At 30.2% G+C, this 60,107-nt stretch overlaps 3 protein-coding genes across 3 annotated transcripts; 1 reads left to right on the top strand and 2 right to left on the bottom strand.

Moving 5' to 3' along the window:
• Nucleotides 1-14,762: 14,762 nt before the first annotated feature.
• LOC132742774 (gamma-aminobutyric acid receptor alpha-like) lies at nucleotides 14,763-19,590 on the top strand. Its single transcript, XM_060731250.1, has 7 exons — nucleotides 14,763-14,825; nucleotides 16,339-16,559; nucleotides 16,827-16,909; nucleotides 17,332-17,472; nucleotides 17,803-17,955; nucleotides 18,255-18,493; nucleotides 18,899-19,590. Exons 1-7 carry the CDS (start codon nucleotides 14,799-14,801, stop codon nucleotides 19,184-19,186), a joined length of 1,152 nt encoding a protein of 383 aa, XP_060587233.1. The 5' UTR covers nucleotides 14,763-14,798; the 3' UTR covers nucleotides 19,187-19,590.
• Nucleotides 19,591-54,495: 34,905 nt separating this feature from the next.
• Nucleotides 54,496-56,361, bottom strand: LOC132742775 (complement C4-like). The gene is made up of 5 exons (XM_060731251.1): nucleotides 56,268-56,361; nucleotides 55,753-55,900; nucleotides 55,428-55,530; nucleotides 55,185-55,267; nucleotides 54,496-54,790 (listed from the first exon to the last, which is right to left on the bottom strand). Exons 2-5 carry the CDS (start codon nucleotides 55,873-55,875, stop codon nucleotides 54,773-54,775), a joined length of 327 nt encoding a protein of 108 aa, XP_060587234.1. The 5' UTR covers nucleotides 55,876-55,900; nucleotides 56,268-56,361; the 3' UTR covers nucleotides 54,496-54,772.
• LOC132742773 (CD109 antigen-like) lies at nucleotides 56,251-57,680 on the bottom strand. Its single transcript, XM_060731249.1, has 3 exons — nucleotides 57,470-57,680; nucleotides 57,057-57,207; nucleotides 56,251-56,375 (listed from the first exon to the last, which is right to left on the bottom strand). The coding sequence occupies exons 1-3, from the start codon at nucleotides 57,584-57,586 to the stop codon at nucleotides 56,251-56,253; spliced, it is 393 nt and encodes a 130-aa protein (XP_060587232.1). The 5' UTR covers nucleotides 57,587-57,680.
• Between the last annotated feature and the right edge of the window lie 2,427 nt (nucleotides 57,681-60,107).

Below are 60,107 nucleotides of genomic sequence, written 5' to 3'. Positions count from 1 at the left end.
GAGGGTGTTTTTCGGCTATTTAACATCGTGTTTGGAGTTATTCTGCGTAGGAATTGAAAACGACAAAACCGTTGTTAAAAAGCCGATAAACACCGCTCAGACCGACAAAATAAGAATAACACTAATGTAACGTTTTCAAGCGGAGATTACGTTCGGTGTTGATTTTCGTATAACGCTGTTCGATTTCGCGTCCTACCGTTGCTAAGATATAGAAATTATTAAACAAAAGGAATATTAAGAAAAGAAGTTATCAAGTTTTAAACTATCAAAACGATCGTCTCAGACTTGATTGTATTGCGTTTACATTCAGTGTTTGATTAATCATTCTTGCAAGTTTGCAATGACGTCATTCTTGTGCGTTTATGAATGAGTTGTATACTTGATGACGTCATTACACTGCTTACTGAAAATATCAATAAAAATATTTTTTATTGTTGATTTAAAAGACTTTGTAAACTATATAATCGAGGGAGAAAATAACCAGTGTTAATTGGCAGTTTAACACTTTTTTCTTCTTTGTCTATAGTGACAGAATCACGAGGTGAATTAGAATATTGTATACGTTCAGCAACACGGATATGGCTATAGCTTCTACAATTTTTTTCTAGAGTAAAACTATTGTCACATATGTGATTTTTTTCAGTACAGCTGTTTTGCATCATGAACATTTAAAACTGACGTTTCACTTTCAGTCATTTTGAACATTAATCAAGTCCACGTTACTCAATTAAAACGATAGAAATAAAATGGCTAAAGCTACTGTTTTATATCACATTTAATAACCCTTGGAAATTGAAGCTGTATTGAATTGTATCAGTTTAAATCAGATAGTTTTGAACGTATTCAGATAATGCAAAACTTCATTTTACAAGTACAAGGAAGAATAAGAAAAATCGCAGTAGCGTTACCAACTGTTTCAAAATAATAAATTCTTAAGAAATAGTATGACTTTAAATTAAAATGTTATAGAAATTTCTTTTTCAACATAATTAGCTTAAAATTTTATTCACTGATCGAATACAAATAACTAAAGAGTGATGATTTAATTAGGTCAACATGATTCACTGATCGAATAAAATCAACTAAAGACTGACAATATTCAAACCGTTTTCAGAAATTACAAATTACAGGTTTGAATTTGGACAAAAGTATTTAAAAATATATTGAACTATAATTTATAAAGTAATAAATGAAGATTAATATGAAATCGTGACATCCGATGATCACAGTTTATCAGATTTATACACGTCAGATAAAGTGTGGCATCCTGTTAACTCGTTTAGCAGAAGCCACAACTTGTTATTTTTTGTAAGATCAAATCTCTTTGTAAAGACCATGATAAATTGCTTGCCTGAATAGACAACATTTATCAGACGAATTGATATTTTGCAAACAATGAAGAAAACGTAGATTGCTGAAACGCTGAAAGATGTAAACATATATCATGTATTGTATTAAAGTTTTCTTAAGATTTATGTGAACCTGCAAAAATGCGTATCATTCAAAAGTAAAACATTTCAATTTTATTTAAATAGCTTTAATTCTCTCTCAATTATATACATGTACACATATGTATGATTTATCCAATTTTATCAATTTAATCTATGGAATACAAATGTGAAAACTGCAACAATTGTTTTTTTGTCTGAAAGCGTCAAAATTTAGTTCATTACTTATTTTATATATGGTTGGTCAAAATATAATTTTGGTGATATATTGTTTTTAATGATATAGCATGTATGCTTACTTTGACATTGTAATCAATTTTTTCCCCTCTTGAAAGAGTCACTTAACCAATTTTCATGAATAACGAATTGTCTATGATTATGACTAAGAATAAATAAACCTTCTTATCTATTACTGTCTCTTTTCTTTTAAATAAATGATTAAACAAAATAATTTAAACTATTACAAATTTAATTGTTTTAGCACCATGATTTCTCTCGTTCGTAGAACGCTGTCGAACAGAAGCATTTATTGGAAATTTTCAACATAGTATAGGATGTTTCTAAGATTTTGCTCGTAGTGACTCAGTATGCCGTGCAGTGGCAAATATAATGATTATAACAATGCAATTTTATTTACGGATTTACTCTTTAGTAAAGTAAGTTAATTAATCTAATTATGAAATAAGAAATATTACTTTTCGGGTTTTATTTTTAAATAAAGTGAAAACAATTACCTAATGCAAGCTGGTTAAACTAATTATAAAGGCTTTAAATGAAAAATATAATATAAAGAATGTGAAAGAATATATGCAGAACTTCCTTCCCGGAAAACATCATTATTTTTTCAAGGAGAGAACAAAGTTTACATTGTGTATAGTTTAAAACCATATGGTAGCATTTCTTTTCTCATATGATAAACCGTCTTCGTCTTTTTGTCAAGTCAAAATATTTTTTTTTAATATTTGATTATGAAACATTTGCAGTTTTAAAAAAATAGAATTGAGAAATTATTTTAAAAAGGTATCTTAACAATTTACATGATTATATTTTAAAATCTGCATGCTAAAACTCTTATATAAAACTTTATTGTGCATAAATGTTCAGATGTTCAAATGTTCATATTTGTATTTCGATACTTAGCCTTAAACGATGATTCAGACACAGATATTCAATTTGTCGGGTTTTCTGGACCCACCCTCTTTGATCACCTGTTTGAATAAACTAAAATATAGTTTTTTTTACATCTGCTTTTTTTGGCTTTGTTAGCTATTATTCCGAAACTATGATTTGCTCTTGCCAGAAAAATATTCTTCAACCTGATGTTGTTAATCTATATAGAAGATAAAAAAATTATATTTAAATCGCAAATATTTTTCAAATTAAGTAGTTTTATCTTAATGTTAGGAATATAAATAAATTTCAATAATGTTACGCTTTAAACCGTCAATTATACATCATCTTTTAACACATGGACTAGTTTTATTTCAAAGTTATTGATAAAAATAAATATACATCACATCATCTTTTTTTGTAAAATCCTTCCAATTTTCATATTGATTAGTCAATGTCTAGCTTGTGATATTTACATAACAGACGTATATCAAAACTGGGTTCTTTTGTTTATAACAGTTAAAAGTAAGACATCGAGTGCTCTGATATTTTACAGATTCGCTTCTTTATGGTTTATTTTTAATTGGCCTTTATTAGACATTGCGGTATCATTGCATACATCGTATTTAAGATTTATTTTGAAGATACTATCTTTTTTTATCAATTCTATGATCAGCAAAGAATTTTCTTTACTAAGGCAATATGCATTTATAATTTAACAGGGAAAAAAAGTTTTTGAGCATTTGATGAAAAAGAATGATCTTTACCTCTACTATTTGCGCTCTCTTATTTTTTTATCATTTCCTTTATAACGTATTATGCATTACAATAACAGATTGTCTTCTTTTAATGTTAGATCGAATTATGTTTCAAGTGACATCTTGCAAATCCAAGTGTAAATGGTAAGAGTCAATGTAAAGTCAAGATAATCTGACATTTTACCGAAATGTATTTAATTTTATATTGTTCTTTGCATGTATAATAAATAATTCACGTAACTCAGGGAAAGTCTATAAATTTCCATTGTATTGACAATGTTTAATTGACCAAAGGCTGGGCTGTTTTTTTTTCGGCCGTAGGCCGTCCAAAATGTGTTTGACTTCTTGTCAAATTTACAGGGAAGAACTGAATATGGGATGAATTTCATTTGTCATAATAAAATTACAAACTAAAATCTGGGAATCTCATTGGTCATTCTAAAATAAAATAAAATAAAGGATAGTAAAGAACAGTTTTTGCCATTATAAAATAAAATGTGCATGATAGTTCTGTTACTTTCGAGTTAAATTATTCAGATATTTAAGGTCTGTTTAACCATAATGCCCCCAATAAAACATTTTAAACTGCGTTAAAACAATATTTAAATTTTCAAGTGAACAGTTTATTTTACATAAGAACTTTAAATATTGTTATAAATATTGTCCAAAATAGCAAAACCACCAATCACGTTCACGATCTTCTTAAGTTTACTCATGTACATGAAAAATCCGAACTTATCAGGTACCCTCTTAAGAAATAGTATGACTTTAAATTTCCAAAGTTTTACTTCGACCTAGTATCGTTTAAATAATTTCTTATAATATTTTTGTATCATCAAATGCTGACAATGACCATTATGATAGTGAATCGTTTGCAATATATAGCTTTTAGAGCTCAACTTGACAGCAAAAAAACATTAGCATTGAGCCACTTGAAGTCCTATTTAAATGTGTCGAACAAAAACTTGAACAAACGCCTTTATTATTTGTTACTTTAGTAGATATCCAATTATTTCCCAAACTCTATTTTAGCAGAGTAAGAAAATGATATTGTTACAAAATGTTGGTTTCACTTTGTGAGCATAATTCCTTTACAGTATCATCTGCTTACTGTTTACCAATACATGAACATGTATTTTCCGACCTAATCGGCTTAAAATTCTAATTTAGATATGTATTACAAAACTATTGATATAATTAAAAAGAGAGCAAAACAATTACAGGAAGTATCAACGCTAAGAGATGGTTTTATGTAGTTAATCATCATCTTTGTCTGCCTTTAACATATTCAAAACTTCTTGTAATTTGTTTTTGTATCATCAGCAATAGCATACCGTTCATGAGATATAAAATAGGTTGCAGCATATTTATGATCGTCTAACCGTATTGAATTTCTATATTTTATATACGTTCACACTGCTTAAGCCATCTCATTGTATCAATTAATTAAAAACCCTAAGAGTAAACCTATGGAGAAATTCAATTACGGATTCCCTATTGTTAATATAATGGAAACCTTAGATATTTATTAGATTGCTTGTGCTACAAAAGCCCCGGGTTTATAATAAAATTAGCAAGATGTTTGGTGTAAAAGTATTAAGTTGCTATTCGGCTAGTGGCATAAAAGGGTCATTATGACAAATGGTTAATGTCGATTATTTCCTCACAAATAGAAACCCCTTAGTGTTGAATATATGGGGAATATATACCACCTTAGTTCGGATTTATGAGCATATCTGACACCTTGTGTGAAATAATAAAAAATATGGGGGTACCTGAGGTCATCCCCTAGCTTGAATACTTAGAAGTTGTGATTTTATGATAATACGAAGATATTGAACGTGAATTGGTCAAAAATGGAAGGTCTTTAATACCACTGATAATTCTGATGGTGGCATGTAGTTGCAACAAACTGAGAAAGAATTGTAGAATGTTGTTGATATGTGTGAGATACATGATCCGATATGATGTGTGTTCTTAAACAAAATTTTATTCATACTAAATCACTAAGTAATCAATGTTTTCCAGAGGAATACTTTATAAGAATATCGAAGCGCTTTTATCAATATTTGAAATACTAATAGAAATGTTCTCATTTGAATAAATCCACTGTACAATGTTAATTGAAAAGTAAAGAAGTTTTGGCAAAGTTAATGTTCTTTCTTGGGAAAGATAGCTCACAGCTTGTAAAAATGTATGCCATTTAGAATTAAGACATGTTTGTTAAATTACCATACCTTGACATTATTCAAGATTAGTATGTTCAAGTATAAAGAACACATCTAAATTCAGCCCATCAAAAAATCTAAAGGGATAAATATTCCTCTATTAGAAGGAACATTACTCGCCCATACCGTTGATCCAATGTTATCAGCACTTCTAAATGATTGACAACTTGGCAATGAATAACCTTTCTTGATCAAAATAAATAAGTGCTGTCCAATATAACCAGTATTACGAGCTGTTAAATTTGACATTATGATGACAGCGTTGTCATATTAGTTCTCATGCTGTCTTGATTAGATTCTTAAATACTTTTTATCGTTATTTCCTTGTGAGTAAACGCAAAAGTATGATAATATTCAATATATTTTAGAAATTGATAATTAGTCTTTTTCTTTAAATCTGGAATGGGAAAAACTCTCTGGAACAATGAATTTGTGAATATTGAAGACTCGGTTTGTTTGAGTCTATTCATGAGAGATATTTCAAGATGCCACATCTCTCATGCCTTCAACTTAGCCATGTGTCCTAATAGATAAAACAGAAATCTGTATAAACAAACGCGCATGTCTGTCTTTTCAACTGGAATTGTGATTTTAAGGGAATATTGTATTTTTGCTTTTGTATAAAATATTTCTTGAATATCACCAAACTGCATCTGTAATTTGAATATATTATATTGTATCCTTGAAATGAAATGTTTCAACATGACCATATGTCTTTTTTTTATAATATATATAATATGAATATATAAGAATGCTTGACATATACATTGATATATGGCAAAGCTGATGAACATGCATTGTCTATGTTGAAATTACTTAAAGAAAAAGAAGCACAAACACTATTTGTTCATCCTTAAGATAAAAGTGAAAAGAAATTAAAACATCACAAACATTGTATCCTTAACGCACGAGCGCATTAAATGAATGTTTATTAAGTTGTTCAATTTAACATGAGTTATTTAACATGTTGTACGAAGTAGAATGAAATTTTAGACAATGATTCAGTATTATTTGTGTATCTTCATACCACATGTACATAGCTGTTATCTTTTGACTATCCAACTAGCTTACGGAAAGTCGGTGGTTCTATTCGGGTGCCCGTTCGTGCCTATAATAATGCACGGAAGGACATCTGAGGTCTTCTTTCACCAGTAAAACTGGAACGTCATCATATGACCTCTATTGTGTCGGTGTGACGTAAAACCCAATTAAACAAAAAAAGTTATCTTTTAAATTATAGTACATTTGTAAAACATTTATGGAATCTTATCCAAGGTAACTGAAATTGATTGACCGTAGAGTAAGTTCTACTAAAGAAACATTTTACAGTATTTTGCGATGAGATTTTAAAACCTAGTGTTGTGTTTCCCAATGTTTATTTACATATATTAAGTGTTTTTAATGTATCATGGGAAGTATATTTACTTTAAAAGTGAAAGTTATATTTTGAAAACTCATTTATTTCTTACCTATTCACCCCTGCATTATCTACATTTCAAAAGCCATGGCTAATTTTAAGAATAATATCATTTGTTCGGTTATCGATCTTTACAACATGTTCGATTATCGACCTTTACTACATGTTCGGTTATCGATCTTTACAACATTTCAAGCGTTAACGATATTGAACCTGCAACGACTTTGTCGTCTTGGACGACTTTAAGGTACCTTACAAGACTGGTTTAAATACATATGCAAAAGATAACATATAGACAAATATAGCAGATTAAAATTACAATACAATATATTTTAACTTTGCATGATCAATTTAGGGTCACCGGCCTCGTTCTTTTAAAATTGGCCCGCCCTTTAATTTGATTTATTATGTTACTCTTTAAAGATTTTTAAGGGCAGATAACTTATACATTAGTGTTACAAATCTTGTTTTTATTAAAGAAGTATGTTTTATGTTCAAAAAGTTATTTGCTAAAATGAGAAAATAATCTGGAATTATTAGTATGAGAAACTTCGAGAGAGCACTGGAAATTTGATATTAAAAGAACAAGTTGTTTCATAAATGGTTATTTATTTGTGAATAAAAAATGTACAAAATCTTTTTGGCAAACTAGCACTTGCTCAAACAGTATTCAATCTTCAATGAATGATCTCGAATGATACACAAAATATAACATGAAGCCTTTAAGCATTTGGGAATCAGGATATATTTTATCTAATAACAGCAATAAATATTTTCTATATATAATATGCTTCACTATGAATATCTTTCCGAATCTATAAAATTTTGTTTACTGGTATTGAATTCCTAAATATATAAAATAAAATGTAATAAATATAAGATTATTTATTGAGAGAAGAAAATCATCTTATAATCATTCTTCCCTGATAGTTAGTTGTAAATCTTCGAGACCTCACATTACTGTGTATATTTTGTGTTGTTTATTTTTTAAATTTTATCTTTGATCGCTTGTAATTAATACATGCCAGGAATCCTTCTTTGATAAAGTTGAAGATTAGAATATATTTCTAAAGGAAACGAATTTTCAAAAAGACATTTTAGTGTTTTTTATGATGTATTTCTGTAAAACGTGATCCAAGATTTCCCACACATGTTCGTTTTAAACAAAAATTTGAAAGAGATTTTTTGTTTAAAATCAAAACAAATTGTTTAGCTTTATATAACACCACGATGTCATTTAGATAAAGTCACATACGTAAGTATGCATTAAAGTGATGATGATGCGTTCATAAATGATTTCAAAAGTGACTTTAAAAATGTAGTACCGATTTTGCATTTTACATTCATCTAAATCTGAAGTGTGATTTATAAAGTAAGAGCAAATTCTTCAATGCTACAAATAGCCCTACATAAATTTTGTCTGATAAAAATAAAAACGGTTAATTATGAGTACAAAATTATCATCATTGTAAGTGAATGTCAGCTGAAAAAAAGCAACGTTTTGGATCAAATTAAATAATCCTAGGTCTAATATGAGCTCCATTTAATACAGACAAAATGTCTCCATTATTGTTAGTGTATCTAAAGGTGTCTTTATTGTATTTATAAACACCGTACACTCTGAGACACAATTTGTATAATTAAATTCCTGAAACAGTTATTGTATTAAAAAGAAACTCCATATTAAATACAATTTTTCAATACTGTATGTGTGTTACAATAAACACATATTTTTGTATTTTAATACAACACTAAGAGTTCATGTTCTGAGATGATTGTTTATTGACGCCGCCTTTCCTTGTTTTGTTTAACTTGTTTACCATATTTTATGATATCACTACGTTTATTTTCTTTCTACAACAACAAATACTTTTATTTTTGAGTCACGTTACAAGATAGAAAAGTATGGTTGAATACAATAGTATAAATGTGAGTTTTTTATTAAAAATACCAAATTCAAGCATCGTCACATATCGTTAAACAACATGGGGACAGATATTCTTTCACCACTAGAATGCGTAAATTATGATTGCATATATCAACAATGGTCTAAATAATGTCCATAAATCATGTATAAATAAGGAACATGATATAATCTACACTTTTAACAAATAGGTAATTCTTAGGTGAAAAAGAAACACAAAAAGACAAAAAAACAGCAACAAAACAATTATTACCGTTATTAAGTATTTAAAATTTAAAGGGAGATAGACAGACAGGGGAAAAATAATGAAATGTATATTTCATCCTAAACATTTTCTTACATAAAATGTTGGTCAATCACCATTATAACAGTATATATTAATCACCGTTAACAGTATATAGTTAATTCATCTCAACTTGACCATGAAAAATGAGCATTATGCTACTTCAATATCTTAAACTGTCAATCATGGTATTATATGCCAAAATCTGTTGCTAGGAGCTAGGATTAAAGCAATATATTATCAAATTATTAACTTCGTTCTATTTGTTAAAAGATACATTAACAAGTTTTGTAATGACCTGATTATAAAAAACATTGCCTTTTCTTGTCCGTCTATCTTATTGGCATTATGCAATTCATTTTTTGTTTGACATTTACATCATAAGATATTTCAATGTGTGAAAGTTTATAAAAGTTTTAAATACATAACTGTATTCCCCATTCTTATAAATCGTTCACCTTCGAAATACTTGGAAAAACGCGAGAAAAATGTTAACGAAATAACATGCTGTTCTCGCTGCATGAAAACATGCTGCATTGCTGATTGGAAAAAACATCAAAAGCCTTTATGAATAAATCTTGGTTTAACCTGAATATATTTCTTAAGATTCCAATTTTGACTTACTATCAGTCACATGTTCGGAACATTCTGAGAGTGTTAAAGTATCGGCTTTCAATTCGATGTTGAATGTGTTTCTATAACTTCCTACACTTGTATCAAACTGATTGTGACCAAGCCATTATTATTTGATCATGCAATATTATTTGTGATTGGTTTAATACTGTAGTGAGCTTTATTCTTTTTATACAAGCTAGATGCTAAATTAAAGGGTTAAAGGGAAGTCTGCAGTGTACCAGATGCGCCAATTATATATATATATTTGTAGGCTATTTCACGATGAAATGTTTAATATAGAATTAATGAGTCCAAATATTTTCGGTACCTTTTAAATTTTAGATTATTTTTTAAATATATATCCAAATTATATTGAAAAGAAAAACAACACAAAACAAACAAACAACAACAACAACAAGAAGAAACAACAACAACAAAACGTGATCTATTGGATGTTGGTATTTGATATAGAACAATATAAAATATTAGATGAAACAGAATTAGATATCTAGATATCATATTTAAGGTACGATATTTATTTCTTGTAGATATATGCCTTTAGAATGGTAAAACTTTGAATATGTAGAAATGTAGAAACTTTACAATTAATGAAAAGAACAAGTTATACATGTATTTTCTGTTGTTTTTTTTCTTTCTAGTTTTCGTCTCATGTTATCAAGACATTCCAATGAGTACTATCAAGGACTCAATGAAACTGTATTTTATTATTTTAACAAAATAAAATATTCGCTAATAGACAATACACTGTGCTGTATCAAACCAAATCTGCAATTTCCATGTTATTGTGTTTTGATTAATGCTTCCCTGGGATCACCCCTTTTCCATCTTTATACATCACAACAACAGGGGTCAAGTACCGTGTTGCAGCTCATGTACTTCACTTCAATGTTTTGTATTTTTCTGGTCTTTCTGGATCATTAATATCAGCACTGTTAACTGTTGAAAATTGAATACCACTCAAGCCGGTGTTAGGGGCGTGAGTGATGTAATTTTGTTGTGATTAATGCTTCCGAGGTAACACCCTTTCTCCAGTTTTTAAGACGTTTTGTTATGTTCATTCAACATAATATCATTGACACAGTTTGTGTTCAAGGTTATAAAGCAATTTAACATATCTTTCCACTTCTTTTGTCACAAGAGACTTGACAATGACACTATAACTCTTGTCCAATTACTAAAACAAATTGGACAGCATGACCACATCCATTAAATTAATTCTACAAAAATAATGTTGTATAAATGAGCATTTGTTACATCGTACTACTGTTAGCGATATTTATTGAGTTTTAACAATATTTTATTTAAATCATTTATATTCAAACAAAGTAAATACACTCAAATATACAAAATAATTAAGTAGAAAGATTGACACTATTTTAGAATCTCTCTCCAATATTTATTTATTGAATGAACTGAAAAGTAATTCATCAAGATATATTTCAAATGTATATTTATAGTTGATTTTAAGCGTTCGGCATATTTAAAATAGAAACGTATGCATGGATTTTTTCTGTTCATTTTAGGTACTTTGTATGTAAACAATGATAAATCTTGATATTGATTGACCAACAAACACTGACCTTTAAGAAAGCTAAATCAACGTACGTCAAACTTTGCAAACAAACAAATATTAATTAACATAAAACTGTCTAACAAAAGCTATCAAGTTGTGTTTGAATATTTTGGTATGCAATATTTATTTTTGGCGTTTTCAATTATCGTTTCATTAACCAGTGTACTTCAAGCGATTTCATTTGATATCTACGTATGATGTTGTTGTCATTGTTTTATTGCCACATATATTTATACATTTGTCTTATATATATGTATCTTTCTGGGTCTGAATATGATTGATTTGACAAATCAATTTAAAGTGTTTGTAACTAAGACAAAAATATGTTTGAAAATATATATCAAATATAAGGTGGTTCTAATTTTGTAAATGCTGGTCTGTTTGCGATAAAAAAACATCCAGTTTGTTTATTATTGAATATCTTGAAGGAAGCTGCTTATGGCATTATTTAATTCCAGATGCCTGGGGATTATCAAATATTGGAAGCGTTAGCTTTATATTTAATTGTTCTTGCAGTTGTGTCTGACGTTCATCAGGTTAATAGAAAACTGTCGAAGTTAAATACATGAGATAACAGTGTTTTTTCATCTACAATCTATAACAAGAGAACGAGAACAAGCAAATCGAACATTTCAGTCGTTTTTTTGGTTTTATAATTGTTTTTATCAAAGTCGTAAATACAGCTTACATTCGTCCTTCCAGTAGTTTTCATCTCTTGAAACATTTTTTTTCTCAAAATATTGAAATATTAAACAACAATAAAGTGGCACAGGCAGAGATGTTTTTTTACACAAATATTAAACATATAAAATTTAAACATTATAGAAAAAGATATCGCTTACTTGGAATTCATCATTTTATTTAAAAAAAAAACAAAAAAAAAAAAAACAACACATTTATGGATATAATGGACGAGTGCAGATTGTCACACAACACTAAATTTGATTTCATAAAAGGCATAATGATGGCTGCAACTTACTTCATCAGTGATAAAAACGTTTCTTGATTAGGCCTAATAAAAACGTGTGTTTTGATATTATAAATAATTGTGTTAATAATTTACAGAAAAATATAAATATTTGAAGAACATCTTTTATGGGTCCAAAATAATTTATCCATGAATATGTTTAGTACATATACAAGTTTTAAGCAAGTATTAAGCAAACCTCTGCATAATTATTTGGACCCCTTGTAATATTTATGGATGGAATGCAGTGTATTTCTGAGCAATTGATAGTGAGAAAATAAAAATTGAAGCCGCCAATCACGATGATATAAAACATTTTGCAAAGTCCTTTCTAATGAGCCTGTTTGTGGATGGCAGTGGTTTATGCAATGTATCGTTCATTAAGCAAATTGCAGCATGACCTATATAATTTTGTTGGCGTAAGAATTAAGTGCTATACACAGACTTTAATACACTGGTGTCCATGTACCAACAATATGATACTATCGTGCCCCTCCTTCGGTCCCCAGAATATTATATAATATTGCGAGGGATGACAATTCCTACACATTTTTAATACATGGGAACTGTGATTTAAGTTTAGTTATCAAAGAACAAGATTATTAACCATGTACTTTGAATTTATCTTTTTTACAGCAGCTTTGTAAAGATAATATTAATTTTCCGTCATCTACCAAATTAAAATATATTTTGAATCTATTTTTTAACTAGTCAAATCATTTAATTTGTGACTATTCAATCATTTTATTTGGCGATCATTTACAAAATTACAGTAGTCTTGAATGTCAATTTAGAATATTTATGTAGTATATATTTCAATTTTTCAGACATCATGTCTATACAATACTTAAAGTATTAATATGTAAGACCTAAACATTGTTTATAAATGTAGACATAGACGACACATTGTCGAACATATTTGTTGAATTGACATTTTAATTTGATTGCGCTGTACATTTTATATGTTATCCATTTAATTATTTGTTACATTTCTGAACTTAAAATGTGTCCAATCTAAAAGCGACAAAAGTAAAAGTTAACGAGGGAGAGTCTTGTTTAAAGAACGAAGCCCTACAATAGCTAAGCCAAAGGTATCAAAATACGTTACACGACGAAAGTATCCGATATACAAGACAACACAATTTATTTCCTTTTTTTTTAAAAAAAATATTTCTAATTGCAAAGGTTCATATAAAAACAAACCTATAACTGGCAGATTTTTGATTTTGCACCGGATCTTTTTTCATTCTACATAACAAATCATATGTTTAGTCAAATAGGACAAAACTGTACACTTCCATGCTGAAGTTATAACAATCCGATACCTTTCGCTTTCTATTAAATACTATATTTTAGATGCATACTTCAATTAAAATAGTTTTGATGTAGTGTCAATGAGCATGTTACAATAACTTTATAAAATTTATTCAGGTTTGGTAATGTATAGTATCATGTAATATTTTTACATCTTGTTATCTTTTTATGTTTATAGTTTACATGCTCTGCTGGTATCGAGCTCTACGTACCTAAAACATGAAAATATTAGCCTCGAGCTTGATAGGTTACTGCATGGCTACGACAGGAGACTGAGACCAGGGTACGGCGGTAAGACTTTCTTATAAAATCATGTTACTTTCAAGAACTCCACTGAGGTTTTCTGACATGATGGGACAGAAAATATTTTTTTCCAGATAAATGTACCATTTGATGTAGGTGTAGACCACGAATCTTTGTGCAAACTTTTAGATCATTCGCGCACTTCGTTTTTCCATAATAATTATTCAAATTGTAAAAGAATGACCCAAAATGAAAAGCGTTTGAACGCTTTTCACTCAAATTAGGCTAAGAAAAGCATAAAACTACGATTTTCGATTTATTTTAAAGTATATTTCTTAACTATCTTTGCATATATTTCTGTTTATAGCGCCCTAGTTCATTTATGTAAGAAATTCTAATGTTATGTTTTTAGGCTTTTTAACCTCAGTGGAGTCCCTTTCAGTTCAAACAGTTTATTATAAACTAAGAGGCGTCCATGTAAATGTCTTTGACTTCGAAACCCTTAACCCTCACCGCTGTGGGCTCAACTCCCGCCAAGATGGTTCTGATATTGTGCCTGTTTGCCCCTGAAATAATGCAAGGATGGGTGCCTGAGGTGATCTTCCACTTGCCTAGCTTAATTTAAAAGTTTAGGGAGTACAAACATATGCATTAAAATATTAACATTTACTTTACAGTCTCTTCTTTCTTCTCTCACTATTCCTTTCAATTGTGTGGGAGATACGATATTTTTCAACTTGTATAACTTAAGGATGGAATTTAACCGAATTTCTGCTTGAATTAATAAGCATACAATGATAATTTATAGAACTTATTAATCACGCGAAAGCTTGTTCATTATTATTTTAATTTCCAGAGAAGCCGTTGATAATTAAAACAGATATTCTAGTTCGTTCAATGGGTCCTGTAAGTGAGAGGAGTATGGTGAGTTTTAAAAGTTTCTTGTTTAATATGTTATCTATCTGATTAAATCTCGAATAACGCTATTCATTCGGATCTGACATCCACTCATAGGAAGTCACCTTTTCATTGTCTTTCAAAAAACCAACCAACCATTGACGAGCTTTTAATATTGTGAAAGTGATGCGGTTTCTAATATTAACACTTGCAAAACCATACTGAGTAGGTAATAATTACGATTACGAGAACAAACATGTCCACATCAACGACAGGTAAACTGGCAAAAAATCTTTCCCATTAAAAAAATGACTCTATTATTTGTTAAAAATTACTTAAAACATTTTTTAATTACAAAAATCAATAATTTGTTTAACTTCTACGGATAACAGTATTTGATGCCTATCTGTAAAAACCGGTTTGATTGTATGGCTTAAAATAGCGTTCTCGGGAAATCCGAATTATGAAGAAGGTGAAGCATATACGGGGGTCATCAGATCCGAACTTAAGTCAGATTGGTTATCTTACATGAATTATAGCGGATATACAGATGTTCGTGGACAAATGTCTAGAAATTTACATAAGCTACCGGATACAAATTAAACTTAGCCCATATTTTTATATATAAATCGTATTAAAATATTTCTTTAAAATATTAAAAAAAGAGTATGGTGCATGAATATAATTAATATAATTAATTATAACAACTCGTTTTTACATACTTATCAACGTGTTTATGATATAAACTAGTTTTTCAGAATATTACTGAAATTCTAATTATCTCACAAAAACAACATAATTACTAGCTTTACGGATATACACCACTTTTTATCATTAACGTCATTTACACTTTGAAATATATAAAAAACTCAAGTTATGAATTTGTCTTTAATTTTACATTTATAAAAACACTTGTGAATTTTCACCAAAGAAAGGAAGTCTGTTTGAAAGTTGGCTATAATCTATCGTAACCTGAGTTAAGAATATAGAATAGCAAGTGTAATGTCTTGCATAAGACACATTCTATTTATAGGTACCTATATCAATTACCCTGATGGATAAGATATATCAGTCATGGATTATGTTTTAAATGATTAGTCTGGTTTGTTTCGCCAGAACAAATTCTTTAGATGTTTTTCGTCTAATCTTAACCGTTAAACTTATTCGGAATAAGATCTTTAGCAACATGCAAATCTACCAACTAATCTTTACCTTTACACAACTTTAACTTTAAAAGGGAAAGTAAGTAAGTTTGTTTATAACATGATCCGGAGTGAAACTGATTCAAAATGAATCATACTTGAATTTTTGTATCTCAGTCATTGTACAGGCAAACGTATATTATTTTCAACATCACAGACAATTCATAAATCCTATTACCACGATTCTGCGGTATATGATATAAATTTTAATTTTATTACATGTCGTTAGAAAATGTGAGACTTTGCTACCGTTGCTACACCATTTATCTATGTTTCGAGATGTAAAGAGTGTCATTCAAACTGGTCATACATGTAATGTAATCCAATAATTCTTGCAGGATTACTCGATGGATTGTTATTTCCGACAACTCTGGATAGACGAGAGACTTGCATTGAATGTTTCACTTCCCAATATTTCATTAAATATCAAAGTCTTAGAGCGTCTTTGGTATCCTGATACGGTATTTCTAAATGGCGGGAAATCGTTTGTCCACATGGTGCCAATGCCAAACAAATTCTTTCGTATTAACAAAGACGGCTCTGTGTTGTACTCCCAAAGGTAAGAATCAAGTAATTGTGTCTGCAATATGAAGTGACGTAAAAGTACAATTCTTAAACTTGTTTTACATGTCTTGTAAATCCCCCTTTTCAATAACGATGTTGTGTTGTTATAATTTTATATAACCTGAACATTTCAATGTTGTAAAAGCACGGATTTTGTATTGTTTATGTATAATTTCCATACTCAATAAAGCCTTATTTACAATTAAAAAAAGAAGAATATTTCATTTTTCATAATATTTTTGAACTTTTTTGAACTTTTCAGATTGACAATAAAAGCAACATGTAAAATGCGCCTTGAGAAGTACCCTCTAGATTCACAAAAGTGTCAACTCCTTGTTGGAAGCTGTAAGTCGTGGCTAATCTTTCCGTTAATAAAATAAAATACTTTTGTATCATGCTGTGCATTTTGATATTTTTTTCTGATTTCTTGAAAAAATTGGGATATATTGTAGAAAATTGTAAGAAATATTTTTTTAATTGTAATCTTTTTTTTTTAAAAAAACTTAGTTTGTGTGACACTTCCTTATTAAAATAAAACAATCTCTTATTTTTCTAAAATCTGGTATTCATTCAAATGTTTTGATCTGTTGGATTGAAGGAGGCGACGTTTCAGCTGTAGGGTAATTTAAGCATTCGTTGTTATGTTGTGCAAAGTGTATGTAGATAGAGGCACAACAACCAATTCCATTCATCGTGAATTTTACTTCTGTTTGTTATCAATATTCTGTTAGCAACATATTTAGTATTGTGTTTTTTTATTTCTTTAGTCGCCTATACTATAGATGATGTTATATACGAGTGGAGATTTGGTCGCCACAACTCAGTTGAGATAGCAGCAGATATGACTTTGTCACAATTTGATTTACTGCAAGCACCATGCTTTAATTCGACCTCAATTCTTCGAGGAGGTAAGACTGTGGATCTTGTAATGTCTACGTAAAATTCATTAAAAAAAAAATACTACATACCTTATAAGATTTTGTGTATCGCGATGAACATTCACTTCTCCGACTAAGTTTATGGAGAAAATCTGAATATAAACAATGATTTTGTCGTCATGATTTTCTATTGATAAAATAAACGGTATGACGACAAATTTATGTTATGTTTCTAACAACTTTGGTCTTCGGTTAAACTACATCGAAATTGTCCAACCCCCCCCCCCCCAAAAAAAAAAAAAAAACAAAAAAAAAAAACAAAAAAAAACTGATGTAATATATGTAACCTTTTTATTACAGCTCCGCATTCGGTTTTGTCAATACATTTTTATCTCAGACGTCATATGGGGTTTTTTCTTATCAATGTATATGTGCCATGCTGCCTTCTTGTTGTACTATCTTGGGTTTCTTTCTGGATAAACAGAGAGGCAACATCCGACAGAATTGCTCTTGGTAAGAAGTGTTTTGCACCGTTTTCGTCCCTTTTGCTTTGTTTTAGGAGTAATTTAGCTTGCAAGACTCATAAATACTTTCATTCAGATATTGATTCATTTACTTTGTTTTGAGAACATTTTCAAAGTTTACTAAGATTTAAGCATTGTTTCCGTTTTCTAGCTATAAGTTTATTTCAAGTATAATATTGTTAACGTAACAATTTAATATCATAAATAGAAGAAGAAGAAAAGAATCATACACCTGTCCCAGGCATGTATAATTATCGGATCTATCTAATGATATATTTTTTCACGAAGGTACAATGACAGTGCTCACGATGACGTTTATAGGTTTGGACAATCGTAACGACCTTCCCCGGGTGTCCTACTCGACAGCACTCGATATCTATGTCGCTATATGTTTTGTGTTTGTACTTGCTACAATCATACAATTTGCTGCCGTCCATTATTACACAAAGTTCGGATGTGGTGAAGGTCCTCAGCTGGCCAGGTATATTGCTAAAGAGGTGGAACTTGAGGAAATACTTGAAGAGCAGGTATTCTTATTATATAATATAGATTCAAATTTATCATTACTTTTCAATTCTAAGTTGCAAACCAACACAAACATTTGGTTGATTTAGCATATAAACAATCAAAATAATACTTCCCTTGTTTAGAAATATAAGGTGAATAATATGGTACACAAAATATACAAATGTACCCGTTAGGAATAATAGTCTCTCAGATAGCATGTATCATTAAATGATGAGTAAGAGTACACTTACTGTCCATGTTAGATGATTTTAATGTAAGACAATGTACAGTAACATTCGCAGCATTTACAAAGAATAGTACATTTTTTTTCAGAACACTTTGTTTAGTAATATATATACCGACCGAATCTTTCCTTTTAAGTATGCTTAAATTGTGAGATCGAAAAATTTTATTTATTGATATAGGCTGGTGAAGAAGCACAAAGGAGTAATGATGTAGCGAAAGAAAACGGACATAAACGACAGATATTGATTAAAAATGGTAAACCAAGAGAGACGGCTTTATTTAAGTGTTGGAACTGTTTCTTCGGAACGAAAAATGTGCCTCATACAAGCATGCTGGGCAATGTTTTAGGACTGAACAGTGTTAGTCGGATTGATAAATTGTCTAGAATTATTTTCCCTGTAGTGTTCTTTGCATTTAACATTCTTTACTGGTGTATATATCTTTCAGATACTTCACAATTATTATAGGTGATCAAATATCAGAGTAAATTGATGTGGTGTTTACTAAATTTTATCTAATGTCAAGTACTTTGACAATTACAGTAGCCAAGTCATTTGTATTGACATATTTTTGTCTCACGGTTATAATCTTTCTTGTATTTTAAATTAAAAGCACTTCTACGAGATAAGTTTAATATACCTAGTCGGTTGTATATTTTAAGAAGGTACAATTTTAAATATCTTTATGCCATTTCTTTGCATAAATACGTTATTCATTTAATATCTGTAAAACACTGTAATACAATGACCAGTCAAAATGGTACACTGAGTCAATTTAAAACTTGATTAAAGAAGAATTAACATTAGGATAAACATACAGTCAAAAATGATTTATTTTGTTTATTACGTTTACCTTAATTCATGATATGAAAACTTACATAACGAAAAGTCTCATTTACGACTTTCTTTACGACATTTTATATTACTCAGCCATTACCAGCAATTCAAAAGCAATATCATATAAAATGATTTAAGTGATACATTCCTTTCTGTGTATAATTGCCAATAGCCATTTATTCCTAAGGACAGACATGTCAGACATGACTTTATCAAAGAAACAATCATTTTGTTTATTCGAGAAAAAAAACTGCAGTTACACCATTCAAGTTTGTCTCTATTATTGAATAGTATCACACGGTGCCTATTCATTCTAGAAACAATTTATATATTTCACCCTTGGGTAAAATTAATTTGACAGACGAGAGACAAACGGCTGATGTAGATTGAAGCAGATTCACTGATTGATTAGAACGTTACAGTTCGTAATGAAGAAACTTTGTATGTTTTCATTGCAATATCCCTTTCAATTTAGCGGTATTGTGTTTTCAAAAGGTCTGACTTTATAGGTTGTGCAATTGTACAATTAATCAATTATCATTTAAAGAAATAAATCCAATAACTTTTCCAAGTAAAGAAAATATGTTGCTATGGTTATATATGTTTTGTGATACAGCATTATACTTACTACTAAAAACATTCATTCCTTTATACTAAACATACTATAATTTGACTAATAAAAACTTAATATTGATTTAAGTAGCACTTTTTATGATTATTAATAACTATTATTATCTATATCTCATCATCAAAGTCAATAAAACAAAGTCTGTAATTTCTGTGTATTTATTTTGTTTCATTGTTTTCCGGCAGCTTTATATTCAAATTTACTACATGTAGTCTCGAGCCCCAATTAACCACTTTCAGACCATTTCGACACTTTTAAGGTGATCACTTCATATTAATTTTAAGCATATGCTGAAAAAAAACAGTGTTTTTTCAGCCTATGCTTAAAATCATTATGAAGTCATTCGATTGGATTGAACAGAAACATTAAGAATAATGTAATATATATTATTTCACAAGTTCGATTTATTTTGCCTTCATGTTTTTGAGAGTAACCAGAATTTAACTGCACATATTAGACGGTTTATCTATAACGGGAGCTTTCCTATAATATTAATTAAACATGCGTTAATATATCCGTATATTAAAATATATTAACCATCTTAATTAATGTAGTTAAATATGTTTCCGTTAAGATCCTTCTATGCATTTATTGACAAAATGTAACATTTATATCGTTATCGTTTTTGATGTACAAATACAATGATCATTATTATCCATCTAATAAATAAAGTTATTCATTAAAAGCGATAAAATTGGTCATATAAACGCTCAAACTAATTTGTCTTGTCCTTCAACTTAAAGATCATTGCTTTTGTAAACTTTAACACTTGCCTTTGGAAAAGCGTTTCTTTGGCGAAGTAGAATTCTAAGTTCCAATTATATTATTCTGAGATAAAGACAAGATGTTCCGGTATTATCATTTTTAATTTTGCTGTTTTGTACATTCTTTAGGGATTCTTATTTTCTCTATTTAATATGACCCTGGTATAATAATTGAGTCAAGATATTTTCCTAGTCCAATAAAAGTGTACATTTATCTTAAGTTGATTTCTGTTTTATACGACATGTAATTGTTGATTGTAAGTCTGAAACGCAACTATTTGTGTTTGTTGAAGTCATGAAACAGTATTGTGAATATAATGTCTTAACATTTTTATTCGTTTGTGTCAACAAACTTTTGAAAGTAAAAAAAAGAGAAACTTATAAGATTTACTTCATCTGTATAATTATTAACAAATACGCTGTTGAAAACAAATGTTCTTCTAAATGACACCAAATTTTAGATATTCGTTTCGGAAAGAATTCTAGTACAAACAAAAGAAAATGACGATCAAAAAATACAGATGATATATAAAGAGTTTCTTTAAAATATGATAAACAAGATCAACAAGGAAAGGCGGCGTTCAATGAACGCAACCCCCATATGACCAAGCAACAAGAACCCAATGGCAAGGAGCCCAGGCGGACCCCAAACATAAAAAGGACAGGGCAAAGACACGTTAATCATTAAATGATAAATAATTTGTAACTGATTAGGAATTCAAAGAAAATAATAATAGGCCCACAAAGGGGAAGGGGACAGGAGACCGGGGGAAGGGGGGGGGGGTTAATCAAAGAAATAAAAACTAAAGGCAATGGGGAAGATACTTACCGTAGACGAGAAAACAACAAGGGACACAAGCAAAAGTGTCACCAAAACAGTATGAAACAACATAGACATACATCTGAGGAACACAGTGGGGCGCCGCCTTGGAACGGTCAGCAGCATAATAATGACTGCTGGGGAGTTTAAACCGGTTAATGGTGCACCAAACCTCGCTCTTAGCCCCACCATGTTCCTATAAACGAGACAGTGTAAATAAAATGAATCCCCGCCAAGTGAAATTCTAACAGTTGTCATGGTTACAAAAGGTTAAATAAGTAAAACACTAAAATGATCATGTAGAAACATATAAAAGTAAACCCAATGACCATAACAAAAGTACTCAATGTCCTAAAGGAAGACAGAGCAACAAGAAAATCACCTACAAGGGCCCGACGAAGCAAGGCAGAAGACGAACATTAAGACAATTCAGTCCCAAAGGGCTTTACGAACTATCCATCATAGAGTCTCCCACTTGGTCCGCCAGATGCAATCAAAAGAGGAAAGCGTAGTGTCCAACTGTAAAAGGGTTGAACACTAAACATGCAGTATGTCTTAAAATAGTAGGGTCATAACCTCTTTTAATAAAACGATTAATGATTTTAGTAAAAACAGCAGAAAAATTACCATGACCCAAAATCTTACGAAGTTTGTAAATCACATCGCCATAAAAACCAGGCTGGCTAATCCCTTGTCGCAGAAGAGTTAAATCACTATTGAATTTAGAAATTAAATCAAAGTTACGATTGTAAAATTTAGTAAAATATTTCCGTAATTTATGATAGCGGTAGCCCTGTTTTAGAAGCTTGCTGGTAATAAAAATATTCCGCTCGTTGAAATCCTTTATGTTGCTACAAGCTCTAGCGAATCTAATTAACTGAGAAACATAAACCCCGTAAGATGTTGCATGGGGTACGTCTCCATCTAAATGTGGATAATTAACTATACAAAAGTCAAAGTCATCTCTTTTATCATAAATTTTCGTGTGAATAGAATTGTTGTTGATAGTAATATGAAGATCCAAAAATGATGTACTAAAATTTCAAGAGTTCGTTTTATTAAGTTGTAGTTCATGCGGATAAATGTCAGACACCATTTGATCAAAATAAGGATTATCTAAATTAAAAAATATCATCAAGGTATCTGGAAGTATTATTAAATGCGACTATAACATCTTGTTGTTTCTCTTCAGAGAGACTCAACATAAAGTCTCTTTCATAGCAGTACAAAAACAAATCGGCGACCAGGGGTGCACAATTAGTACCCATCTTTAAGTCGATTTTCGAAATGTGTCGAAGTAAAATAAAAGTCCCGACTTTTCTCCTTTATTTTCTTTATTTAAACCTGTATTGCTTACTAGTCAAAGTTTTATATGTCGAATTATTTTTGTTGTTGAATTTTTACGTGCTCCGAAACGAATAATCAATAAATAAGTCGAAGTCCTTGATGAATGTGATCATTTTGATCTCTAGATATTTTTCTAGCCGCGATGATGTTCGCTTATCAACTTGTATTACGGTGTTAATTACAAAGCCATGCTTTCTATCAGCCTTTGCATGCGTTCATATATGTGAAAATTTGTTTTCAGTTCAAATCCTCCTATATGCCGAATTGTATTTGAATATAAACATTACGAATAAGTTGCGTTCTTGATCTTCCGAGAGCCGTTGTAGCGCGATAATCATACGGGATATATTTATTATAATCTCATTAAGTTATCGTCCTTTCCTTTTGTTACGCCTTTTTGTCTACGGCTCGAACTTTGTCACTGACTCAAGACCAATCCTTGATTTAATGTCCCGATGTCTGCAAGTTATCTATTGAATTTCATTAAATTTTGTTTTATTTTATCATAACTTTCTTTTAGAAATTAGCTTTGTTTTATAAAACACACTAATTAATTTAGTAAATCATTTTGAAAATTACATACATGAAAATCATACGATAGACCGGTAGGGCCATTTCAACTTCATGAATTCCCGATTTCATCTTCATGAATTCACAATTTAAACTTCGTGCATTCCCGTTTTCAAAATACGGAATTCACGAATTCACGATTCAGATTCATGAATTCACGACTTCAACTTCACGAATTCACGATTACAACTTCATGAATTCATGAATTCACAATTTAAACTTCGTGCATTCCTGTTTTCAAAATACGGAATTCACGACTTCACGATTCAGCTTCACGAATTCACGACTTCAACTTCAAGAATTCACGATTTCAACTTCATGAATTCACGATTTCAACTTCATGAATTTACGATTTCAACTTCATGAGTTCACCATTTCAACTTCACGAATTTACGATTTCAACTTCATGAATTCACGATTTCAACTTCACGAATTCAACTTCATGAATTCACGATTTTAACTTCATGAATTCACGATTTCAACTTCATTAATTCACGATTTCAACTTCACGAATTCAACGTCGTGAATTCATGAAGTTGAAATCGTGAATTCGTGAAGTTGAAATCGTGAATTCATGAAGTTGAAAGCGTGAATTCATGAAGTTGAAATCGTGAATTCTTGAAGTTGTAATCGAGAATTCATGAAGCTGAAATCAGGAATTCATGAAGTTGAAATGTCCCCACCGGTCTATCGTAAAATCAGGTGTTAAGATGTAGGATTTACTGATTTACTTTTCTTTTTTTTTATTATTTGATATTAAAGATAATATACCTACACCTTTTTAGTTGAATTTTTACATAGTTTGCAAGGCAGTCTACAACCTAAATCAAACTATGTATATATGAAATACAAGTTATACTTTTAATACTTTTTTAAAGTGTATTTTTCATTTTGAAACAAATTATTTGAAGAAGTTTTTATCAATGCCGAATCGCACGATCTTTCGGCTGACGCATTATTTAATGAAAATTCGACGCTACGGTGACCTTAATTCAAATATCCTAATTTTTAAACACCATATAAAATCAAATTTTAATGTGATGAATGTATTTAATTGTTGTTTTAGAATAATTTATCGATATTGCTTCAGCAATTCTTGCTCAACCATAAAGATAACATATTAGATTGCCTAAATACTTCCTTGGACAAGAATCAGATCATATGAAATTTTGATTAATAAATTTGCCTAAAGACTTCCTTGGACAAGATTCAGATCATATTTGATTCATAAATTATGTTATCTACTAAAAACTATTCGCATCTGATTTGCATATGTCAATTAATTACATTTAATAAAATGTATTAACATATATTAGCTATCCTCCGGTATCTCGGTGACATATTTTGCAAGAGTGATTTATTACTAACCTAGTGTTAAGTACGGTGCCCTTAGGCAGAACAAAAGGAAAATGGTCCGTGCAGTTGTTGTTGAATAGTCAGCATAGACAAAATAAATAAAAAAATATATAAAAACAATCTAGTTAATTGTGGCTGAATACCATTTATGATATTTTGTAGTTAATATACATCACATGTTATCATTTAACATTCCAAAGAGTATTTTATCTACTTTTTCATATTAAATAATCTTTGGAGTGTTCAAGGAGATCTTGCAAACATCCCGATATTCAAAACTGAAAATGATTTTCTTCTTATGGTCATTTTGAACGGCTATTTTGTGCAATGATACATAACAATACGCGCTTCCTCAACACCAAACGATATATGAACAAAATGCATAAAGCTTTAGAAATTACGATAGCAATTGCAACAAAGAACAGCTTTGCGACAGTCCCAGACTGACTTTAAATAAGTTGTTTATTGAGGACGTCAATGAAAAAGCTCTTTAGATCGACTTATTTTTTTAAGTGTTCAAATAGGATTTAAATACATTGTACATGATACAGGGAAATAAAGATAGCCGACAGAAAAGTCTTATGTCATCTCCTTTCTTTTTTACCCATATTGAAAGTATATTGCTTGGAATACATTTACTGTTTTATTTACTGAAAACGAATGAAAAGATGATACCTGATGCTATTCGACATCAAAACAAACATTCATCAACTCTAGAGTCTGCTTTGTAATTCAAATATTATTACCTTAAGGCTAAATACATGGACGTTCTACAATCATTATGGTCACTTAAACTAGCAATATCAAAATAGTTAGGACTAAAACGCCACACATTTGTAAATGATGTACGCTCAGTTACTTAAAGCCTTTATCATGGACAGTTGTAGTGATTGTAATCTCAACAGTCGAAGATCAGTTCATGAATAAAATGTCGATTTCATAATTATCTAATTATTATTTATCTAGCCATTTTTGCTAATGTTAACTGTGAATGATATATCAACAGGTATTGAATAAGGTTTAAACCGAGTCTGCAATTCTCTGGTAATGTTGTTGTGATTAATGCTTCCGAGGGATCACTTTGTTTCCAAAATTTTAAAAATGTTTATTTTTATCAGGCGGTTTGATCAAACCGTTCATTGAACGCCGCCTTTCCGTTTTGATCTTGTTTATCATATTTAATAAGGATGTTTGGTCGGTCTATGGAATGTATGGATTGATATTTTACAACCACTGCCAATGTCATAAGGCAACTTTTGAGCTAAATAAACGAGAAAAAATATCAGATGTCTATCCTTATAGTATTTTAAGCACTAGAACCACTGTTTTACCGTAAATAACAGCTTGAAAGCTTTTTTACACATTCTATTTAAATCTTTTTCAATCTCACTGACGTGTTCGAAACTAAAGTGATGTATTTGAAGAAGTTTGAAACCATCGACATAAACCATTCGGACATAAAAATCCCTAGATTTAAATTTGATTAGGTTCCAGTATTCAAAATTGAATACTGTATAATCACCCTTAGGATATGTTGCCTGATTTAAACTTGTCTCTTGACATCATGTCTGTGATATGCAGGCTGCACAACTTCAGATCTCCTTTCAGAATATCATTTAATTTAGTTCCACCCATTGTTTTATCGTTTACGGCACACGCATTTTTAAATTGGGGACAATACGCCACTTTTCATGGAGTGGCACTTACGTGTCACATTGAAAATTCCATGATAACTGCCGTTTGACCACATCTGCGGATGTTTTTCTAAATTCAAAATTTAACCATTTTCGTGTTTAAGTGTTGAATTCTGCTAAAGTTGGTGCTAATAGTAATTGGATGGTAATTTACAGTTTCCAGTAGCGTCCATGAACAGGCTCAATCAAATCGAGTCTGCAACATTTACAATTGTGCCGTTTTAGGCGTTCTTAGGGAATTCTGTTTTTCTCTTTTTTATGCGTGTCATGTTCAAATTGTTTATTGTAAAAATCTGAAACCTCAGAAACATAAATCACAACAAAATTAAATGAAAATTGCTCGGTTTGTTTGAGTCTGTACATGAGAGATAAAGAAAAGGTGCGACATCCCTCACGCCCCTAGCACCGGCTTCAGCGGTACTCAATTTTTTACATTTAAAAGTGTTGCATTCAATTAACCCGAAGGGCCAGAAAAATATGACAACAATGAAGCGAAGTAAGGGGAAACCTTTTACATCCTCCACAAATCACATTACATCAACTGTTGTGGAGTACAAAATAGAGAAAATAATAATCTCTAAAGAATGTCAAAAATTTCGAAAATTGATATCTAAAATGATTTTATATGCCCCATCGCCACTATGTGTTCGGTTAATTGTTTGTTGCTTCCGTGTTAATGCCCTTCATATCAAAAAATAGAATATGATGTATTTTTTTTAAACGTTTAACTTGTGTGAAGTTTACTGAATCTAAAAGTGAAAGTTTCTGTTTTCGCTTTACTTTTAATGACGTTATAAAATGAAAGACAATAGAAAGATAAACTGTATTATTGATAATCAGTTTGAGTGAAGTTTTTATTCACAAGGTCCTTTAATTAAATTAGTTTTGTTCAAAGTCCAATTGAAGATCCAGTTAAAGATCATACATGTCATATGACGACAATTTTGCTCCAATCCGAGTCTTCAACATTTTAAATATTGGCATATAAAACGTTCTTTTAATTATAATATTACCTTTCTTACAAGATGCCATATACATATAAACTAGAAAATTTTTCACATAAACCGCGGCGCGGGAGTGTACTAAAGGCATTTATTAAAAACGACATTACAATAGTGTAATAACACCTTGACGTGACGTCATTTGCGTTATATAAACATAGCGTGAAAGCGCGCTTATGTAAGCGTTAGGCGCTTCATTGGAAAAAAATCCTTTTTTTTAACACTTAACCATTCATATAAAAACAACATTAGTATGATATTAATAAACCAAATATGCACGTTTCAAATTGTAAGAAATATTTTTTTTTTTGCTCGAGCAAGTGAATACTGAAGGACATGTGAATGTGATTTTATTTTCAAAGAGTGTTTGTTTGTTGATATGATTGGTTGGTCTGTTGGTTAGCTAATTTTTACGTACGCCCGCCGATTTAAACACTTTTTGTGGTCACATCACTGCGGTAGGCCCACCTGACTGACTTTCCTGGATAACCCACCAGTAATGACCAGTTTCTCTGCAAGTTACCGACAACGTATCCCACATCATATCTGAATCAGCAGAGGAGCGGTGGCCTAGTGGTTAAGGTGTCTGCCTCTCAACCCAGAGATCATGGGTTCGAGTCCTACTCGGGTCGCGACCATGTTTCTTCATACGACACCAGTACTGGTTGGTTCCTGGAATCGGACTCGAAAGTGATTAATATAAGTCGCAAGAACTTGTTTCGCAATCGAGCTTAAATAAATATATTTAAACCAATCAGCAGTGAAAGACTAATGACCAATAGACACAAAGTCCAATATCAATTATCAAGTTGAATTTTGTTCTTTTTTAGCAAACGTGAAATTTTGTTAATAAACTTAATGCAAATGTTGATTGATTTTGTGGTGTTATTCAATATTCAATCAACATTTCATGTATTCATTAAAAAATAACATGTCTGTTTGCAGTCTTTGATTTTGTAAAATTTAATTTGCAATATGTACATATTCAGAAATAAAACATAATTTTTAAAATGGCTGGTCCGTAGAATAAATATCTTGGTCAGGTCTATCGATCAGGTCTATGCAAACAAACATCTGGCCGTTTGAACTGTCTGTCGAGTGATTCTAGCGAAGTTGTCAAACAAACTTCGTAACAAGTCCGTTTTCCTGTTTGTTTCAGAGGCCAAACTTTGAACGGAATCAGGTTGCGTCATGGTTATGTTTGTGGAATGGCTGATAGATCCGATTCTTTCTGAAATATGATCAAAGGAAGAGCCGACCGAACCCATGCTTTGTTCAATCTGGATCGTCGTTCCCTTTACAGTTTCGCTTTTATCATTGACTGACTGTGCAATTAGGAGGATAGAATCAACGTTTCGATTCATTTGATTTACACTGTTTTGTATTAAGCTTGATTTGGTGTTTGTATCTGTGAACGTACTGTCTAGATTGTTTACTTTCTCTAAAGTAGCCCGTTTGTTGATGCCTGACGCACCACCAGCAATTGTATAAGCTATGTCTGAAATGGCGGAAACTTGCTGCGCAATCGTCTAAAAAGTTAAGAAAGTGTCATCAGGAAACATTGAGTTTTACGTTAATATCGATTGTTCCACTATAAAAAGTTATATCCAAGTAAGTTAACAAATTCAAAATGATCATTTTTGACTATTAATAAAATATTTTCAATTTTATTATTTTAAGCAATTCGTTTAATGACTTGTACAGTTTATCCTAGAGGTTAATGGACCTTTAAATTGATTTCAAATGAACACATACACTTCCACGAAACATTAAAAGAAACATGATGTAGACGAAATTTAGAAATGTCTCCAAGTGCTTTTTTTCTGAACATTTTAAACTTTCTCTCCTTACCATTATTTCGTGGCTTTTCCGTAATTGTCTTTCACGTGTTTAAATTCAAAGTAATAATTTCCTATATGTTCTGTTTATCTCAGTTATGCAGATTGTGGCATTATACCTTTTTTTCAAAACATCCACATCAAATAATGATATATAAAAATTGACAAAACAATTTGTACAACGCTTTTTCAAAAGTCCAAATCATAAAGAATGCATAAAATGTCACATAAAGTGTTGCAATCTATATATGATACCTTGAATATGACGGAATTTACGAGTTTCATCACCGAGATTTTAACACTTTTTACGTCTTTTCTATGGTAGCAGTTTTGCATATTTTGTTGAGTTTTACAGATACAATAACATTTTACGTATGAAAACAATTCTAAATTTTCATTGATAAATTCAAATAATCTTAAGTTGTACTGTTTCAATGTTAATTTGGTATACTGACTTGTTGGATCCCGTTAACGATGTTTGTCAGATGATCCTGGTTTTGCTGGGCAGCAGCTAGTAACTGCAAGAGTTCAAAACAATTCCATTACAAAATTACAAAGGTACATAAACACAAAAGGAACATGACATCCTATCGAAAGAACGCATGTAATGTCTTTATTGTAAAAACCTGCCTGATCGATTGTTCAAATTAATCATTCTAACTCGCTTCACGCTATTCCACTATCAAACAGGTAGGACAATAATTTAGTGCATTTTACACGATATATGCACAGCATACACAACGAATTCCTACTCTCATATGACATCAATTATGACCTCAGTAAACCAAATAACGTCAGGAATACTACTTCTACTCTCAGTGTTATTCAACATATTTATTATCAATTCTCCTTTTCATAAGTTAGACTAGCAATATATTTTTTGTATTGTAATACTTCATTGTACTCAAGATAGATATCTATTTCCTAAACAATCGGAAAATATTGTTCAAAGAGACAAATTGTTCTCATTTCAGAAATGTTGACTGAAAACAGTTATCTATATAAAAGTATTTTCAGCTAAGACATTATCAATTTTTATTACAAATTTAAAACATTTATTATTGATCTATTTTTGTAGCATATTAAACGTTTATGGCTGCATGTTTTTGCGCATGACTAGTATTTATAATGGAAAAACTTGAAAGAAGGTAAGAACAAAATATAATACTATCGACAGTACAGATTTTACTAATTATAGTCTAAATTCACAACACTATGAGGAAGGAAAGCATATTGTTAAAATAACAAAATATTTAGTAAAATATACTGAAACTGTTGACAGTGCACGTTTTGTGAAATATTCGTCGAGATTACACGCCGCTAAACTTTAGCGGTCAGATTAAAACACAAAAAATTATTTAAAGGCCTCGGTGACACTTTTTTTATAAAGAAAGAACACATTTATCTTAAGTATAATATTAAAAAATCAAGCACCTTTTGGACAACAAATATTGTAGTTTAATGTCATACAGTAACAATAATGTTATATATAAAAGAGAAAAAGAATAGCAAATAAATGTTGCTTCCAAAAGTGATACACTTACCATTGTAAAGTCCAACATAGGAGGTGGTGGTGGAACAAAATATCCTCCGTAAACACTCTTAAAAAGGAAAAGAAGCAAGCATATTTGTCCGATTTTCATGGCTATTTCTGTTCGATACGTACCAATATAGAAGAAATTCAACCTGTAAGATTCCTGTTAGTTATACTGACTCTTATACTCGTACTTATTAAATTTTAATTTAACTTTTATAAGATGAATATACCGTAAGGCTTGAATATATATTATGCCTGTAAGTAATATGCAATCAAATGAGCCGAAATGGTGTCAAAGAGTTTTCAAACGGTTTCTTGATTTTTTTTATCGAAATCACGTGTCAGATCTGATTTCATTATGTAAATTGTGATATATTTGTAAATTTCACTTACCAAAGCTACATTATATTCATTATGTATGATCGTTTACAATTATCATATATCATAATAATCATGTATGCTTCATCGACATACACTTATATCAGAACAAAAGATTTTAAGAAAAAGTACATACTAGATATAGACAAAAAGGAAATCAAAGCAAATCATATGGCTAGCAACACATTTGGAACAAACTTGTTTGTAATGGCTTACCAAGTCTCTAAAATTACATAACTTGCGAGAGTGGCTGAACTAATTACTTCTACAAAAAGCATATAGATATCATTTTTCTAGGGAAATAAGGATACTTTGCTTAGCAGATGGTTCTTAAAATGACAAATTGGGCAAACAGTGGAGAGTCAGTCAGGTTGTTAGGAAGGGAAATATCAAGTAATTTAACTGAACTAAAGTAGAGGATCGATGCAATTTGCACAGGAATTTTAGAAAACTGCTAAGGATTAACTATTGATCTTACGGTTTCTACCTTTTCTTTCTTTCCCTTTGTTAAGCTGTGTATTTTTGAGTAAATACAGGTTAATAAATTGCTCGACGATGTTCTGGTATTTTGTTAGATACATTTATAATTCAAGATAATTAATGATTTGATATTTATCAATAAATTGAAAATAATGCTCTGCCTCAGCGCTTTAAATGAAACGTTTTTGGATAAAGCAAAAATAATCGAGAAAGAAACGTTCAATGCTTATAGAAATTTGGAAAATGAATTAAGATGAATTGAATGGCAATGTTGAATAAAAACACTATATTCCAGATACTATCAGGTGGTAAAATTAATCATTGCAGTTCTCATATTTATTTGTGTTTCTTATCTTTAATATATGTGTGTGTGTGTTATTGCCTTTTTGAGAAAACACAAGGTTAATGTAATCGATCATTTGCCAATATTAAGTATAATTAATGCATGTAGCAATTGGCAAATTAGATTTCAATCACTCCCTGTAGATACTTTAATGCTGTGTATTCATGACCTTTAATAAGGATTACATTATACATTGTCAAGATAAAATAAGCTTAAATTTTGATAAAATCAAAACTTAGAATGTAGTTACTAGGCAAACTTTTTTGTACTCGTTTTTAATCATCCTCAAGTTATACTGTATTGAATAAAATCTTAGCTCTCTGTTTCATTAATATGATAATGTGCACTCTTTTAAATGACATTTATGCTGTATAAATTATATATTTTAAATGACATTTATGCTTTATATATTAATTATTTGAACAAGCAAAATAAAGACACACAAACGGCATTATATATGTAAAACCAAACGATACTTTAACCTAAATGGAATCTTTGTTACAATCAGAATATTGTTGAACATGTGGAATTTGCATGAAACAGTTACCAAAACATTAATTTACAAATTCTCAACTTATTGTTCAGCTACAAGATTTTTACACATTACATAGTTTACAGATAAGTAATATATCAAGTTGAATTTTGTTCTTTTTTAGCAAACGTGAAATTTTGTTAATAAGCTTAATGCAAATGTTGATTGATTTTGTGGTGTTATTCAATATTCAATCAACATTTCATGTATTCATTAAAAAATAACATGTCTGTTTGCAGTCTTTGATTTTGTAAAATTTAATTTGCAATATGTACATATTCAGAAATAAAACATAATTTTTAAAATGGCTGGTCCGTAGAATAAATATCTTGGTCAGGTCTATCGATCAGGTCTATGCAAACAAACATCTGGCCGTTTGAACTGTCTGTCGAGTGATTCTAGCGAAGTTGTCAAACAAACTTCGTAACAAGTCCGTTTTCCTGTTTGTTTCAGAGGCCAAACTTTGAACGGAATCAGGTTGCGTCATGGTTATGTTTGTGGAATGGCTGATAGATCCGATTCTTTCTGAAATATGATCAAAGGAAGAGCCGACCGAATCCATGCTTTGTTCAATCTGGATCGTCGTTCCCTTTACAGTTTCGCTTTTATCATTGACTGACTGTGCAATTAGGAGGATAGAATCAACGTTTCGATTCATTTGATTTACACTGTTTTGTATTAAGCTTGATTTGGTGTTTGTATCTGTGAACGTACTGTCTAGATTGTTTACTTTCTCTAAAGTAGCCCGTTTGTTGATGCCTGACGCACCACCAGCAATTGTATTAGCTATGTCTGAAATGGCGGAAACTTGCTGCGCAATCGTCTGAAAAGTTAAGAAAGTGTCATCAGGAAACATTGAGTTTTACGTAAATATCGATTGTTCCACTATAAAAAGTTATATCCAAGTAAGTTAACAAATTTAAAATGATCATTTTTGACTATTAATAAAATATTTTCAATTTTGTTATTTTAAGCAATTCGTTTAATGACTTGTACAGTTTATCCTAGAGGTTAATGGACCTTTTAATTGATTTCAAATGAACACATACACTTCCACGAAATTTCAAGAGAAACAAACATTAAAAGAAACATGATGTAGACGAAATTTAGAAATGTCTCCAAGTGCTTATTTTCTGAACATTTTAAACTTTCTCTCCTTACCATTATTTCGTGGCTTTTCCGTAATTGTCTTTCATGTGTTTAAATTCAAAGTAATAATTACCTATATGTTCTGTTTCTCTCAGTTATGCAGATAGATTGTGGCATTATACATTTTTCAAAACATCCACATCAAATAATGATATATAAAAATTGACAAAACAATTTGTACAACGCTTTTTCAAAAGTCCAAATCATAAAGAATGCATAAAATGTCACATAAAGTGTTGCAATCTATATATGATACCTTGAATATGACGGAATTTACGAGTTTCATCACCGAGATTTTAACTCTTTTTACCTCTTTTCTATGGTAGCAGTTTTGCATATTTTGTTGAGTTTTACAGATACGATAACATTTTACGTATGAAAACAATTCTAAAATTTTCATTGATAAATTCAAATAATCTTTAGTTGTACTGTTTCAATGTTAATTTGGTATACTGACTTGTTGGATCCCGTTAACGATGTTTGTCAGATGATCCTGGTTTTGCTGGGCAGCAGCTAGTAACTGCAAGAGTTCAAAACAATTCCATTACAAAATTACAAAGGTACTTAAAACACAAAAGGAACATGACACCCTATCGAAATAACGCATGTAATGTCTTTATTGTTAAAACCTGCCTGATCGATTGTTCAAATTAATCATTCTAACTCGCTTCACGCTATTCCACTATCAAACAGGTAGGACAATAATTTAGTGCATTTTACACGATATATGCACAGCATACACAACGAATTCCTACTCTCATATGACATCAATTATGACCTCAGTAAACCAAATAACGTCAGGAATACTATTTCTACTCTCAGTGTAATTCAACATATTTATTATCAATTCTCCTTTTCATAAGTTAGACTAGCAATATATTTTTTTGTATTGTAATACTTCATTGTACTCAAGATAGATATCTATTTCCTAAACAATCGGAAAATATTGTTCAAAGAGACAAATTGTTCTCATTTCAGAAATGTTGACTGATAACAGTTATCTATATAAAAGTATTTTCAGCTAAGACATTATCAATTTTTATTACAAATTTAAAACATTTATTATTGATCTATTTTTGTAGCATATTAAACGTTTATGGCTGCATGTTTTTGCGCATGACTAGTATTTATAATGGAAAAACTTGAAAGAAGGTAAGAACAAAATATAATACTATCGACAGTACAGATTTTACTAATTATAGTCTAAATTCACAACACTATGAGGAAGGAAAGCATATTGTTAAAATAACAAAATATTTAGTAAAATATACTGAAACTGTTGACAGTGCACGTTTTGTGAAATATTCGTCGAGATTACACGCCGCTAAACTTTAGCGGTCAGATTAAAACACAAAAAATTATTTAAAGGCCTCGGTGACACTTTTTTTATAAAGAAAGAACACATTTATCTAAAGTATAATATTAAAAAATCAAGCACCTTTTGGACAACAAATATTGTAGTTTAATGTCATACAGTAACAATAATGTTATATATAAAAGAGAAAAAGAATAGCAAATAAATGTTGCTTCCAAAAGTGATACACTTACCATTGTAAAGTCCAACATAGGAGGTGGTGGTGGAACAAAATATCCTCCGTAAACACTCTTAAAAAGGAAAAGAAGCAAGCATATTTGTCCGATTTTCATGGCTATTTCTGTTCGATACGTACCAATATAGAAGAAATTCAATCTGTAAGATTCCTGTTAGTTATACTGACTCTTATACTCGTACTTATTAAATTTTAATTTAACTTTTATAAGATGAATATACCGTAAGGCTTGAATATATATTATGCCTGTAAGTAATATGCAATCAAATGAGCCGAAATGGCGTCAAAGAGTTTTCAAACGGTTTCTTGATTTTTTATCGAAATCACGTGTCAGATCTGATTTCATTATGTAAATTGTGATATATTTGTAAATTTCACTTACCAAAGCTACATTATATTCATTATGTATGATCGTTTACAATTATCATATATCATAATAATCATGTATGCTTCATCGACATACACTTATATCAGAACAAAAGATTTTAAGAAAAAGTACAAACTAGATATAGACAAAAAGGAAATCAAAGCGAATCATATGGCTAGCAACACATTTGGAACAAACTTGTTTGTAATGGCTTACCAAGTCTCTAAAATTACATAACTTGCGAGATTGGCTGAACTAATTACTTCTACAAAAAGCATATAGATAGCATTTTTCTAGGGAAATAAGGATACCTTGCTTAGCAGATGGTTCTTAAAATGACAAATTGGGCAGTGGAGAGTCAGTCAGGTTGTTAAGAAGGGAAATATCAAGTAATTTAACTGAACTAAAGTAGAGGATCGATGCAATTTGCACAGGAATTTTAGAAAACTGCTAAGGATTAACTATTGATCTTACGGTTTCTACCTTTTCTTTCTTTCCCTTTGTTAAGTTGTGTATTTTTGAGTAAATACAGGTTAATAAATTGCTCGACGATGATCTGGTATTTTGTTAGATACATTTATAATTCAAGATAATTAATGATTTGATATTTATCAATAAATTGAAAATAATGCTCTGCCTCAGCGCTTAAAAATGAAATGTTTTTGGATAAAGCAAAAATAATCGAGAAGAAAACGTTCAATGCTTATAGAAATTTGGAAAATGAATTAAGATGAATTGAATGGCAATGTTGAATAAAAACACTATATTCCAGATACTATCAGGTGGTAAATTAATCATTGCAGTTCTCATATTTATTTTTGTTTTTTTTCTTTAATATATATGTGTGTGTGTTATTGCCTTTTTGAGAAAACACAAGGTTAATGTATTCGATCATTTGCCAATATTAAGTATAATTAATGCATATAGCAATTGGCAAATTAGATTTCAATCACTCCCTGTAGATACTTTAATGCTGTGTATTCATGACCTTTAATAAGGATTACATTATACATTGTCAAGATAAAATAAGCTTAAATTTTGATAAAATCAGAACTTAGAATGTAGTTACTAGGCAAACTTTTTTGTACTCGTTTTTAATCATCCTCAAGTTATACTGTATTGAATAAAATCTTAGCTCTCTGTTTCATTAATATGATAATGTGCACTCTTTTAAATGACATTTATGCTGTATAAATTATATATTTTAAATGACATTTATGCTTTATATATTAATTATTTGAACAAGCAAAATAAAGACACACAAACGGCATTATATATGTAAAACCAAACGATACTTTAACCTAAATGGAATCTTTGTTACAATCAGAATATTGTTGAACATGTGGAATTTGCATGAAACAGTTACCAAAACATTAATTTACAAATTCTCAACTTATTGTTCAGCTACAAGATTTTTACACATTACATAGTTTACAGATAAGTAATATATTTAAATTGAGAGTGAGACAAGTACTACAATACACTCTTGCTCAATTTAATACCAAATACCTAATCTTTGATTTTATACCTGAAAGATATTTAACTGTGAGCTTGTTAGTGTATACTTCATGTATACGTAGCTTTAGGTTTATTAAGATAATTTTGCTTACGCACTTTAAGCTATAGATATAATGCATATATACTCCGAAATAATAAAATATTAGCTGAAATGTAATTTCCCTTAGGCAAATAAAACGTTTTGATAAAATGATCTTTAAAGATTGCTTAAAACTATCAAAGTATGAGTTACGGTACGTTATGCGATATAATATTCATATAATGATGCAAAAATTAGACAAAAGGTAAGTTACCATCATTGTCCTAAGCATTAAGAGACTTCAACTTGCTTTTTGATAGATGAATAATCAAATCAATATATGTTTCTTAATATATATTGCTGAAATTTAAAAATTGTAACATTCAATACCGGCGAACGCTTACACTATTTCGAGTTTTGATTTGTTTTACTTCATATACACATGAAAAATATATACGAGGGTGTTCAAATATGAATGCAATTAGGCCAATATCTCGTTAAACCACGTTTTGCCCGGACTATGTACATGTATCGTTTATATGGTTGTGTAAGCTCCCAATTGATACAATACATATGTAAATCAGTTTAGTCAAGCTTTGACAATAAATCGATTAAGGCTATCTACTCGTGTATACTAATGGTTGGAAAAAGGTATTTTTTTCCCTTTCCCAAAATTGACCTAATATAAAAACCGCTGTATTTTTTGGAAATACGGGGAAATATAAATTTTAATAAAAATATGTGGGTTTTTAAAGGGGGAAAAATGAACTTGCTTTTTCATCTGTCACACAGTGGTGTTAGAAATTTAAAAGTGTTGTGGATTCAGTAAAAGATGAACCTCATCACGCCGTCCGAAAGCTGCAACTTCGCAAAACATTGTTGAAAAAATTAAAGTAAAGGGTTTGATTCCTGATGATGCAAGAATTACAACTAGGTTTATAGCTAAATGCGTTGGTATCTCTATAGGAGCCGCTCATACAATTCTCAGACGTGATTTAAAAATGAGAAGGATAAGTATCAGTATATAGAATTTGTGCAAAGAAAGGCATGATGAACATGTTTATTTTGATGGAAGATACACTTCTCTTCTCTAAATGGAGCTATTCTGCAGATGGTAACATCGGTCAAATACTTGAGCGTCGATATATCAAGATCTCTTATTGACGGTCAACCAAAAAAGCAAACCAAACGCTTGCTTTCTTAACCAATATTAAGGTAAGCTTAGAACACCTATGTCATATAAGACCCTTGTTCGGCCACAACAAGAATTTGCAACTTAAGTGTGGTCCCCTTTTAGTCAAACTCAAATTGATATATATCCTCAGAATGTTAACAGGTTAATGTAATGATGAATACATGTATTAAGATAAGTATACACACACACACACAAACAGACCATACATGTCTGAGTGCTTAAAATGTTCAATATATTTGAAAAAAACATCCAAAATATTACTACTGACAAATACAATTCTCGAATATAGAAGGAAAAGGAACTCAAATCAATCGCACAACTGTTTTGTGGCAGGACTGTTTTTGTAAATCATTTATTCAAATATGTGATATATGCATATTGCCGACATCAGTGTCATTTAATCATGCTATGTTAAATGAGCACACGTCAATCGATGCATCGGCAAGCGTCTTAACAGACATTTAAAATTTGCAGATCTTACTGACACACTGTATAGCGGCAAACGAAATGTTTAATTTTTATTCAGTGCTTACCTTTTGAAATTATTATTTGAAAGTTTGAGCCAGGTTTTTAAAATGCATTGCATTCTTAGAATCTTTAATGGTAAACCAATGCATATATAATGTATTCAACGGTTATATAAATACAACTCAAAATTAATTGCATATCTTTTTTTCTAAAAGCATAAAACGAAGAAAGTGACTTAAAATTCCAAATTTAAAATAACAGAAACAATCAAATAAAGTATGATTAAAAAATATCATTATGTTGTGTTTTTTTCTTCATTTTTCGTTTTCAGTTCACCTGAGCAAAGGAGGCTTTCATATTTGTTGTTTAGCATTATATGTTGAACCTCTGCAAGGTTCTATTTTTAATCATGACCCTCAGTTATTTTTCCGTATCCGGGAGTGTCATATAGGTAAAGTCTTGATTCTTTCTCTCCAAATGTTTTAAGTGAAGACATTTGGAATATAGCAATGACTAGTGTACCTGAACCAAAATTGGTCTCGCACCGGGGATCCCTTGATTGTACAAAGACTCAAATAGGAAACAAGATACAAATTCGTTTAAACTTGCAAAATGGACTAATACCATGAGTTTTCATTTTGAGCCTGGAGTACTAATCTGCACTGCCCCGGGGGAATCGCAAAACCTAAAGCCAGATATTTGGTGTGTAGCATCGTTTTATAGAGCTGTAATTAGTTTTTTCAAATCATGACTTTTACAAAAAGCCTTTTGACAAATACCGTTTTATAATTGTACTTTTTCTCAGTGATGTTATATTTCTTGGTTTTTCGGGATCATTGAATCAAAAATCTGCTGAGTCTTGATTACCGCTTAAGCTGTTGATACCGGTTGTGAAAGATGTAAAAGCTTCCATTATTCCTCAATTTATCTCCTCTTTCCAAACATCTGTGAGACATAAAAGCTTTGCATGCAGTGTTGTTTAACACGCAGATCACTGCTAAGTTTTTTCAGATCATGATCAAAAGTAGCAATGGATTTTAATTAAGCATTCTATGGCAATTATGCTGTGTTTCACTATTATTGGTTAGAATTTTTACACAATCAGATATGACAGAAAAGATTGTCTTTTAATCTGGTTGCAATGCATGTTTTAATAAACACACTGCATTTTTTAATTTTCTTTCCCAGGTAAAAAATAAATTATAAAAATTGAAATGTCTGCAATGTATCAATAAAATTCGCGAATAAAAATTCTGGTATAGATTCATCTAGCTAAAGAAAGCATTTGTTTTAATTGTTATTTTTAAATTCAAAAAATGCAAACTGCAAATTGCAACGCAATGTTTACAAGTTTGCATGTTTACAAAAACGTTTACATTTAGTTTTATACTGAAAATTTCAATATATTTATACAAAAGCAACTTGAATAAATCAGAATAAAAGATATCAGATCTTATTGCCAACATTATGTCATCTTTAGCATTTTAATAACTGACTTGCCATTTTTGTCTGATCAGTGAGTGTTCATGATTGTTCCCATATGCCAATTGTTTTAAATATATTTGACGAGATTTGGCTAAATAACTCCTGTTCAGACTAGAAAAACAAAGTCTCGTGTAAATAGTATTAAATACATTTCATTAAAACTTAAAACAAACATTTTCTAATTCCCTGCAAAAACCTGAAGTTATTTAAGGCTATTTGCTGTTGCTTACAGAAGTTTAATATAATATGAATATTTAAAAATAATCCAACAATTTCTATGAAAAAAAAAAAAAACACATTAATTCACGGGGGGGGGGGGGGGAATCACGTGACTTTGTATAGTAATACCCACGAGAAAATGGCGACTGCTGAGCCCCGGTAAGTATCTCATTATGTTAAATTAAGGTGACAAACGTTTCTTAAATCAAAACACAACCTAGCGTATCATATGCGCGTTAATTTTCTTCAAATGACAATACAAAGTGCATTATCCTACGTTTTGTGGTTTTTGAGAACATTGTTTGAATTGTGTGAAAATTGTACATTCAGCGATAGTAATTCGCACGAAGCGATATAACTTGGTACCAAAATAAATGAAAATAAGCTTTCTTTTTGCACTTATGACACCAAATCAATAATTTTATTGACATCTGTTCTTGTAGAAGTCCATATAAAATATATTTTCGAAGGTCTGTAGCCTACAAATGTTCTTTGCAAGTGTTTAGTAAGTAAAACGAACTATTTCTGGATAGTAAGTTGCACGAAAACAAAATAGTAAGTTTCACGCACAGTTTCCAATAGCTTACTAAAATGTGACGAAACTATTTTATAATTCTTCTGGTTTGAAATTTGCAAGTGTGTTCCGTCTACGGTAACAGAGAACAAATATCGCGAGAGTATTTTAATAATAATTCATATTATTTCATAATACATGTATTCATATAATTTCATAAAAGATTACTAAACTTAAAAAAACTAAATGAGACATATTGACATTGATACTCAACAATGTACGTTACACTTGGCCCTTTTTTACGTTAGACTGGACCCACATCCGTCATCTTTAGAACTAGATATATAAAGAAATAACTGTACAGAAGGAAATATTACTACACATCATTTTATTTTCAGCATCTGCAATTTGGACCAAAAACGCAAAGGAGAAAACATTCGCCATATCACACTGATATTCAATGCCATCATAGAACTGGTATACAAAGTTTTTATTAAATTTATTCTTTTATACACTGGAAACTCAAGAAGTTTTGTTAAAACGTTATGTATTACTATACGCTTATTTTCTTACCATGTGCAAATGTGTTGCGTCGTAAACTCTTACTTTTTGTTTGTGATAGAGTAAGTAAATAAGATATTCAAGGCGTCCATGGCCGAGTGTTTAAAGTCCCTGATTTTTATACACATGCTTCTCACCGCTATTGATTTTAGTCCGACCAGAGTCCTTGAATTATTTCATCAAACTAGCTAACAAAACGTCGGTGCTTTAACTCAGGTGTCCCGACATTGACGGTGTGATTTGAAACCCAGCATCTAAGGTTGTTTTATGTAAATATTTTTTTTACTCCACTTGCAGTGTAAATATCTATGACCGTTTGATTTCAAATATTCGATTTTCTTTAAAGGTCCATTATGCATCTTAAATGATATCATTTTTATTAAAAAAAAACCTGTTTATTTTTGGTATCTTGTTACAGTATCCGAAAACATACTCATTTGCTAGATACTCAAACTATCTTTTGCATCTTTGGTTCTGTTGAAAAATGGTATACCTTTAGTGAATAAGTATTTCGTATGGAAGTCAAAATACTACTTTGTTTACATTTTGCTACCTTAACGACACATCACTTAATGTTCCGCGCTACCTTTTTCAGTTGTAATAAAATACTATCGTGCGTTTTATCCATTATTTAAACATTATGATACACATGTTTGACATTTCTAAAGAATTAAAACAGTATGGATTTCTGAGGCACAATGTGCCTTTAATCATAACTTGTATCAGTGTATCATTGTTGTTTGTTTGTTGTTGTTGTTGTTTTTTTTGTGAGAAGTTATTTTGTTCTTGCGAATTCTTCAATATATTTTCATAAATTATGTAACATAGTGACTAAATGTAAAAAATACCGCCATATAAAAACATCAGCATTCAGTTAATAACCATCACCATACCAATTAACAAGCAATTATATTTGTTCATCTTCTTTCTAATTACAGTAAAATGAGGGCAAAGACACACCTGCAACTGCAATTGTCAAAGAACTACTATCACAACAGAAAAATAACACTGAGCCGTGTAATATCAAATCCCATCAAAAGTTCATTTGATATATTATAATAACAATCAATTAAGTATTCGTCCTATAGACAAAAAGTGACATATTTGATCTTGAATAATTGAAATAAGTCTTTTCGATCTCTTTACATATGAACTTTAACTTTCTTTTAATGTATATGTATGCTAATGGAAACTGTGCGTGAAACTTACTATTTTGTTTTCGTGCGACTTACTATCCAGAAATAGTTCGTTTTACTTACTTAACACTTGCAAAGAACATTTGTAGGCTACAGACCTTCGAAAATATATTTTATATGGACTTCTACGATAACAGATGTCAATAAAATGATTGATTCGGTGTCTTACGTGCAGAAAGAAAGCTTATTTTCATTTATTTTGGTACTAAATTATATCGCTTCGTGCGAATTACTATCGCTGAATGTGCAATTTTCACACAATTCAAACAATGTTCTCAAAAACCACAAAACGTAGGATAATGCACTTTGTATTGTCATTTGGAGAAAATTAACGCGAATATGATACGCTAGGTTTTGTTTTGATACTCACCGGGGCTCAGCAGTCGCCATTTTCTCGTATTACTATACAAAGTCACGTGATTCCCCCCGTGTAATTGGCCTATATTAAAACATCTGCAATGGTCTTTGATTATATTTACTGTAGTGTTTTTCTATTTGCCATACATTATTGGACATAAAAAATGCTTATTATTTTTTTAATGTATCATTCAACATGTTTTAAATTGTAGATTAAGAATTAGGAGTGTTGATAAAATACAGCTTATTCTTGACATATTTCACGAACTCATTGTTTTAATGTTCATGTTCATCATAATGAAGAGTGTAATTGAAAGCTAATTTCAACTCACATATATCCTAAATGTATTGCGTAAGTATTTTACCATTAAAAAAAAACACAAAAAGAAACAAGAATTTGAATGGAAGAAAACATATTTACACTTTTCAGTTATGAACAAAACGATTCAGTCATCGAATGTATTGTCTGTTAATCTCTTACATCAATTGCGGTCTCATTGTTTTGAAGGATAGACATTAATCAAATGCTTTCGCGGACACATTGTTGTCCACGAAATGTCAGTAAAAACTCTTTAAATCACTAAATGACATTATCTGGATTTATGTTCTGTCGTTGATGTATTTGTCCTCTTGGACTTATGATAGAAATAATTCAATCCATATATTGTAAATACAGTAATATTTAATTGCCAGACTGTTGTTTTCGAATAATAACAAATATTACGCTTTCATTGATGCAGCAGTTTGAGTTTGTTAGCTATATAGAAATAGACAACTGGTTATTCATTTATAAACAAATACAGTAAAATGGCATTGACATTTTGTAATGTGATTGGGAAATTTTGGAGGCTTCGTTTCACGTATGTTTCGCCCCCATGTTTAAGTTGTTATTTTATCATTTTGTCCTACTTGATATTGTCCTTGCTTTACACCTATCCTTCTATAATCAGTTACGTCAATGTTTTACAATGGCAAGAAAATACACATGGGACGTGACCTTTTTCATACCGTATAAGGTTTCTTTGAGGAAAAAAATAGTTTTATAATGAATAACAAACAGTACAGGAACATTGCAACTTTACTTTTCTAAATATCAAAGATCTGACCAAACACTCTTGTAATTTAGTTTATGACAATGCGCTATTGTCTGTAGAAACATAGTCTAAACCAGTATTAATCAAATGCAGACTGTCAAATATGTGTGCGATGTGAAACATATTATTCTGATATTGTTATTTTTGTCTGAACATTGACTATTTTAAATCATGTTTTATGCAAATAGTTTGAAATTTATCTGTATGTTAGCCGAATTCACTTGTCCCTATATCATTGAAACAGAATAGTCTGACATTGTTATTATATAAAAACGAGGATATGCTTAAATAAATCGCATGTCAAAACAATATTTTATTGATGATAATCGTTAGGAAAATATGAAATAATCAAAGCCTTTGCTGTCCTGCTACAAATGTTTATCATACATTGTGTTGATACATGTTTACTGTATGATAAAAGTATGTATATATAAAGATTATCTGTCATGTTGGAGTATATTTATATCTTTACAGGCATGTTAGTGGTAAAACAAACAGCTGTTTTTAATTTTATACCATTTTTAACAGAAATCAGCGGAAGTACAGTTCAGTGTTTTCCCCTGTCTTGTGCCCTTTACTTTTTGTTGGGAATGTAAAACCAAGAAAAAATATACCAGTACCAGCTATTTGTTCTATGCTTTTTTTTTGCTACTGGCAATGTGTGATACTCCCGACCTATTCTATTCTAACCTATGTTAAAACATCTTCACTAATATAAAAAATGCGAAAAAAAGAACAAAACAACAACAACTCAACGTTAAATTTCAGTTGAGTTTTTAACCATATATCAACAATGAAAAAACATTTTTTTTGTTATATATCAGTACAGGTTTTTTTAAATTCTCATTGAAAGTGTACTGAATATAATGGGTTAGTAAGAACAAAGAAAGACGTCTTAACCATGCGAGAACTAGTCGTATAAATATCAATCAAAATGTATCGGTTAACCTCCATTATTAAAAGTGTTGGGCAGTGAGTTTTTATATTGCATTGTACATATTTTTCTTTATCTATTATCACCCTTGCAATAGAAAAACGTTTGAAATACAATGTATATTTCAAATTCAACACAACTTTTGATAGCGATAGCGAAAAATGTGCATAATGCCACTTTAACCAATTTGGAGTTTCTTGTCTTTTAAAATGATTTTGAAATTCATCTGGACAAATGTTTAAGTGTGACACAAATAAGTAAAACAAACATATTGCCTAACATTATTCTACTAAAGAAATTTAGATTGAAAACGTTGTTTTTGTCTTTTTGTTATGTGTCTATGTTTTACACTTATATTGGCAAAGGACTTTCACGATCAGATATTGCAGTTTACAATGTTTCACAATGAACAAACAATGCACATGGGATTTGTAGCGGCGGCGAGATAATGTCATCTTACAACTTCCAACGAACATGACAGAAAAAAGCATTGCTCAGACTCGTATATCTCACCAAAGATATAATGAATATTGTACCAACGAACGGTAGAGACATTATAATTTCATGAATTCATCAATTCAAATTCGCGATTTTACTGTCAGGATTTCACGATTGCAATTTAATGAATTCGCAATTTCAATATAACTGAATATACAACTTTATAGAATATTTATGAACTGCCATTATATTGTCATTCATAATTCATTAACTCACAGACAGATAACTTTGATTCAATGTTGTGATAATTCTATGCCCAATCGTTCCAATACACATTTTAGAAGATAAAAAAACGAATAAAATTAGGATCTTGCAGGTATAAAGGAATAGTCTCGTTGATTTAACTCTATTTGACTTACGTCTTTGGAAATGAATTTAATTTCGAAATCCAATAAAGTTTAGCTCAAACTTATGACAATCATTTGCTTTAAATAATTACATTTTCTTAATTATCTAGAAAATTATATAATTCACTTTAAAATATGCTGCTATAAAAACAAAAGCAATATGTATTATTTTTAGTTTTTGAAAAACCCCGAGGCCTTCACAAAATAATTCATTTCGTAATGGTGGCCCGTCAATCTCGTCTTAGTTGATAACTATGTTGTTTTATATCAAACTAACTAGAAAAACATACTCTCTTTTCATTTTCTATTGACAAAAGTAAGCTAACAAACGTAGCGCTGGAAGAATCATTCACACTGCCCTAAATGTAACATTGTATTGAGCAGTGGATATTAATCAAACTGTTTTCTCAGACATATCTTTGTCCAGTGCCTGTCAGATTCTTCTATTAAGAAAACCCTTTAAATCACTAAATGACGTTATCTAGATTTATAGTTTGACATTAATATATTTGTTGTCCTACTGTTATGATAACAATTCATCATCAATTAGTTATTCAATCATTTTCGGTAGTATTAACATGATTATTTCAACGGCTATTGTTTTGTTGCCTAAAAGGTTTGTGTCACCTTACTTCCTGATTAAGTTATCTTGATTAAGTTATATTTCCAATTCAACTACAACTATTTTATATACAGAAAAAAACATTTAACATCGGTAAGAAATAACTATTTAGACTATATGCTCATAAATTCTGATAAGACCCTTGTGTGCTTTTGTTTGTTTGTTTATTTGTTGTGAATTTACTTATCAATGACTGCTCTGGTATATAAAAATCAATAATGTTGTTGATAGATGTTTTTTCTGCATTTAGAAATAATATCGAGTTTTCTTATAAAAAAACAACAACAAAAAAAAAAAAAAAAAAAAAAAAAAAACATGTTTATTGTTCTCAAATTTAAATTGACACTGACGACGGTATTAAAAACTTGAAGAAAATGTAATAAGGACTTCAAGAAGCGGCGACCAGTTTAATTGATGCAAACAATTTTCATTAGGATCTGAAAACTCCTTCACCTAGACTAATTAGAAATTGCGAAATAGATTTTTGTTCATTTCAAGTTGTAACTGGAGTATAACAAAAGAACAATAAATATCTCAATATGCATATCTATGAAGCCGAACTCTCTCAATATTTAATCATTTTTTCCCGCTCCTGTTACATTTAGTTCTAATGCCAGACAACTCATGGTAATGGTATGTAAAGGAGACAAGTGTTTCAGAGTTTTTTCCCTTTATCGACTACGTATGAAAAACAACCAAAACTATTTGACTGCATTATTAAATGTGTTTAATATAGCACCGTATAGCAACAAAACAGTAATTATTTCTCTATGCGTGATAGCTTGGCATTTTTTCTCTCCGATCTCTACTTTATACATGTTTATATGAAATCAGACTAGATTTGTTGCAGATATCATATAAGATGTACAAATATGGTTGATTCGTTTAAATGTTATACATGTTAATTGAGAAACTATATATGATCAATTATGGCAAGGATAAAGCTAATATTTCCATTGTAAAAATGTAATGAGACAAACCTATTAATTAAAAAGATTTGTGTGATAGTTTATGTGTTTAAAGGTTTTGAATATGTGACAAAATTTCAAAATGGATGCTGACAGATATAATGAAATATTGTATGTTAATTTTTTCATACTTAAAATTTATTTAACGTTTTGGCAGGAATTGTTTTTATAAACCGTTCATTAAATGTATGATACATGTATCGTTTCGACCCCCTTTGCCGGGTCATAAAGGATGTTAAAATCGTATAAGTTAATAGATATATTACTTAATTGGATAATTAAAACCATTGCTTTTTATGTATCTATACGTTGTTAACAATTTGCAATTGAAGCAACTTTGATAACCTGTAAGCAAGTAATTTCATATCACGTAGGAATTAAACTGTTGAATTTAACTTATGCAAAACAACTTTTATAGCTGCATTGGATTTAAGTAAACTTAATGGCACATTATGACTAAAAATTACTTTTTTTATTTTATTTTTGCACTACTACTTCTATGAGCTTTAAAATGGGATGACCCTAGAGAACAAATTTGCACTGCCACGAGGATTTGCAAAACCAGAAGCTTCATATTTGGTTTGTAGCATTGTTTAATAGAGCTGGTGTGTTCAGATCAAAAAGCCATTTAACAAAAAAACGTTTAAAATTGTACTTTTTCGCAGTGATGTTAACAAGTGATGTTATATTTTTTGGTCTTTCGGGATCATTGATTCCAAAATCTGTTGAGGCTTGATTACCACTTAGGCTGGTGATACGGGTTGTGAAAGATGTAAAAGCTTCCTATATTCTACAAGTTATCACCTCTTTCAAAAGCATCTGCGAGACATCAAAAGCTTTGTGTGCGACGTTGTTTAGCAAGCAGAAGGCTGCTAAGTTTGTTCAAATCATGATCAAAACTTTCAATGGATTTTATTTAAGCGTTCTACGGCCATTATGCTGTGTTCCACTTTTATTGTTGAAGATTTTTTTACACAATCAGATATGACAGTATAAAAGGTTTCACAAAGCAAAAAAAAGGCACAAAAGAATGGAGCTCTCCGCTAGATAAGATTGTCTTTTAATTTGGTTGAATAAACACACTGTTTTTCTTCTTCTTATTTTCTTTCCAAGTTGTCAAAAATAAATTATAATAAAATATGAAATGTCTGCTTTAACAGAAACTTCTATGTATCAATTAAATAAACAAATATATATTTCCGGCATAGATTCATATACATAAAGAAAGCATTTGTTTTATTTGTTCTTGTTTATAGCAAAAATTGCAAACAGCAAAATTGCAACGCAATGTTTACAAGTTTCCATGTTTACAAAAACATATCAATTTAGATTAATACTGAACATTTCAATATATTGATACAAATTTGAAAAGCAACTTGAATAAATCAGAATAAAAGATATCAGGTCTTATTGCCAACATTATGTCATCTGTAGCATTTTAATAATTGACTTATCATTTTGTCTGATCACTGACTGTTCATGGGTGTTCCTTTATGCCAATTGTTTTAAATATTTCGACGGGATTTGGCTAAATAACTCCTCTTTTGAAAAGAAAGTCAATACATTTCATAAAAACTTTAAAGAAACGATTTATAATTCCCTTTGCAAAAACCTGAATTTATAGTAAGGCTATTTCCTGTCGCTCATTATAAATACATTTACAAATAATCCAACAAAAACTAATCCAACATTGGCCTGTATTAAAAATATCTGCAATGTTCTATGATTATATTTGCAGTATTGTTTTGCTGTTTGCCATTCATTACTCGAGATAAAAATGTTTATTATTTGTTAAGTTCTGAAATGTACTTTCAACATTCAATATGTTTTAGTATGTAGATTTAGAATTATACGTGTTGATAAAATACAATTTATTCTTTATTAATTTCACGAACTCATTGTTCTAATGTTCATCATAATGAAGAGTGTTATTGAAAGCTAATTTCAAATCACATATATCCAAAATGTATTGCGTAAGTATTTTACCATTAAAACACAACACACAAAGAAACAAGACTATTAATAGAATGAATCATATTTACACGTTTCAATTATGAAAACAAAACAACAGTTCAGTCATCGAATGAATTGTCTGTTAATCTCTTAAATCAATAGCTGTCTCATTGTTTTGAAGGATAGGCATTAATCAAATGCTTCCATGGACACATTGTTGTCCACGATATGTCAGTACAAACTCTTTAAATCACTAAATGACATTATATGGATGTATGTTCTGTCGTTGATTAATTTGCCCTGTTGGTCTTGTAATTAAAATAATGCAATCCATATATTGTAAATACAGTAATATTTCATTCCTGGACTGCTGTTTTCAAATAATTACAAATTTTACGCTTTCATAGATGCGGCGGTTTGAGTTTGTAAGCTATATGTATATAGACAACTGCTTATTCATTTATAAACAGGTATAGTTAAATGGCATTGACATTTTGTAATTTGATAGGGAAATATTGGAGACTTCGTTTCATGAATGTTTCGCCCCTATGTTTAAGTTGTTGTTATTTTATCATTTTGTCCAACTTGAAATTGTCCTTGCTTTACACATATCCTTCTATAATCAGCTTCGTCAATGTTTTACAATGGCAAGAAAATACACATTGGACGTGTGCCTTTTTCATACCGTATAAGGTTTCTTTGAGAACAAGATAGAGTTTTAAAATGAATGACAGTACAGAAACTTTCTAAATAATAAAGATCTAAACAATCAATCTTGTAATTTTGATTTATATCAACTTGCATAAACAAAGTCTAGACCAGTATTTATTAAATGTAGACTGTCAAATATGTGTGCGATCTGAAACAGATTATTCAGATATTGTTATTTTTGTCTGAACATTGACTGTTTTAAATGATGTTTTATGCAAATAGTTTGAAATTTATCTCTATGTTAGGCGAATTCACTTGTCTCTATATCATTGAAACAGAATAGTCTTACATTGATATTATATAAATACGAGGGTATGCTTAAATAAATCACATGTCAAAACAATATTTTATTGATGATAATCGTTCGGAAAATATGAAATAATCAAAGTTTTTGCTGTTCTGCTACAAATGTTTATCAAATAATTACAACATATGAAGTGTTGATACATTTTTACTGAATGATAAAAGTCTGTAAACATGTCATGTTGGAGTATATTTATATGTTTGCAGGCATTTTAGTGGCTAATAATTTGAATAAAACAAACAGCTGTTCTAATTTCTTTTTTTTTTAAATAGAAAACAGCAAAAAATACTGTGTTCAGTGCTTTTCCCTGTCTTGTGCACTTTACTTTTTATACCCAAGAAAAAATGAACCGATTCCAGCTACTTATTCTATGTTTCTTTTGCTACTGGCAATGTGTGAAACTCCCGCCCTATTCTATTCGAACCTCTGTAACAAAATCTTCACTAATATATAAAAGGTGCAAAAAAGAAACAAACACAAAAAACAAACAAAATAGAACAAAACAATAGCAACTCAACTGTTATATATCTGTTGAGTTTTTTCCCTATATGAATCAATAAAACACAGTACTGTTTATCTTATATATCAGAACAGTTTCCAAACCATCATTGGAAGTATGGGTTAGTAAGAACAAAGAAAAAATCCTAACCATGCGAGAACTACTCGTATTAATATCGTTCAGAAAGTATTGGCAAATCTCAATTCTTAAAAGGGTGAGACAGCATTGTAAATATTTTTCTTTATCTATTTTTACCCTTACAAAAGCCAAGTAATCTTTTGAATTATATTACTAATTCATCACAACTTGACACCGATCGCGAAAAATGAGCGTAATGCCACTTTTATCTATTTGAAGTTTCTAGAAATGATTTTTAAATTCATGTGATTAAATATTTAGATTTGACACAAATAAAACAAACATTTTGCTTGACATCATTCTACTAAAGACCTTTAGATTTAAAACGTTGTTTTTTTTTCTATTTTTTATTCGTCTATGTTTTACACTTAAATTGGCAAAGGATTTCCATGATCAGATATTGCAGTATACAATGTTTCACAATGAACAAACAATGCACATGGGATTTGTATCGGCGGCGGGATAATGTCATCTTACAACTTCCAACGAACATGACAGAAAAAAGCATTGCTCAGACGCATATGTCTTACTAAAGATATAATGAATATTGTACCAAAGAACGGTAGAGACATTATAATTTCATGAATTCATCAATTCGCGTTTTTACTGTCAGGAATTCACGATTGCAATTTCATGAATTCGCCATTTCAATATAACTGAATATAAAACTTTATAGAATATTTATGAATTGTCAACACATTGTCATTCATAATTCATTAATTCACAGACGGATATGTTAAAATTCAATTTAGCAATAATTCTATTCCCAATCGTCCAATGAATATTTCATATTGAACACGAATTAATTAGGATCTGGCAGATATAAAGACATATTCTCGTGAATTGGACTATACATTACTTACGTCTCAACAATTAATATAATTAAGGGGCTCCGTGGCCGAGTGGTTTAGGGTGATGACTTCAAACCACTTGTCCCTCACCGCTGTGGGTTCGAATCCCGACAAGGATTTCATTTGAGGAAGCTATCCAGTTAGCTTAAGGAACGTTGGTTTTTCTACTCAGGTACACGTTCTTGCCATAGATAATGCACGGAAGGGCACTAGGTTCTTCCTCCAAAAGTAAAGCTAGAACGTCGCTATATGACATATACTGTGTCGGTGTGACTCAAAACCCAATCAAACAAACAAACAGATTACTTTTATTCGAAATCTCATAAAGTTTAGTTTAAACCTATGACAGTTATTCGCTTTTTAATAATTACATTTTTCTCAATTATATAGAAAATTATGATTATTCAATTTAAAATATGCTGCAATAAAACAGAAACCAATATGCATTATTTTTAGTTTTTGAAAAACACCTAGGCCTTCACAAAATAATTCATTTCTTATTGGTTTCCCGTCAATCTCGTCTTAGCTATAAACTATTTGATTTAATATTCAACTAACTTGAAAAAACATTTCTCTTTTGTTTTCATTTTCTATTGACACAAGTAAGCTATCAAACGTAGCGCTGGAAGAATCATTCACACTGCCCTAAATGTAACATTGTATTGAGCAGTGGATATTAATCAAACTGTTTTCTCAGACATATTTTTGTCCAGTGCCTGTCAGATTCTTCTATTAAGAAAACCCTTTAAATCACTAAATGACCTTATCTAGATTTATAGTTTGACATTAATATATTTGTTGTCCTAGTGTTATGATAACAATTCGTCAACAATTTATAATTCAATCAGGTAGTATTAACATGATTATTTCAACAGCTTTTGACAGACAACTCGTTGGAATGATTTGTATAAGAGACAAGCGTTTTAGAGTTATTTCCCTTTTCGACTACGTATGAAATGAACTAAAACTATTTATATGTTTAATATAGCACAAAACAGTAATTATTTCTCTTTGCATGATAACTTGGGATTATTTCTTACCGATTTGTACTTAAAACATGTTTATATGGAAAATGACTTTCAAAATAATAATAATATGATAATTTAGATCAATGATATTTGTTTCCTTTATCTAAATTTGTTGCAGATATCATAAGATATATTACGGATATGGTTTGATTCGCACAAATGGTTATACATGTTATTTAGAAACTGTATATGACCCATTATGTCAAGGATAAAGCTAATATTTCCGTTGTAAAAATATAATGAGACAAACCTATTAATTAAAGTGATTTGTGTGATAATTGACTTTTTTGAAGGTTTTGAATACATGACACAATTTCCAAACGTATGCTGACAGATATAATGAAATATTATATGATTAAGAAGTTTTGATACAGATTAATTTAACGTTTAGGCAGGAAAACTTCTGTAAACCGTTTATATTAAATGTGTGATACATGCATCGTTTTGACGTTCTTTTGACGGGTCATTAAGGATGTTAAAACAATCAATTTAAATTCTACTTCATATATGTTGCAAAAATTCAAAAGACAGAGGCTACTATGAAATGTCAGTTGATCAGTGTTGGTTCTTTGCTCAATCAGAGTAGTTACTTAACAAGTATTACTTTAAGTAACAAGAAAAACATCAAAGGGAAATAAATACACGAAATTTGTTGGTTTCTTTCTCAAAAGTATAGAGACAAGTACAGAACAATTTTATTATAAAGACTGACTATTCATCTCACATATAATAAAGCAATTTTCCAATTTTCAACTTCAATATTCTCTCACAATGAAATTTAAAAACCAAATACGAAAATAAAATAATCTTTAATTTGTTCTTGATATTGTATTTCCTAATAATTGAGAAACATAAAATGGAAATTGCTTTTTTGTTGCCTTAAACAGTTTGAATACTCGGTAAGTCTTATCTGCCGTGATTCAGTCTATGTCATATCACAGACATACAGACGAACTACATATCATTTAATGTTTAAAGTTCATAACGATTATAGTTTTTGGTTTTATATTTCATGAAAAAAGTACAAGGTACTTTTTTACTTTAATTAGTTGAATAGGAAAACCATATATAAGGGGTATTTGACGGAATATTATAAAAACTATAGTGAATGATTAATTTCAGTTTTAATATGGAAAAGCAAACAAACAAAAACATAGAAAATATGCCCTAATTCCTTCAATTAACAAGGATTTGACTATCATACTACATTGAATGTATACAAAAGTGTATATCATACTGAAAAGCTGCAAAAGAATCACTTCATATATGAACAATTATCTTATTCATGTCTCTGTCAGAAATTTATCTGAACTATTATAAAATTCTTTTTTTACACAAAATAAATTGACACAAATGTTCAGAAATGTCCATTTCAACACATGTTTTATCGCCTTCTTGCACCCTGAAAGTAAATAATTATTATTAAATCTATTATATAATTATCATTATAAAAATCGCATACAATATATACATGTTCTACTGTAAATTAAGATGTCTGTTAGAATATTTTTAAAGCTAACATTTATATTAATTCTTAAATATTTACATATCAATTTGTTTTATAATCTCATGGCCTTAATAGATTGACTTCGTTTAAAAATAAATCATATTTTCTAAAAACAAAGGACTGTTTATATCATACCGATAAGATCCGACAACCTGTGTTACGTACAAAATGTTTGCATTTGAGTTTCAATCAAAGAATTAACTTCTACAACAACTGCTACTTCAAACTGTTACTTGGTTTAAAGATAGTTTTCGATTTCCTTGCAAAAATGTGGATGTAATTTACTCACCTTGCATCCGCAATCTGCGCATACGTCACAGATGTCTGAATTCTTCAACACGTGGGACTCATAGAATGCTGTTACTTGGTTACCTTTAAAACAAATTTTTATAACATATTTTAATGTTTGAATTATTTATGTTTTTTTTTTTAATTTTTAATGAATTATAATCTCATCTACATACTTTATTTCATTACGTACTCGAATCCAATATTCCGAAATTGTTTTTAAGAAGTTGACAATAGTCCTTACTTGGTTGATAGTAGTCATATACCCTAACGGTTGCTGGCTGCGACTTGGCGACCATGCCCGTTCGGATTACGTCCATTGTAAGACAAATTGGTTTAGTGGTAATCTGAAAATGATTTATGTACGTAATATAAACATAACAATCATAAGTTGGTAAAACCCATAAATGCAAAATAATATAAACTATATATAAACGCCATTTCATTTACAAAACATTCAAACAGATCTTCCCTAGTTTCGCTTTAAAAAGCTAATATTTACGTAATCTTCTATAGTTTTTCATAGCTAACTCTGTTAAACAAATTTAATGTAACTATAAAAACCTAACCTCGTCAAAATATAGTATGACTTTTCTGTCTTCACTTTCAACTTTTTTGATCTCAGCAACACCAGCAATGCTCTCCAAGTCGGCTTCAAATCCGCTTGGAATACCAAATTCCTGAACCGCCATACCACTTGCCCCTGTCTTCAGCCATCTTAACAAGAACATAATACGTGTGGTGATTAATAAAAACGGTTACATTAATAAAATAAAAGTATATATGTTTTAAAATGTATATAATGCAACAACATCATAATTGATAATAAATTTCCAAAAACTTTTCATATCAATTTGTTATATAATTGTATATGAAACAAAAATCTACAAAAGTGTCACAGTCGTAAAAAGGTAAGAAAGATAATATTTTCTTTACGATGTTTATAGTTTCAAGGGAACAGTTTATTCTATGAACATTGTGAATTGCAGACTTTTTACACAATCGTACAAGGTTATCTCTCAAAAAACTGTCAATAAAATGGTGAATATCGTAGATTTTGTAAGAAACTAGCATTTAAACTTACGTAGCACATGTTTTGATGAGAGGAGTCGACCAGTTTCTTGAACCATTGTTACAGTGACATCAAATGATTTCTCCTCAATCTCCTGTTCCACATGAATGAGAGGTTTATCTGAAAACACAACAAAATATTTAAACGTAATCATTGTTTAATTAAAAGATGTTATAGAAATGAGCATGAAAATCGTGCCTATGTAATTGTTGGTTGAAAACAATTAATCTTCTTGACATTTACAATCTTTATTATATTTATTTATGATAGAAAACTACACTGTAATGATACATTCCATATTAAAGTGATTTGATGGGTGTTAAGGATAATTGTAAAACTTACGTCAACCAGAGCCATACCATGTCCTTTGCAGTCACAGAAAACCTGGCTTGGAAACAGATGGAAAGCTGAAAAATATTTAAATTGCAAATTTAATAATACAAACCATAATTACGATTACTGGAGCTTAACATGTATTGCTTAAAATATTGCATAAACCCTCTATTATCAAAACATTAGGTTAACACTATTGATAAATTAAAACTCATACCGCAAACAACTGGTTCTTTCCGGTCTGTCGATTGGTCTTTCAACATGCTTTTGTAAATTATGGAAATATAATATTTGTTACTTATTGCCTATGCTATTACGTTCTGAAGTTATATGTTCAAAAAAGGAAAAGAAGACTTATCTTATTATTTAAGTTCAATTTGAAAGAAAATATATACATTAAAATACAACGTACATTGCAGTTATTATTATATAGAAAAAAACGGTAATAATGTGAGACAGTTTACTTACCACTACAGTTTTGGAAACAAGTGCGTTTTGCTTGTTGATGGAGAATTTGCTGTGTAAATGTTCCAGCTGTTATTGTTGCTTGGATATCAAAATTGTCCGAGTATGCCATTACAGCAAACTCTGATAATGCTTGTAATCCGATAACTGTGTCCTACATAACACAAACCGAATACAGATTACTTAAACGTAATAACAAATTATAGTACCTCTTTTAAATACATAGGTGCGTTAAAACAGATGCCACTTTCATTATTTACTACTAATTATTTAAAGATTCTGATTTTGTGACAGTCAATATAAATATCATTCAAAAGATTTGCCTATGCATTCTTATATATGTTAAATCAAATGTTGATACTGTTGGATTCTATTTTTCTCTTTTTAAGAATAATATCTATAAATGTTGTAAAAACCTGTGTTGAGGCAAATCCACCATTTGAATTTCTCTGTGAAGTTATCCATTTCATTATAGGTATGCCGTTACCGAAGTCTTGTTTAGCAGCTTGCACGAGAAGGGCATATGACGTCATCTCGATATCGATTGGTTAGCCTGCGAGTGAGACGGTCTCCAATAGTTATGGCTGGATGAGCTGGTCTGGGCTTTGTGCCAGTGACGCATACCATCTTTAAGTGGCGGAACATTAAATACATATATCCCAAAGTACCTTATCTTAAAAAACATGTTTATAAAATGTTTTTTTAAGTCATTATTAAAAAGAGATATACTTTTGTTAAAGGAATAATCCCTTTGAATGAATAAACAAATGTGAAATACTTAAATAACAGTAGCGCAATTATTACGGGGAAAGATAACAATTACCTTTAACAATTGCATTCATTGTTCAATTTTGCGTAGGCGTGTCAGCAGATGAACTCTTTGCAAGACGCAGGGCAAAACTACTAATAGCCAATGCATAATCATCAGTTGTTGTTGACAGTTGGCTCTCAACGATTATCCTGTTGCCTTTAGTGACAGCATTCGTTGATTCTACTGCTGAATACTCTGGAATTATTTCATTTCAAAAAGATGCCTTATAGTATCAAATGAATATCTTATAAAGTTATATTCCTTTTCAACGATGTACCTTTCGTCATAGAGATAGAAGCTAGTATTGACGTGCACGTTCCATGCAGGCGGTCGTGTTAGAGAATCTTCCTCGTGAAATTAATGGATATAAATTCTTTCCTACTACTTTTGTTGATTGATTATAGCGATTTTTTTGAGAACGTTTGAATGCGATTTTTTTTAAAAAACTAAATGCGTTATGATCTTTATTAAAAAGGGTTGAGGCTCACTTATAATTAGTTGCAACGAAATTTACCGACAACCGTTTTGTTAATTTAAGCAGTATACATTTACTACAATAACACTTACACCCCGAGATCGTTCGATTTTCAAGAAGGGGAAATCAGTACAAAGGCTGTGAGTCCTAGTCCAGATGCCGAACCTCCCTATAAAAAACAATATAAAAACCAATTAGATAAGAAACTATTTAATTTTTTATTTTACTAATAGATATTGATATGTTCAATAATACTATTCATCTGGTCAATTTGTTTTTCCAAATAACTGTTTCCTAGTAAAGCAGGCAGCATTTAAAAGTTGTCATAATTACCCTCCGTCTACGAAATAAGAAGGGGATGTTTGAAATGGCGTTGTCCGTCTCAAGCAATTCCTAATTTACCCGAATTTTCTCAGGAATGATTATATTAGCACCATTACTACTAGCCTTCATTATAAACCGCCGAGAGGTTTATAATATCATGACTCCTTTACCTTAAACAGACATTTTAAAGGAAATTATCAATTTGCAAACAATATTTTAAAAAGTGATAATTCATGGACAATAAAAAATGTCCCCCTTAAAAAAAATTCTTATAATATATGTGTTTACGTTTTGTTTGAAAAAACTTTATCGGGGAATGAACATGACATCCAGCATATACATGTATGACAAGTAAATAGAATAAATCTTTTTTGTACTGTCTTTAACAAAAACATTGCTTTCCCTGCATACTTTGTAAATGACACGTCCAGGTCGGGGAATGAACCAAAATCTGCTTTTTGTTTGTTTACCACCCAATCTATAGCGTTTAATTTGTCATCGTCAAAAAATATCTGCTTCTTACCCTGGGGGGGAAAAGGCTTTGTTAAAAAGGCAGACAACTTTTGGGTTTTAATTATGTACTCGACTTCAGAAGAAATTCGATCATTCAATTTATGTCATTGACATTCAATACTATTACCCCTACTATTAGAGAATGCGAAGTTATTCTTTCTGTTAATTCAAGTGTACATACAATGTGACTTAAATTTGTTACTGTTACATGGGTAACAGTACTTTTTTTCACGGAAAAAAGCCTATAGAAAGAGTGTTCCAGTGAAGTATTTGTTTAGGGTAATCAAACAAATAACACATATGTTTGTGAGATACATGTAAAATGTTCATGGACTCGTAAAAATACTGTTTTCTAGGGATAATACTTTGACTGTTAATCACAAAAACTATGTATTTTTCAATACTAGTTATTAACGGTTTAGGTACTTGACTAAATGATAAAACGTTTTGCAACACAGGAAGACATCACATTTAGTATACCACTCAGATCGAACAGTATAGAATACTTTTATTTTGGTTTAAAATAATAAACTTAAGCCTTAAAAAAATATATGCTTGTAAAAGCTGCATTAAAAGAAATAACAAAACCACATGCTTCCTGATTTGTCTCTGTCCCAACAAGCACTGAATGAGCCATCTTATGTTGGAATGTTAATTCTTTTGAGTATCCTAGATCGAAAATATGAGTCACATAACGGTTAGTAAGAAACATTTTTATCAAATTTATATTAACATCTTGTTATATGTAAATTTGTTTAATTAGACTATTTCAAGCTTTATAATTTTGCTTGTTTGTTTTCTTTAGTGACGTTCTTCAACAAATCTAATTGTGCATATATTTACGAGATATGAATACTTAAATAGAGAAAAAACGGAAACACCAAAGTTATCACATTATGTCATTTGAACATTGTTTTAATACCATTTCTGC

The sequence above is a fragment of the Ruditapes philippinarum genome, unplaced genomic scaffold (genome assembly GCF_026571515.1).
Source record: "Ruditapes philippinarum isolate M1 unplaced genomic scaffold, ASM2657151v2 ctg9631_1_1_1_1, whole genome shotgun sequence".
Taxonomy (NCBI): domain Eukaryota; kingdom Metazoa; phylum Mollusca; class Bivalvia; order Venerida; family Veneridae; genus Ruditapes; species Ruditapes philippinarum.
The sequence above is the reverse complement of the archived record's forward strand: the minus strand, read 5'-3'. Positions and strand labels throughout refer to the sequence as shown.

Bases quoted from the DNA above. Each gene is read 5' to 3' on its own strand.
- LOC132742774 (XM_060731250.1), top strand. From the start codon at position 14,799: ATGGGTCCTGTAAGTGAGAGGAGTATG. The intron at 16,910-17,331 runs GTAAGTCGTGGC...TTATTTCTTTAG, and splicing joins TCAACTCCTTGTTGGAAGCT to TCGCCTATACTATAGATGAT. The intron at 17,956-18,254 runs GTAAGAAGTGTT...TTTTTCACGAAG, and splicing joins ATCCGACAGAATTGCTCTTG to GTACAATGACAGTGCTCACG.
- LOC132742775 (XM_060731251.1), bottom strand. From the start codon at position 55,875: ATGGCGGTTCAGGAATTTGGTATTCCAAGCGGATTTGAAGCCGACTTG. The intron at 55,531-55,752 runs GTTAGGTTTTTA...AATCATTTTCAG, and splicing joins TCATACTATATTTTGACGAG to ATTACCACTAAACCAATTTG. The intron at 55,268-55,427 runs GTAAGGACTATT...TTTGTTTTAAAG, and splicing joins ATATGACTACTATCAACCAA to GTAACCAAGTAACAGCATTC.
- LOC132742773 (XM_060731249.1), bottom strand. From the start codon at position 57,586: ATGACGTCATATGCCCTTCTCGTGCAAGCTGCTAAACAAGACTTCGGT. The intron at 57,208-57,469 runs GTTTTTACAACA...TGTGTTATGTAG, and splicing joins GTGGATTTGCCTCAACACAG to GACACAGTTATCGGATTACA. The intron at 56,376-57,056 runs GTAAGTAAACTG...TTGTGTTTTCAG, and splicing joins TTGTTTCCAAAACTGTAGTG to ATAAACCTCTCATTCATGTG.